The 72,089-nt window shown below is 34.1% G+C and overlaps 1 protein-coding gene across 1 annotated transcript; it reads right to left on the bottom strand.

Moving 5' to 3' along the window:
- Nucleotides 1–45,370: 45,370 nt before the first annotated feature.
- LOC115697464 (probable inositol transporter 2) lies at nucleotides 45,371–53,884 on the bottom strand. The gene is made up of 6 exons (XM_030624480.2): nucleotides 53,561–53,884; nucleotides 53,403–53,473; nucleotides 50,885–51,220; nucleotides 50,126–50,233; nucleotides 46,783–47,388; nucleotides 45,371–45,925 (listed from the first exon to the last, which is right to left on the bottom strand). The coding sequence occupies exons 1-6, from the start codon at nucleotides 53,691–53,693 to the stop codon at nucleotides 45,431–45,433; spliced, it is 1,749 nt and encodes a 582-aa protein (XP_030480340.1). The 5' UTR covers nucleotides 53,694–53,884; the 3' UTR covers nucleotides 45,371–45,430.
- Between the last annotated feature and the right edge of the window lie 18,205 nt (nucleotides 53,885–72,089).

Raw genomic sequence — 72,089 nt, 5'->3', positions numbered from 1 at the left:
ATGTTCGTAGCTAGATGTATTAGTCACAAAAATTACAATTTGTTGTGACTAAATGTGTTTTTAGTCACAATACTTGTTGTGACTAAAACTAAATAACTTGTATTTAAATACTATATTTTAGTCACAAGTAAGTTTTTGTTAATATTTAATCACAAAAAATTTATGTTGTGACTAAAATATTATCACTAAAAGTAGCAAATTTTTGTAGTAAGTGTGAGACACCAGTGATATCTTATATAGTGTGTGGTCATGATTTTCTATGTGTGAACTCAATAATAGTAGCGGTGAACAAGGACATCATTTAATGTGGGATATTGATTTGGAGAACCATTCTCTTATACTTGCCAACCAACTTTTATAATAAACGTGTTTCTTGATATTTTAGGGCTCGTTTGAAACGCCGTATTAGGTCGTATTGTATTGTATTGTATTAAATTGTATTTTATGCAATATTTTTATGTAAAACTATATGTGGTATTAATTTTTATGGACACTTAAATATATAATATTTTAGTATAAATTAAAGTTTAACATAGTATTATATAAAAATATGATATATAATCCAATTCAATATAATACAATACAATACAGTACGACTTAATACGGCGTTCCAAACGAGCCCTTAAATGTTAAACATGTTTTCTAAGGGTATCATTTACTAATTTATGAGTTGCAATATTAAAATTGTGACTGACACAATAAATAATTGTGATTGCGAAATAAATAGAAAATAAAACTTTTTCTTCTGTATAAAAGAATTAAATAACTTCAATTCATTATGGTACATTATACTATATGGCTCTCAAAGACAAAGATTAAAAAGAACGATTCTAAGAAGATCTCCATGATAGACAGTCCCACATCCAACGCTCATTTTAATCCCACCGAAAAGGTTAACGCTTCTACATCCATGGAGTTGTCAATAAACCATATAAGATACCTCTAAATATTAATATAATAGCATCTCTAATGAATGAAGTGCTAAAAACATGATGTGTATACATATTTTAGTATTTTTTTTATAAAAATAAACTCCAATAGTGGTTGATAATTCAAAGAGTTATTTGATGTTCTTTGAGTGTAATTTATTTGTCTTTTGTGTTTAATTTTTAATCATTTTATCTCTTCATTTATGATTTTCGGTGTTTTGTTCTTAATTGAGTACAAGAAAAAAAAAAGGGCTATAGGCATGACTAAATTAGTGCCAACAAATTCAATTTTTAGCGCCAATAGATATGTAAGCACGTCAAGTCGTACTCTTTTTATCCTGCCTAAAAAGCTCAACGGGCACAATAAATAACATTGTGCCAAGTGACTGATCAAATGACACGACACATATGGTGCCCAATTGGAATAAAAAATTCTTTCATTCATACGTTTAGGCACGACAAAATCGTACACAATGGATTTAATATAACTATCCAAAACCAATAAAAATTAATTTATAAAAGTGTCCTACCATATAAATTAGAAATTACAATAAAAACATTTAAATAACTAAATGCAACAACTAAAAATAAGTTTTCAAATAGACAATATTTATATCATCACATTCATACAATTACAAATAACAAATAGTACTATTATTATAATCTCAATTGTGTGGACTCCTCCTGTAAAGACCGCTTAGTTTAATTTGGAAATTAGCAGTTAATCACGTTTAATTATGAAAATTATTTATAGCTATTTAAATAATTATTATACTGTTATTATTGAATTCTGAGATGCATTTTATGTCAGTTAGTAGTTTTCATAATTTTGCATTTCCGGTGCCCGGTAACATGGAACTCGGTGTTTGGTTCAGTAAAATCACAACTTAGTATGTTAGTAGTTTGGGACGGTTTATTAGACATTGGGAATGTCGGGAATGGCCGGGAATTTAGAATTTCCCAAATATACCCTTTAGTGTTATTTATGTTATTTTAGTGTGGACACCACTCGGCCAGATACCATTCGGCCAGAGGACATCAAGGTGGTTCGGGAATTTTTGGATGTTTTTTCCCGAAGAACTTCCAGGGTTACCACCTCAGCGGGAGATTGACTTCGTGATAGATTTGGCACCAGGGGTGGAACCGGTTTCCAAAGCTCCATATAGAATGGCTCCAGCTGAACTTAAGGAATTAAAGATTCAGCTTCAAGGGTTGCTTGACATAGGGTTTATCTGGCCTAGTGTGTCACCCTGGGGAGCCCCGGTTTTGTTCGTCAAGAAGAAAGATGGAACTATGAGGATGTGCATCGATTACAGAGAATTGAACAAGTTGACAGTGAAGAATAAATATCCATTACCTAGGATCGATGATTTGTTCGATCAGCTTCATGGGAAGACGGTCTTTTCTAAGATTGATCTCCGCTCGGGTTATCATCAGTTGAGAATCCGAGAGGAGGACATTCCGAAGACAGCTTTCCGCACTAGGTATGGACATTATGAATTTCTGGTTATGTCGTTCGGACTAACCAATGCTCCTGCAGCATTCATGGACTTGATGAATAGAGTATTCAAGGATTTCCTCGATATCTGTGTGATTGTGTTTATCGACGACATCCTCGTGTACTCTCAATCAGAAGAGGAGCATGAATTACATCTTCAGATGGTACTGCAACGGCTTCGGGAACACAAGCTTTATGCCAAGTTCAAGAAATGCGAATTTTGGCTATCTCAGGTGTCCTTCTTAGGACACATTGTGAGCAAAGATGGGATCAAGGTGGATCCCGGGAAGATCGAATCCGTCAGGGATTGGCCGAGACCGAAGACTGTGACAGAGATCAGAAGCTTCTTGGGTTTAGCTGGGTACTACCGTAGGTTCGTGGAAGGGTTTTCAAAAATTTCAATGCCCCTAACCGAACTTACAAAGAAGAATCAGCGGTTTGTCTGGTCATTCAAATGCGAAGCTAGTTTTCAGGAGCTGAAGCAAAGATTGATTACCGCTCCAGTGCTAGCTTTGCCTTCAGACAACGAGAAATTTGTGGTTTATTGTGATGCATCCAAACAGGGTCTGGGGTGTGTGTTGATGCAAGCCGATCGGGTCATCGCTTATGCTTCCCGACAGTTAAAGGATTACGAACAGTGATACCCGACTCATGATCTAGAGTTGGCCGCGGTGGTTTTTGCTTTGAAGATTTGGCGGCATTACCTTTACGGAGAAAGGTGTGAAATCTATACCGACCATAAAAGTCTCAAGTATTTCTTTACTCAGAAAGATTTGAAAATGAGACAGAGACGTTGGTTGGAATTAGTGAAAGATTACGACTGTGAGAACCTCTATCACCCTGGGAAGGCCAATGTAGTGGTCGTTGCCCTGGGCAGAAAGGGTCCCGGGCAAGTAGCTAGTATGGTTCAGATCTCGCCTCAGTTAGCAGAGGATATGGTTAGATCCAGCATTGAGTTTGTGGTAGGTCAGCTTCACAACTTAACGCTGCAATCTGATCTGTTGGAAAGAATTAAAGCCGCTCAGATGACGGATCCAGAGCTAATGAAGATCAGAGATGAGGTTTTGGCTGGTCAAGCCAAGGACTTTTCAGTGTCAGACAACGAGATGCTCCTGTATAAAGCTAGGGTTTGTGTTCCGAATAGTGTGGAACTCAAGAAGGAGATCTTTGAGGAGGCTCATTCTACCCCGTATTCTCTGCATCCCGGCACCACTAAGATGTACCAAGATCTTAAACCGTACTTCTGGTGGAGCGGTATGAAGAAGAATTTGGTAGAATTCGTATTGAGATGCCTCACTTGTAAGCAGATTAAGGCTGAACATCAGAGACCAGCAGGGTTGTTGCAGCCTCTAACCCTACCGGAATGGAAGTCGGAAGATATCACGATGGATTTTGTGGTCGGGTTACCTAGGACCACGGGTTTGTTTGATTCCATCTGGGTAGTGGTGGATCGATTCACGAAATCTGCTCATTTTCTGCCGGTTAGAACAACATTTACAGTGGATCAGTTGGCAGAATTGTATGTCAGAGAGATAGTAAGACTTCACGGGGTACCGAAGTCTATAGTTTCGGATAGGGATCCGAAGTTCACCTCCAAATTTTGGCAAAGTTTGCAACGAGCAATGGGTACAAAGCTAAAATTCAGTACAACATTCCATCCTCAGACAGATGGTCAGTCCGAAAGGACAATTCAGATATTGGAGGACATGTTGCGAGCCTGTGTTATGGATTTTGAAGGCTCATGGAATAAATATCTACCGTTGATAGAATTTTCTTACAACAACAGTTATCAGAGTACGATAGGGATGGCTCCCTATGAACTGTTATACGGTAGGAAATGTAGATCTCCCATCCACTGGGATGAAACAGGGGAGAGGAAATACTTAGGTCCAGAGTCAGTGCAGCGGACCAATGAGGCAATAGAGAAAATAAAAGCTAGAATGCTTGCCTCACAGAGTAGACAGAAAAGTTATGCAGATCCGAAACGCAGAGATGTTGAGTTCCAAGTAGGGGACCATGTGTTTTTACGGGTATCTCCAATGAAGGGGATCAAACGTTTCGAAAAAAGAGGCAAGTTATGCCCTAGATTTACAGGACCTTTCGAGATTCTCGAGAAGATAGGTCAAGTGGCATACCGGTTAGCGTTGCCTCCAGCTTTATCAGTAGTTCACAACGTATTCCATGTCTCGATGTTGAGAAAATACGTTTCAGATCCTTCTCATATACTCAGTTATGAGAGCCTAGAACTGCAGCCAGATATGACTTACGAAGAACAGCCAGTGCAAATCCTGGATAGGAAGGATAAAGTCCTTCGGAATAAGACCATAGCATTGGTCAAAGTTCTCTGGAGAAACAACAAGGTGGAGGAAGCTACCTGGGAGCTAGAGTCAGATATGAGAGCTCAATATCCAGAGTTATTCAGGTTAGATTTCGGGGACGAAATCCTTTTAAGGGGGGAATAGTTGTAAAGACCGCTTAGTTTAATTTGGAAATTAGCAGTTAATCACGTTTAATTATGAAAATTATTTATAGCTATTTAAATAATTATTATACTGTTATTATTGAATTCTGAGATGCATTTTATGTCAGTTAGTAGTTTTCATAATTTTGCATTTTCGGTGCCCGGTAACATGGAACTCGGTGTTTGGCTCAGTAAAATCACACCTTAGTATGTTAGTAGTTTGGGACGGTTTATTAGACATTGGGAATGTCGGGAATGGCCGAGAATTTAGAATTTTCCAAATATACCCTTTAGTGTTATTTATGTTATTTTAGTGTGGAGGGGCAAATTGGTCTTTTTGCCCCAATGATATTTTGTCCTTTAGTGGACCTTATTTAATTGATTTATGTGTTTTATTTCATTAAATGTTGGTTGAAATATAAGGGAATAATTTTAATTCTTTTCTTTATTCAAAAATCAAAGTTAGAAAAAATAGAAAATTTCTCAAAACTCTCTCTTTCTTTCCTCTCACTTTCGGCCCTCTTGGAGCAGCAAGAACCAGCCAGTTTTCTTGGTGATTCAAGCTCCTTTTTAGCAAATTTTAGTGATCTCAAGTTGTTGGTATGTTTCCCTTAGCTTTCCTTTAAGTTTTATGTAAATTTGAGAAAGTTTGTTAGGTTGCATGCTTAGTTTTGTGTGGATTCTTGCTGTTGTTTATTGTTGTTGATTTCTGTGGTTGATCATGATTCTAGAATGTTGATTCAAGCTTGATTGGGTTTATGATTAGTTGGTTTTATCAATAGATGGAATTTTAACTCAAAAATATGATTTTTCTAAGAAATGTCTTGAATCTATAATATACTTGTTGTTGATGTTTGCTACTATTTTCAGAGGTTATTTTATGCTTGATTAAGTAGATTTGAGCTAGTTTGGATGCATGTTATCTAGGTTTAACCAAGTTTGAGTTTTGGAACTCAAAGCTTGGGCTTTAATGGCACTTTTTGTTTATGTGCATTCTGGGTGAGTTTGATGCTTTACAAATGTTCTAGTGGTTATATAGAACAGGTCTGGAAGGTTTTATGTGATTTGGAGTTGATTTGAATGAGTTATGAAATTTTGAATTTCTGCCTGCGAGGAACCGGAATTCCGGTTGTGCATCCGGAATTCTGGATGGGTTTCGAAAATTCCCAGAACCGGAATTCCGGTTGGGCAACCAGTCTACCGGTTGGGGAAAATTCAGAAACCCTAGTTTTCCTCGTTTTTATGTTATTTGGGGTATTGCCATGCTTTTTATCGATAGGGTAATTTTTAGTTCCTAGTTTAAGTCCCCGGGAAGTGATTTAGTGTATCACTTATAGTGTTGTGATTTTTATGGTTAGGAGCCTGTAATCCGCCGCGCAGATAGTTCCAGTCAGGTTGACCGGCACACCTGAATTCGGAATCCAGGTAAGATTAGTATAACATTATGCATATGTAGATTACATGTTTAGCGTGCATGTAGGAAGCCTGTTAGATTACATTAGATATGTATGTTGGCTTCGAACCATCCAACTGTGTCACGTCGATACAGGCTGGAGTATGACCAGCCTGCAGTATGACCTGCTCGACCGATTAGGCCGACACCGTATCACGTCGGTACAGCCGGAGTATGACCAAGAATGAGTATGACCGGCTCGACCGATCAGCCGATACTTAGGTTGGTGGTTCCGTACTATTTGACGTATCACGTCGGTACAGCCGGAGTATGACCAAATGAGTATGACCGGCTCGACCGATCAAAGCTAATCAGTAACACGTCGGTACGAGTGGAGTATGACCGACGGCGGAGTATGACCGGTTCGACTGATCAGGCTGTTACTTGTCAATAGTACCGTCCCTATGAACGTTCAGAACTCAGTACCGTGTTGGACACGGCAGTTAGGGGGCTCAGTATCGTGTTAGACACGGTAGTTAGGGTTATGGTCAGGGGTATGGGGGTCTGATGATGACCGGGATTTATGTATGAGTATTATTATGCTTTTCTTACTGAGTCTGTCGACTCACAGTGCTATGTTTATGTGTAGGTAAGGGCAAGGCTAGAGCTGATGGACGGTGAACGAGCCTATGAAGATTGTACATGTCGGGGCGGTTAGGCCTGGAGCGTACGATCATCGGGACAACGAGGCTATTTTTGTAACTAGTCGCTAGGCGACAATTATTTTGTATGAACACTAAACTTTTGTAAATGATTTTGTAATCGGGATCCCGAGTATTTTGTATAAATACTTTACAAGTTTAATATAAAAGCAAAAATTTTAATTAATCACGTTTTCCATAAACCTCGTTGATTAGCAACGAGCTGCACAACATGTTTAAAAATCACGTAATACGCCTATGCTAGTTAGGGTGTTACACCTGCTCCTCCTCATCATCATCATCACCATCACCATTCTCTCCAGACTATTATTGTGGAATTTGCGGCATTTGCGGATAGTATGGCTGCTGCGATACTTCTGACATTGGTAGTGCGGTTGCGTTGTACTTGTGGCATCTGTTGCATTAGTGTCATCGGAGACAACTGGTGCATCATCACAATAATTTTTCGTTATCCAACTTTTATCGATCGCCATCTAAGAAAATTTTTAAATGAAGAAGATTATTAAATTTGTTTAACTCATATTCAAATTTTCAATTTTAAAAAACTTATGATGAATTATCTTTTATTATTATTATTATTATTATTATTATTATTATTTGATGAATCAGGAATTTCATTGCACAATAACCTTTTATATTACAACCTATAGCTCATAGAAGAACAACCAGTTATACATTTATCTATAAAACAAAAATAAAAACTAACAGCCTCGTATAAATCTTGAAACCATTCCAACTCTTTTTGATCTATACATTTTGGCATTACACTAGAAATTCTGTTTTTGACTAGCTTTTTTATTTCCTGCACCAATGTTTGCTGTTGTGTGGACTCCTGGGACCATAGTTTTTGATTCCTAACTTGCCATATTTTATACACCAAAGCAGCAATACATGTTGTGTAGCAGCAGACGTTGAAATTATCTTTTATTATTATGAATTATTATTTACTTACTTAATTATTTTAATTATTGAGTTTATTCATTATTTTTAATTATTATGAATTCATTTTTTACTTAATTTTTTTTTTTTGAAATTATTCAAAATTATAAAACTTTTTAAGTTGATTAATAATATATCATATATTTTTCTATTTTAAATAAATTATAATGAGTATTATGATGAATTATTCATATACTTAATAATTATAAATTAATTTTACATTTAATTATTTATAATAATGATACTTTTAACAAAATTAAATTAGTTTGTATTTCACATCTGACGTTTTTTTCATTATAAATATAAATGATAAATTAGGTTTTTAGTTAATTAATAACTATTCACCATACTAATTAAAATATAAATTATTTATTAATTATTATATAATCTTAAAAATACTAACTTAATAAAATTTTGAATTATCTACTTAAATTTTAATATTTTAATTTTTTATTAAGTAAAAAATGAAGTTTAAAATTAATTTATAATTTATATTTATTTTTCTACTACAATTTAGACAACATAACAACTATAATTGGACATTCTTAAAAATTTTAAACAGAAAAATAACAATTAAAACAACCTAAAATAATAACAATCAAAACAAAATAACACTTCACAATGCAGATAATTTCAATCCATCCGATCGCAGTACATGTCACAGAACAGAACCTATTTCACTATGAATGAATATGTAAGATATTCAAACTCTTGTAATATATATATCCATATTAATAATTAAAAAATAACCAATACTTATCTTAAAATGCAAGTTATTCCCAAAGATAGCGAACACTGAAAATAAAGACTAACTTCTACAAAGAAAATTATCTCAAAAATAATTAGTAATATATTTACACATAAACATTAAGCTCATGTATATATACAAATTCATGTGCATGGCAACATACATATATACACAAAATATAATCAAATTAACACAATTTTTCTTGTACCTTTTAAATAAACATCAAACACATATGCATTCATACATTCACATATATATATATACACATTTGTATAGTGTTAGTAATATATTTACACATAAACATTAGCACATGTATATATACAAATTCATATGTGGCAACATACATATACACAAAATATAATCAAACTAATACAATTTTTTTTTGTACCTTTAAATAAACATCAAACACATATATATCATACATTCACATTCACATATATTTGTATAGTGTTTGTATATATATTTATACATTCACATTCATAAACTCATCAAATAAACAAGATATACAATCTTAAGAATCTAATTTGAGAGATTGTATAAAAAACTACCCAAGATCTCATTCTGAATAACTAGTGCGACGAATAAAGTAATAAATCATTCTTTTCGCGAGAAGCATTTGAGGAATGGAAACACATACTTAACAGTGTGATTTGCGAGCAGCTCCAAAAGAAAATTAGAACAACGACTCGATAAAATAATCGTTTTCAGATAAAGTTAAAAAAGCGGTTACCAGCAATCAATTCATTTATTCCATATGTTATAAATACGAAACGTGAGGATTGTCTACGTTTCATGAGCAGTTGTCTAGATAAGACTAAAGAGAATAACTGTCATTCTGAAAAATCTTATAAATAGGAACAGAACCTACCAGATGGGAGGAATTTTTTGGGAGAGGAATCACCCTAGAGAATAAGTGTTGATTATCTAGTATTTCTCATATTTGATATTGATTATCTTGTATTCTTTAAAGATTTATAACTTAGAAATAATATGAACTCGTGGACCATGTAGATTTAACTATAAAACCACGTAAAAATTGTTCTTTCACAATTATCTTGTGTTAACGCTACTAAATACCCAAAGCTCAATAATAGCGGCAAAAGTACCGAAAACCATATTTCTGTTATGTCCCTAGGTACTCTTTTTAACAGAACTGTTAAATATTTTTAAAATGACACGTGTTAATCTATAATTGATTTTACTTATAAAACTTATATAAAAAACTTTTAGAAAATTAATTTTAAAAAATACATAAAATAAAAACTTTATTTTTTTTTTTAATTTCTTTCTCTCGTACTCTCGCTCTCCCCTTTCTTTCTCTCTAGCTCTATGTTATCATCAAATTATAAATTATATAATTAATTTCATATATATATAATTTAAAACTTCTTAATTATCTGTGCGAAACGCGAGTTGTTTACTAGTATTATAATAAACCTATACAAGGTATATATATATATATTTTTTGAAACAATATATATATATATATTACTTAAGATGAGTATGAAATTTGTCATTATTTTGTGTGGAACAAAACATTTTTTTTTATATATAAAAAACAATAGTAATAAATTTTTGCCATTAGATAGGAGGAGTGAAGATTAATTTTAGCAAAAAAAACTTCAACATTACACAGTACATACATGCATACATATACAAATAAAGCTTAATTATAATATATATATATATATATATATATATATATATAATGTCTAAACAGATTGTCCCTTCTTGTTGTTGTCTGTTGTAATTCCAGCGGAAATAACTTTGATGATTCAATCATAAAACCTGCAATAAAATCACAACTTGGACAATAATAATGAACATAAACCAATTAACAAAACAATGAATCAAACCAGAAATCAATCAAAGAACAACACAAGATTTTATCCTGGTTCCAGTCCTAGAGATCAACATGATTCCTGGCCATACTCCAGCTGAGAAATATCACCAAAACTTCATTAATATGTGAATAAGAGAGTAGCAATACAATTACAATAACCAGAGCAATCACAGCTCAGATGACACTCGACACACACCAGAGAAAACAGTCACAGTTTTCTCTCTATCAACCTGAGTACACCCCTTGTTCTTGACCCTCTTCAAGAACAGAACTCTCAGCTTAGAACCCTAAGCAACTCTCTCTAATCCTCTCTCTTATTCTCTCTTCTACCTTCTGTTCTCTCTTTTAAAATGAAAAAGACTAGACTTATATATAGGCCTCAACTCAAACAAGAATAACATCAACTAACTAACTAACATGACTGAAAGTTAGTTAAGTTAGTTGGTTTAAATGAGTTGGATAATAAATTGGTTTAGAGGATCAATTTCCACATTGTCTAATGATGATGATGAGTTATTTTCCCAAAACTTATAATGCAAATTAAACTCCTCATCTCCAACATCTTCTCAATTTCTTCAATAGGAAGTCCTTTAGTTTCAGGCACACAAACAAGAACAAAGATTAGGGCCATATATAACTGAGATGACCTAAATATGAAAAAGGTCCATGAGGTACCAATGCAGTGTGTTGATCTCGTCTATTGTACCAACACCAAAACACCATAGTATAAACTCAAAATTGATCAAATTTACAACAATATGTTACTTATTACGTGCATAGAAAAAATATCTTTTTAAGTCTAGTATAGTTATGTCTCGACGATTATTGGTGGTCCCGTCGAAAATGAACCTTAAAAAAAAACACCTACCTTGGTTGTTTTTATTGAGTGATCAGTCGAGATTGCGCTCTCTCAGCAGATACACACGGACCACGAAAATTAAGGTGCTAGATAAAGGTTTTTTTTTTCTTTCTTTCTTGAGTTTGCTGAACAATTTTCATAATAATTAATACATTCAACAACCATATGGTCCAGGTATTGTTCAAAAAGAAAATAATAATAACCATATAGGGAACCCAACACAGTAGAGAATTTAATGATAACAAAGATAATTTCATAAATTTTTATTTTAGAAGCGACTTATTGAAACAAGTTTTTCTAGGACAAATATTTTTAGCAAATTTGTTCTTTGTGAACGAAAAAAAAAGGGTTATTATTATTTTAGACTATGTATTTTGTAAAAGTTATTGATTTGACCCTCTATTATTGATTAGACCTTCTATTTTGTTAAATGATAAAACAGACTATATATTTTCTAAAATTGTATAAATAGGACCCTGAGCTTAATTTTTGACAATTTATTTTAGGATAATTTCACAAATACACAAAAACAATAAAAAATAACAAAAATATGGTTTTACAGAATTTTAAACAATTCTACGAATTTTTTGATTTTATTTACAGAAAATACGGTCTTTTTATGTTGTATTCATGTTAATTTGTTGTTGATTTTTTGTTATTTGTATGTTATTTTTTGTTGTTATTTTGATGTTATTTAGATGTTATTTTCATGTTACTTTTATGTAGTTTTATTGTTTTCGTGTTGTTTTTACGGGATAACCGTAAAAATGTAAAAAAAAAATAAAAAATCATTAAACGTAAAAATGTAATTTTTTTTTTACAAAAAATGGTGTCTTATGTAATTATTCCATTTTTTAATATAACCAACTTGAAGACAATTATTAACACAAACAGTTGCAGTAAATGTAACAAGTTCTTTATAACATCTCTAAATCGAGTTATTATTAAGTTTTATTTTGACAGAAAATTAGTTTAGGATACTATTTAGTACTATTTTGAAAAATAGAGGTCTAATTTATCATTTACCAAAGTAAAGGATTAATTCTGTAACTTTTACAAAATACAGAATCCAAAATGATATTCACCAAAAAGAAAAAAAGAGAGAAAGAGAAATTCAAGTTTTAAGCATCATGATATGTTTATTATTATAAAACTTTATTAATAGTTATAGGAATGTTATGTAAGCTCTTATTTTAACATTAGATCAAAATACAATCATATTCTCATTTAATAATTATAGAAAAGCTATGAGTAATCGATTTAAACCTTCAAAATCAAATTTTATTAGGACCAATAATTATGTGTGGAAAAATATACTTTGAGGCAAAGAACTCTTTGATCTTGTGGCTATTTGTCAGGTTGGTAATGGTAAAACAATTTTGATATTCAAAGATAAGTGGGTTCCATGATCACAGACCTTCTTCGCTCTCCGTTGGGGTTGCTTAGTGAAGCAGCTACTGTTTCAGAGCTTTGTCATGCTACACGCGGCTAGAATCTAACCCTCATCCATGAGCTCTTTTCTGTGGAGATGGCTACAACTATTTTCTCTATTCCTTGGCCGTTGCAAGATGTTCTAGACAAACTTGTTTGGAGTTTTGAAAAGCATGGGTTCTACACAGTTAAAAATGGTTATTGGCTAGCTCTTCGTAATGTAAAAGACAACTTAGCATCAACCTCAAATGGTATATCCTTTTGGTGGCAAACCTTATGGAATTTAAAATTACCTCTCAAGCTTAAAAGTTTTGCTTGGAGGTTGTCGTTTAACTGGATTCCTACTAAGATTAATCTCCAAAGACATGGTCTTCTCAATGAAAATTTGTGTCCTATTTGTACTAGTGATTTAGAAACTACTCATCATGCTCTTTGGAGTTGTAGCAAGCTTGCCTCCATTCGAAAGCTTTGTTCTTTTAAGCTTGGTAATCCAAATATGATTGTAAGGGACATTTTCGAGTTCGTTAGCAATTATATTTTGCAGCTCTCTCAAAGTGATATAGAGTTGATCCTAGTAACTTGGTGGCTTATTTAGTATCGTCAGAACAAACAAGTTCACGAGCAGTCTATTATTCCACCAGAAATCATTGGACCTTGGGATGTCGACTATTTGTTTTCTTTCCAGAAAGCAACCCGGAGGGAGTCTGACAACCTTCAGACGCTGTTGACTTCACTTTTAGCCAACGACAATGAGTCTTTTAATAAGCGATAAACGATATGTCGTAATAAGAATACGTAATAAAGCAAATAATAATAATAAGAAGACACAGAAATTTTATAGAGGTTCAGCTCCAAGCAGTTCGGTAATAGCCTAATCCTCGTTAGTTGTATTGACTTAAGAATAAGGAAGAAGATTCCTTTTCTTATAGCTCTTACAATAGTATCTCTGAATATATAATTCTTAGATAGCCTTAGCTTATAGCGTTTCGACGTATTTTTTCTCTCTTTCTTGCCCAGTGAACATTCCTCTCTATTTATAGGGCAGGAAACTTGAGGAGGAAGAGTTTCCTCTCTCGTTACAAAGTGCATAAGCACAAAGATCGTGGGATCATTGCTGAATGCTAGGATCGTGGGATTGAGGCCGTATACACCGATAGTGGAATCGTGTGTATGCCATATCCACGCAAGTTGATCCCTGAGTTATAGGGATTGAGCTGGTGACTCACGGAGTGCTTGGCTGAATTGGCTAAGTGTTGCTCATTCTGCACGGCTCGTTGAGTATTCCATTATGGACATGCCAGCGAGGCATCCTGCTCGGCATGTTGATCCGACCAGGTGCTCTAAGTTGATGCCACGTGTCACCATTCTTGTGATGCCACGTCAAAGTACCAATTTTGGGATAACATTTGCCCCTCAAGTCTGTGCGGGACCTCCGAGGTTGCGTATAGACTTCTTCCGAGCTGGCTCTGCCTTGGAAGAGGACACGTGTCGAGCATGACCGTTCGAGACTCAATGTGAAGCTGACTGGGCGTCCCTTCGGTTTTTCGGCTAATTAATGCTCTGACAATTAATATTTTGAAAATCTGAATTTCTCTCTCCACGGCTGACGGTTGCACTCGATTATTTTGATTTCCCATATTTGCTTTCAAGGCGGGAAGTCGAGGCGTCTAAGGTTCCTTTACGTACAGCTACCCTTTTGCTTATAAATACTTGGAGTACTGGCACATTACCTCATTTCATCACCCTTCGTTGTTAAGAAAACTTCAGAGCAAAAAGAGAGAATTTTCTAGCTTCAAAGTTGCTGAAGAGCTTTCAGACGATTTCAGGCTTGCTTGAATCCGGACACTTGAATCTTTGAGTAAGTTTCTGACTCCCTTTATGTTTTCCCTTTGCATGTTTGTGCTTTTGAATGTATCCTTGCTGTAGAAAGAACACTGTAGGAAACCCTAGGGTTTGAAACTTCTGCGACTCTTCTTTTCCATGTCCTTGCATTAGCTTTCAGTTGTGAGGCTTACTTTAGAACTGCATTGCGCCTGCTTTTCATTCTGTTTTCTTTAAGCTTCATGAAATTTTTTTTGCCCTAACTCAAGAAAAACTTTTTGACTTCTTGAGTTTAGACTTTTCTTCGAACATGACTGTTCTTTAATCTGTTGGGTATTCTTGGTCGGCATATTTACTTGTTTTTTCGCTTGATACTCCGTCCAACACTCATCTTGCGTGTTGTCTTTTGTAGATGAATCCTGGTGAGTCTTGGGAGCCCGACACTACTAGAAAAATGGGTTTCAGTGACCCACATTGAGTGACTCTAAAACTATTTAGTGACACTTCACTGCGCGTCACTAATGAGGGTGACTGAAAAGCTAGTTTTTAGTGACACTTCACGGGTGTCACTAAATCATTTTACAATCACTCATTGCGCGTCACTATAGGCATTTAGACTCAGGCCATGTCAGACTATAAAAGTAATAGCTACATTTACTGCGCGTCACTATATCTATGTTTTTAAATTTATTTTATATTTTTTATATTTCAACTATTTATTATTATAATTATTTTAGATACATTTTTTTTTTGTCTACAATATTGAATAATATTTTCATTAATAAATAAACAATATACATGTTATAAAAATATTATTAAAAAATAATTAATCAAAATAAATAGAAGCATAATTTTTATTTTTTCTTATAACCTATACTGTGCATTATTCACACTAATTTTTGAAGAATTTTTTGATGAAACTTCATTCACAACAACAAAACTATACAGTAAGAGTTAAATAGATATCATATACCAAAAAAATAATCCTACAATACTGTAACAAATTATGAACATATGAACACACAAATTTGCAGAACAAACAAAATATTTTCACAATCATTTTCCGTCGACCACCACGAACAGCGCCGAACCCCAATCCTTTGTCGACAATAAACCACCATGAACCCCACAACCCAGTCGACTTCGAACAGCCACAAACCTTTAAGCTCTGAAGCCCCGTCGTCGATGAATAGCCTTGATACTCGAAGCTCCGTCATCCACGAACTTGCTTGATTCTCGAACCCAAACACCATAAAAACCATGGTCCACAACGAGTATCAAACTCCATCAACCACGAACTCGGACGACGAACATCGAGATCCTGCACAGATGAGAGACGGAGAGAGAGAGAGAGAAAGAGAGACTGAGAAATGAATGAGAAAACAAATCGACCGTCAGCTGCCGGTGTCGCATGGTGCTTCTGCCGTCAGGTCGCGAAGTCGTTCGCTGGGGCTGGGAGGTGCTTCGACCGTCGTTCGCTGGCTGGGAGGTGCTTTCGCCGTCAGTTCGCTCCTGGGAGGTGCTTCCGCCGTCAGAGAAAGAAAGAAAGAGTTAAGGGCTATTTACAAAAATATGGGAAAACAAATGTAAGTTTTGATATATATGGCATAAAAACTTAAATGTACAAAATATGGCTTTTCTAACAAAAACTTAAGAATATGGGAAAAAATCATTGTATATAAGAAGAAATTCCATAAAAAAACTTTAAAATTGTGTTTTTTTTTTCTTTTTTAGAAAATAAAATATTGGAATAAAAAAATGATGTCAACTGATTCTTTTTTTGTTAATAAATTGAAGGAATATTAAAATAATTTTATTAAGATGATAAATTAATAAACCAATTAACTGTATATAATCAAAAACTGGTTTCTTAACGAAAAAAACTGGTTACAAATACAAATACTAATATAAATTTACATGCATTTTAGAATCTCTAAGACTTGACCACCAATCCAGTATCAAAACTCAAACCAACACAAGACCAAAATTAAAACTAATTACAAATTTTTGAGAAGCTCGAAGACTCGATTATCAACCCACTACACAAAACCGTCACTATCCACTAAAAAACAAAATATTAGCCGCAATAAAAGCAAAGAATAGAATGGGAATATTCAACATAATTGCTATCATCGTCGAAAAAGTCGTCGCTACCGAAAAATTACTGTAATTAGACATCAAAGTTGCCACCGATGCTGGATGTTGGAGTTGTCACCGAAGTTGGACCTTAGAATTTGACAAAGAGAAATCAGTAATATTTATCAGCTAGTTCAAAATATAACACCAAGAAACCAGTTATGTAAATTAACCAAATTAAAAACTAAATTTTAAAATAAGTTACATATAATAACAAAAACAATAATTTAATACAAAAACCTGTTTCATATTACAATCAACTAAAAAGTGAACAAACATATGACACCTAAAGTAATAAAAAGATATATTAATTTCAAAAACCAGTTACTCAAAAAATAAAAATAAAAATACATACCATAAAATTATTTTTAATAATGACTTATAAACTAACAAAAATATGTTACTTTAAACAACTTAGCAAAAATTTGATATAAAAAACCAGTTTCGTAAAATAATTATTAAAAATTAACTTACATAAACCAAATGCCAAAATATCTAAAACAAAAATTAAATACAAAAACCCGTTACTAAATACAATTACCTAAAAAATATAAATAAAAACATAAGAAACTTAAAATAATAAAATGATATATTGAAACAGAATAATTAATAAATTAAAAAAAAAAAGTAGACCACCATAGGAGAATTCTTAACACATAAATAAATTTAAATCATTGAAACGAGGTACATTAACTAACCAAATAAAATTTTTGACACATAAAAATCAGTAACATTAAACAACCAATTAAATTTTTGACATAGAGAAATTATTTACATTAAACAATTAAAAATCTGACACAAAGAAACCAGTTTCATTAAACAACCAATTAAACATGTTAAATAGAGAAGGCAATTACGTAAAAAAAATTGAATAAACATAAAATTTGAAACACAAAACCGAGCTAGTAAAAAAAAATATAGCACATTATTTTATTTTTTTTAACAAATAGCTTAGAAAATTAAATTATCAGAAACCAGTTTTACTTATCACCTATTTGAAAATTTTACACAGCGAAACTAGATTTCTAAAATAACAAAAGAAAAAGTAAAACTTAAAGCTTAATTACGTACAATAACAAACCAGTTTTAACCTATGAAGTATGAACCATCGTAACAAAAATTATAACAAAACATCAAATGATAAATAAAGAAGATAACTTAAACCAGTTCATCAATCAACCATATGGAAAAAAAAAAAATCAGACACAAACAAAAAAATTTAAAAACTTGCAAATATAATTAAAATAACATACAATGTACAACAAAAATCTAAAAACAAAATATAAGTACAAAATAATAAAAGGAAACTTAAAATTAAAAAATATACAATAATTTCATAAAATTGAGCAACTACTCATTACAGAACCCTAATGTGAAACCGGTTTCAAACCTGCGAAACCAGTTTAAAACAGAAACTAAGTTTAACTAAACTAAATAAGACAACAAAGAGTTTACATCAAAGCTACATCCATCATACAAAATTGGTTTTAACCAATATTTCACAAAATATAATAATGCTACTAAGTAATCAAACCAAACTTTTAACATTATAACCAACAACAAACAAATAATACTAAACCAGTTTCATCACATTAACATCAACTAAAAAATAACACATTAATTGATAAAAAAAAAAAAGTACTGAAACTAGTTCTATCAAACACCATTAACATAGTTGGCCAAAAGGAATGAATTAAAACCAGTTTCTATAAAAACATAACACAAACTCTAATTCTCGTCATGCTCATTTTTTAATGGGCACTTTGACCTTTTTGGCAAGATTAATGTTATTCCCAATGTATGCATGTTTAGTAGGAGAACCGGTTTCCATCTGCTTCCATTATAAAATATTACAACTAGTTTTACGTTTTCTTCCGTTTGCTTTCTAGTTTTAATGCACATGAATGTTTTTTAAAATAAATAACAACTTTGCTTCCATTATAAAAGTCCGAAAATTTCAACCTTTATTAATTTTTTTTTTTTTTTTAAAAAAAAATCAAATCTTCAAACTGAATACAAAATTGCAGCTTCTGCTGGCGACAAGCGTCGAAAAAAAATCAAAGAACGATGGAGAGTGAAAGGAGGAAGAAAGAAGAAGCTACGAAGATCACTCACCACTTCTCGACGGCTCTGTAATGTTTTGAGAGAGACTTACGACAAACAACTTTCAAACTTGGGAGATGGCGAAGGAGCTTTCAAATAATGTTACAGTGAATTTCAGAAAAACAAATTACATGTGAAAAGGAGGAATCAATGGGTGTATAGTTGATATCAATGGGGATTGGAGAAGAAGAAGAAGAAGACGTGGAGTGGGTTTGTGGAATGAGTTTGTAAAGTGAGATTGTAATTTTGAGAGAAAATCAATCAGATATGGGCTTTCTAAATAATTTTACACAAATATGGCAAATTTAATCCCATAATAAAATTTAAAAATACAAAACTACCATAAAACGTGTACAAACTTAAAAATGCCATATTTAAGTAAAATATTTTTAAAAACCCATATTTGATGTAATTTTCACAAGAGTTAATGGTTAGAGAAAGAAAATGTGACAAGGTTAGAGAAAGAAAGAGTTAGGGTTAGGTAGTTTTAAGTAACCAAGAGAGAGAAATAAATTATTATTATTATTATTATTATTATTATTATTATTATTATTGAAATGAATAAACAATAAAGAATACAACTGTATTTATTACTCATTTGGATTCCCAATGATCAATGTATTTTATTATTTTATTATTTTACTATTTTATTATTTACTTAGTAAACTGATAGGGTTTGTAAAAGTGATAGGGTTGTTTTATTTTTTATTATTTATTTATTAATTATAGATAAATTTTCTTTTTTAAAAAAATATAATTATGATATAGTGACGCGCTAAGTGTGAGGGGATATATTTACCCAGTCATATTTGGCGCGTCACTATAGGTCAATATTTTTTAAATTAATAAAAATTAGAAAAATTTATATTCACTCTTTAGTGACACTCTATATTTTCAGTGACACACATTGCAAGAGACTAACACCTAATGTTTGGAGTCTAATTATGCATGTCACTAAAAGTTACTCCTAACTCTATAGTGACCCACACTTTTGTGCATGTCACTAAATAGTGTCACTAAAAAGCCAAATTGTAGTACTGCGAGCATCAAATCGACTAGGAACTGCTTCAACTTCTGCACGAAGTCCACCCTCATCTTCGTGCTAATCCTTCTTCTGATTCCGTACCCAGCCATAGAATGATGGCTCGTACGAAGAAAATTACGCGTCTGGCTGACGCTTCTGATCCCCAGGTGGTTCGGCTTGCCACCCTGCCCGACGCCGAACAGGATTTGGCGGTCCCATTGGAGGAGGACCGTGAGGGGGACGCTGAAGTCCAAAAGGTTGAGGAGCTAGACGAGGCACGTCCGGGCAGCCCTCCCGCTGCTGAGGGAGAGGAGGAGATTGAACCCCCTAACTATGGGGAGTACAATGATGCTGGGCAACCAGTTGATGCTGACGGGGACGTCCTGGTTGCAGGCGTTGACTACGTCACCGAGGAGCTTGCTGAGGCGGTTCCTCATAGGAGGCAGGGTGCCTTGGGCGCCAGATGGGTGAGTCCTACGTCCAAGATTTTGGAGGCGCGCCTCCGCACTCTCGACCAGGACGGATACCTGGGTGAGCTGGACTGCTTCATTCCCGCCCACAACAATCGCGCTTCAAACCCTAGTAAGGGGATGTGCGCCTGGTCGGGGGCTCACGGCCAACAAGGGGCATTGATGCCCTTGCACAAATACTTCCGGGATGTGGCGGACTTCTTCGGCCTCTGCCCGGCCCAGATCACTCCTAAGGGCATTAGGTATCTGTCTGCCCTCTTCGTCCTCTATGCTTCCCAGGAATGGGGTGTTCCTTCTCCTCACGAGGTTGCTTGGTTCTTTGACCTGAAGTCTACCCTCAAGCAAGGCAGGTCGTGGTATTTTTACTTCTCTCAGCCAGGCTTCAAGTGGTTGAGCGGGACGGACAAATAGGCCATCAGTAAAATAGGGCATTTTGTTGATGAGTACTTCATGGTGAAGGATCCGAACATCACCCGGACTCGGTTTCAGTAGATTGCAACATATCACCGTCCTCCCCTCACTCTTACCCTTAGGGATAGGCTCAGAAGCTTGCCCGGTTGCTGGCGGAAGACAGGAATATTATCCGGTTGACCTTCGATGCAAATCTGATGCAGTACGGGCTCTACCCTGAGGACTTTTCTTCTAAGTCCGTGACGGGGAATAAGAGGAAGGCTGCTGCTGCTCGGCCTGAACGAGCTCATTTGGAGGATGAGCTGATTCAACTTAAGCGGGAGGCTAAGTTGAAGGGCGGTGTTCGGGCAAAGCACTACGCTCAGGAGCCTATGAATCCTGAAGATGAAGTCGAGGCTGAGGCTGAGTAGGTGGCTCCTTTGAGGAGGAAGAAGAAACTCCCGGCCACGCCCAGGCCCGTGGAACACGGCATTCACATAAGGGAGCCCATTTTACCTGTTTGGCCATCCCATCCTTATGCTGGAAAAGGGAAGGTCGTTATGGCTGAGATAAAGTCGATGTCAGGTGATGATGGACTTCTGACTTTCTGGACGGACAGTCACTCTGCGCTTTGCTTCTTTTTTCAGCTTCTTGGCTTCCATACTTTGTATTTTTTTGTTGGTTTTTGCTAACCATGATGTTTTTGCTTTGTGCAGACATGTCTCGGCAGATGATGGACGCCTTAAGGAAGAGGATGAGCGGAGGCTCTAGTGCTTCCCCTCCGACCAAGAATTCCAAGGTCGGAGAGGGGTCTTCAGAGAAGAGGCCTTCTGGAGAGATCATTGATCTTTCTGAGGAGCTGACTACTGCAAATCCTTCCATTCCCATATCTGCCAAGTCTAAGGGGTCTGGGCCACCAACATCTGGGTCCGAGTTGGTCAGGAGGATTCCTAAACGGATGCAGGCACCAACTCCATCCATGCCCGTGCTGACTGAGGTCAAGAAGGGCAGGGAGGTGATGGCTCATCACATGAACCGGCTGGTTCCTGAGGTCGGTGAGAAGTTGGCTGGTGCGGACCACTCATCTCTGGATGTGTTGGTGGGCGGCGTCTTACAGGAGCTTACCAGGGTTAGTCTTTTCTTTTCGACACTTCCCTTTTAGCTTTTCATACTTAGCTTCATATGCTGACCTTTTCCTTTGTGCAGGCAGGTTTGAAGCTGGGTTATGCTTACTCCTGGGCTAAATCTGCTGCTTCCAAGAGTATGGCTCTGTCCGACGCCTTGAGGGCGGAGGCAGATTTGGCCAAGAAGAAAGCTGAGGAGGCCAGGGCGGAGACTGCAGCTGTTCGCCATGAGTTGGGTGAGGCCAACAAGAAGCTTTTTGCTACCAAGAAGAAGGTCACCGTGCTGACAAAGGACCTCGAGGCTGCTGATCGCTTTGAGGAAATCATCGAGTCTTTATCTGCTGATGTTGATCGTCTTCAAGATGAGAGGACTTCTCTGCGGCAGGTCCTTCTTCGGCTGAAGGATGATAAGGACGCTCAGGCGGTCGAGGCGAACCGTTTGAGGGAGAAGGTAGATGCTTTGGAGACTGCCGGCCTCGAGCTCTTCTTTGATTTTTGGAAGGCTAATCCCCAGGCCAACTTCGACTACTTAGGCGACGCCAAGGAAATGTACCTCGAGTACTGCGCGGCCCAAGTTGCCTATGGTGGGAAAGAGGTGGCTGCTTCAACTTCCGACCAAGCTTCTGACCAGGCTGCTGATGCTTCTCCTGCTCAAACAACAGATCCTCCTGCTCCAGTCGGCTTAGAAAAACCAAATCCAGAGCCTGGGACTCCAGCCGTTTGAACATTGATCTTTTTATTTCTCCTATTTATATATATATATATTATATATGGATGTAATGCCTTTAAGAAATCATGACCGGCAAGGCGGTCTTTAAACTTGGAATTAATTTTCATTTTTTGGACAACGGGCTGACCGGGCAGCTTTTAATCCCGGTACATTATGCTCTTGTTATCCTTCATGAATTTCATTCTCTGTTTATAATTGCAGTGCAATTGTTTTTGTTTTATGTTTACCAGATGCTTTGTACAGGTATAGGTGCCCCCAAGTGAACGAGCAGACGTATGACTCTTGGTCACTTGTCTTTACAAATATATTTCTTTTTTGTTCGGTGTTTTGGGTTCGACCGAACCTTTTGTACGCACTCTAGGTAAATTATAATCATGCTGATTTTTTCGACTCAATACAATTGGAAATACTATCTTTATTCTTTTATTGATCGAAAATGTATTTGTTACCGTAGTAACTTACATCAGAGCTAGTGATCCAATGGATCTTTTTAGCTTAACATGACATAAAACAAATAAGAAACTGTACTTTAAAGTGGTCTACCCGACCTGAGTACTTTTGTTTCGGAAACCTTTGCGCGGAGTCCGCCCAAGAGGCCATTCACTTATAGTGAATGTTCAATAGTACTTTAATGTGGTTTACTCGACATGAGTACTTTGATATGCTCTATTTGACCTGAGTACTTTGAAGTGGTCTACCCGACCTGAGTACTCATTGGTAGTATTTCCTTAAATGTTCTCCATTCCAGTATCATGGTACTAAAATGAGTTGCATTTTTTCGTCATACTTACCAAGTTTGTATGCTCCGGAGTTGAGAACTTCGACCACCTGATAAGGTCCCAGTTGGGTCCCAGTACGCCTGACGTGCTGTCTTTGGTGTTTAGGAATACCCTTCTTAGGACCATATCTGCCACGAAGAATTTCCGAGCTTTCACTTGTTTGTTGAAATACCGAGCCACTTTTTGTTGATGAGCTACCAACTTTAAGTTTGCAGTTGCTCATTTTTCTTCGATTTCATCAAGTGATTCTGTAAGGAGTATGTGATTGGTACCTTGATCGTACGTCAACCTTCTGTGGGATGGTGGTTCGAGTTCGACGGGCAACATAGCTTCATAACCGTACGCCATTGAGAATGGTGTCTGACCGGTTGATGTTTTTTCCGTTGTACGGTATGAGCATAGAACTTCGGGGAGTTCTTTCGGCCAATTTCCTTAGCCATCTTTGAGCTTCTTCTTTAGTGTGTCCTTCAGGGTCTTGTTGACTGCTTCAACTTGACCATTTGCTTGTGGATGTGCCACTGCGGAGAAGCTTTTTGATGATGCCATGGTTCGCGCAGAAATCAGTGAAAGATTGACTGTCGAACTGCTTGCCATTGTCCGAGACTATTTTGTACGGTAGTTCGAACCGGCATATGATGTTCTTCACTATAAAGTCTTGAACCTTCTTTGATGTGATAGTTGTCAGTGGTTCGGTTTCAGTCCACTTTGTAAAGTAGTCAACTGCTACCACTGCGTACTGCACTCCGCCTTTACCTTTAGGTAATTGCCCGATTAGGTCAATTCCCCAAATGGCAAAGGGCCACCGACTTTACATCTATGTCAGCTCGTTGGGCGGAGCTCTTGGTATCTTTGAAAATCTCTGGCATTCGTCGCACTTCTTTACGTAGGCTTTCGAATCTTCAATCATTGTCGGCCAGAAGTAGCCTTGCCTTAGAATTTTCTTCGATAAGCTCTGTCTGGCTGCATGATTTCCGCAGAATCCATCGTGAACTTCATATAGAAGCCTTGCAGCTTCATTTGGTGTGACGCACCTGAGTAATGGCATTGAGAATCCTCTTTTGTACATGATCCCATCTATGATGATGTACCGTGCTGCCTTTCTTCTCATTTTCCGAGCTTCATTTCGGTTATCTGGGAGTTCCCCAGAGTTGAGATAGGCTGCTATTGGCGTCATCCAGTTCGGAGATGTATCGATCATTTTGATTTCTTCTGTGCCTGTGATGCTAGGCTCTTCAAGAAACTGGATCGGGATCAGGTTTGCCTTGTCACTTATATTGCTGCTCGCCAAACGGGCTAGCGCATCTGCAGTTGTATTTTCCTCTCTTGGAATCTGCTTGAGGCTGTAGCTTTTGAACTGTGCAAGCAGATCATGTATTTTGCTTAGATATGCTATCATTTTTTCTCCCCGAGCCTCGTGTTCACCAGATACATGATTAACCACCAGTTATAAGTCACTGCAGATCTCGATGTGCTCGACTTTTATTTCCTTCGCTAGTTTGAGTCCAGCAATTAGGGCTTCGTATTCGGCCTCATTATTGGAGGCTTTGAATCCGAATTTGACCGCTGCATGCAAGTGTTGCCCCCAGGTGTGACAAGGGCAATTCCTACGCCGGATAGCTGATCTGTGGCCGATCCATCCACGTGAAGCTTTCAGGTTGGCTTGGTTTTAGTGCTGGTCGGCTGTGGTGTTGGCTCGGGATCGCCTTCTGGGATGCTTTCAGTTTTTCCTGTGCATTCCACCACAAAGTCGGCCAAAGCTTGGCCTTTGATAGCTGTTCGGGGTTGGAAATCGATTTCGTACTGCCCCAATTCCACCGCCCATTTGAGTAATCGCCCAGAGGCATCTGGCTTTTGCAGTATTTGCCGTAGTGGTTGGTCGGTGTACACCCGAACAAGATGAGCATGAAAATAAGGCTTTAGCTTTCTTGCTGCTAAGATGAGGCAGTAGGCGAGCTTTTCTATCAACAGATATCGGCATTCGGCCTCGACGAGTCTTTTACTGATGTAGTAGACTGGATGTTGCACGCCATCTTCTTCCCTAATTAGTACGGCGCTTATGGCATGCTCCGTTACTGCCAGGTATATCCCTAGTTCCTCACCGTCCAGAGGTTTAGAGAGGACGGGAGGTTTTGCGAGCTGTGCCTTTAGGTCTTGAAAAGCTCTTTCACATTCTTTTGTCCACTCAAACTTTTTGTTTCCTCACAGGATGTTGACGAATGGGACACATTTATCCGTTGATTTTGACACGAATCTGCTGAGTGCGGCGATTCGACCAGTTAGGCTTTGTACCTCTTTGGTTTTTGTTGGCGAGTTCATATCCAGGAGGGCTTGGATTTTTTCTGGATTGGCTTCAATTCCTCGAGCGTTGACAATGAAGCCTAGCAATTTCCTCGAGCTGACTCTGAAGGAGCATTTTAGGGAATTCAATTTCATGTTGTATTTTCTGAGGACTTTGAAACATTCGTCCAAGTCGTCTATGTGCCCCCCAGCCTTTCTGGATTTGACGAGTATATCATCCACGTACACTTCCATGTTTCTGCCGATCTGGTCTTTAAAAATTTTGTTGACCACTCTTTGATATGTTGCTCCGGCGTTTTTAAGACCGAATGGCATGACTTTGTAGCAGTAGAGACCCATATCTGTCCGGAAACTTGTATGTTCTTGGTCTGGTGGATGCATCGACGAGCTGATCGATTCTTGGAAGTGGGAAACAGTCTTTAGAGCACGCCTTATTGAGGTCTGTGAAGTCAATACAGACTCGCCATTTCTTGTTTGGCTTAGGCATGAGTACGAGATTCGCGACCCAAGCCGGGTAGAAAGCTTCAAGAATGAAGTTGTTGTTGCGCAGCTTTTCAACTTCGTCTTTCAGGGCTACTGCTCGTTCTTTATCCAGCAGTCTTCATTTTTGCTGAACTGGCCGTATATTAGGATCGATATTTAGGACGTGCGAAATGATAGAAGGATCGATTCCGACCATATCCGCATGTGACCAGGCGAAAATGTCTAGGTTTGCTCTCAGAAATTTTATCAATTCCGATTTGACTTCGAGCAACAAACCTTTTCTGATTTTCAGCTTTCTGGCTGGGATATCTGGATCGACCTCGATCTCTTCTAATTCTTCCACAGGTCTAACATTGCTGCTTGGGTCCCCAAGTCGAGGATCCACATCTTCATCCTCGCCTTGGGCGGTTTCCTACTTGGGAATATTTATTCCCTTGTCCGGGTTCTGGCTGGAGGATATTTCCTTCTTAGCCTTGGCCACTGCAAGGTTGTAACATTCCCGAGCAGATTGCTGGTTCCCTCTAAGACACCCTACCCCGTTTTTGGTTGGAAACTTCATGCACGAGTGGAATATTTATGTGACAGCTTTTAAGTCATACAAGGCTGGTCGGCCTAGCATTACATTAAAGGCTGAAGGAACATCCAATACCAGGAACTGTGCCATGACAGTTATGCTCGTTGGAGCTTGTCCAACTGTGAGGGGTAGGCGGATTTGTCCTAGAGGCGTAACTCCTTGACCGGAGAAACCATAGACGGGCTGAAGGCATGGAGTTAAATCCTTGAGCTGGAGCCCCATCTTCTCGTAGGCAGTCTTGAACAAAATATTTGAAGAAGCCCCATTATCAATCATGGTTCTGGGCACCATTTTGTTTGCTATCTGGACTTCCACGACCAGCGGGTCGTTGTGCGGAATTTTTATCTGGACAGCATCTTCGTCGTTGAATGTTATGGTTGGTTCTCCTGCTCGTGGAACTTTGGGCTTCCTTTCTTTTACGGCTAGGATGACTTCTTCTTGCTCGTACTGAGCTGTGTGGGCATATCGTTCCCGAGCTTTGCCCGTGTCTCCAGCGATGTGCGGGCCGCCAATGATGACTTGCAAGTGTCCATCTATTGGCGGAGGCATCAGATCCTGGTTGTTCTGACCTTGGTTGGCCTTGACATACTTCTGTAGGTGCGGGTTGTTCTTCTTGATCAGAAGTTCTATCTCCCGCTTCAGGTTGTAGCATTCGTTGGTGTCGTGGCCGTAGTCTCCATGGAACCCACAAAATTTTGTCATGTCCCTCTTGCTGGTATCTTTCTTCATGGGCCCGGGCTTCTTGTATGGAATTAACGACTGAGTTGCTATATACACACTTTCTATATCCTCAGTTAGGATAGTGAATGCAGTGTGTTTGGCGCGATCTTGGGGAGTCTGTCCGGGTTTTTCGGTGAACTTTCCCTTCTTCTCGTTCCCTTGCTTGTGGTTGTTGTCTGAACCCTTGCCACTTGAGCTGCCAGAATATTGGGGAAGCTGGGTGGACGTTCCAGTAGAAGGAGCCTTCATTTTGTTCGACTTTTGCTCACCTTCTGCTCGCTGAATGGCTTCTTCGAGCTTGATGAAACCTTCAGCTCAATCGAGGAAATCGCTCATTGAGTCGAACGGTCGGTTCTTCCTTATGTCCTTCCATAGTTCGCGAAGGACTTCAATGCCCCCCAATATCGCGGATAACTTTCCATCTTCGGTTACCCGTGACACCTTGGTCGCTTCCGTCATGAATCTGCTGATGTATGCCCGGAGTGGTTCGCCTGGTCACTGATTTACATCGACCAAATCCCCCAGATGCAATGGGAGTTGGCGCGAGGAAGAGAATTGTGCATGAATTCCGAAGAGAAAGTTTTCCATGAACTAAACTTTCGTGGAGCCAACTTGAAATACCATTGCTGTGTGGCCTCCGACAGAGTTGCGGGGAAGATTCTGCAACATACGTCTCCTCGCACTCCTTGTAAATCCATCTGCATCTCGAAATACTTGAGATGAGAGAGAGGATCTTCTCTTCCAGAGTACATCTTCCACGTTGGCATCTTGAACTTGTGAGGCAGTGGCAGGAGGTTGATTTCTAACGAGAAAGGAGTTCCGCGTGCGCGGTCCAACTCAAGATCATTGTTACGCTGCCCGGCCATGCCATGAAACATATTCTTCAGTTCGTCAAGCTGGGCCTGTACGGCTGGGCTGAGTTCGTTGGCATTCTGGTCGGGTTGGGCTACGTCAGCGTCTTTCTGAGCGGGGATTTGAGTATGGGCTCTAGACTGCACATTCGTTGTAGTATTCTGCTCGTCTGCTCCCCTTCTTTTGTTTAGGTCGTCCCTTAGGTCGCGGGGTGTTCCCAACCTTTCGAACACAGAAGACCCTGGCTGCCTTAGCGATTGGTTCGCTTGGTTGGCAAGTGGAATGGCTCCATTGTTCTGAGTGGATCCATCGAGCATAACTCCTCCTGATGAATTCCCGAACAAGGTCTGTCCGCCTACCTCTTGGCCCACGAGTGGAACTCGTGACCGGGGATTGGACAGTTGACCGTTGTTTGTCTAGGAGGCATTCACCGTTGGGTCATCCTCGGCTTCTCCAAGAGGAATGACGCTCGGTGCCTGCTGGCCTACAGTTTGATAGGCTCTCCGTATCAGCACAGTAGCTTGCCGACTACGATCTTCGATTTCTGCATGGTGAGCCCTTAATACCTCCATCTCTTTATCTCTCCACTTGGCGAACATACGCCTCTGTTCGTCAAACGCGAGGTTTACTGCGACACGTAACTCCTCCTGATCGTGATGCAGGGTACTGTTGTGGCCCTGCATGAGTCCAAGCGCAGCACGGAGATTTTGCAATTCGGTTGCATCTGCGATGGTTGTCTGGGCGCTGATGCCTGGTGGAACAGTCATGCTATGAACATTCTGGCTGTGTGCAGAACCGTTATTTCTGGTCTCTTGCACACCAGGCGCAGTTTCAGTAACAGGAGTTGTTCCATCATTCACCACGCTTCCCGTCTGTCCAGGATTGATAGCGGGTGGAACCGTCGAACTGCTGGGTCCTGCAACATCGGATCCAGCGGCTGTGAGTTTGCTAGGTCTGACAGGCCTCTGCGAGTTTGCACCATCGTGTTGAAAGAGCGATCTGTGATTCTTCTCTCAATGAAAGCACCAAAATGTTGATCACTTCGCTTTTAGCCAACGACAATGAGTCTTTTAATAAGCGATAAACGATATGTCGTAATAAGAATACGTAATAAAGCAAATAATAATAATAATAAGACACAAAAATTTTATAGAGGTTCAGCCTCGAGCAGTTCGGTAATAGCCTAATCCTCGTTAGTTGTATTGACTTAAGAATAAGGAAGAAGATTCCTTTTCTTATAGCTCTTACAATAGTATCTCTGAATATATAATTCTTAGATAGCCTTAGCTTATAGCGTTTTGGCGTATTTTTTCTCTCTTTCTTGCCCAGTGAACATTCCTCACTATTTATAGGGTAGGAAACTTGAGGAAGAAGAGTTTTCTCTCTCGTTACAAAGCGCATAAACACAAAGATCGTGGGATCATTGCTGAATGCTAGGATCGTGGGATTGAGGCCGTATACACCGATAGTGGAATCGTGTGTACGCCATATCCACGCAAGTTGATCCCTGAGTTATAGGGATTGAGCTGGTGACTCACGGAGTGCTTGGCTGAATTGGCTAAGTGTTGCTCATTCTGCACGACTCGTTGAGTATTCCATTATGGACATGCCACCGAGGCATCCTGCTCGGCATGTTGATCCGACCAGGTGCTCTAAGTTGATGCCACGTGTCACCATTATTGTGATGCCACGTCAAAGTGCCAATTTTGGGATAACAAACGCGTACTCCTTCAACGCCTCCCCGATGGCTTCGTCCCCCTGGTGGTTTTTGCAAAATAAATATAGATGCTGCCATTGATGCCCCTAATGCGTCTTGTAGCCTTGGTATGGTGATAAGAGACTCTGAATGCAAAGTTTATGCTTTGACAGCTTGGAGAGTAGACGAAAATTTCATACCAGAATGGGCTGAAGCACTAGCGATTTAGAATGCTCTGACCCGATGTATCTCTTTTGGAATTCTCAATGTTGAATCTGATTATCAAAGATTGGTTTGTAAGCTCCAAAATTCGTTAGTTTTAGATTCTTTTTTGGGATTAATTCTTGATGATGTTAGAAATTTATGTTCCAAGTTTAATTTTGTGAGTTTTAGTTTTTGTACCAAAACTGTTAATGTAGTGGCTGACTCTCTTGCTAATATTTTTGTATTGAAAGCTACTTCTAGTATTGTCTGGTGGCCTGGCTATCCATCTTGCATTCAGAAATCTATTTTGGTTGATGCTAATTATCAATAAATTTGTTAGCTTTCGGCCCCCTTAAGTGATTTGTTCTTGGATGGTATTTCATGAGACTATTTTTTTCAAAATAATAATAATAATAATAATATGCATAGAAAGTGTTCGTAGTTTTAGAGCATCTAAGATAGAGTACCACATTTGTGATATAAAAGCAACATTATATTTTAGAATTTTGTAAATGATATTTCTCCAATTGTGTACTAAATTAGAAAATCTCAAAAATTAGGTCAAATATTAGCAAATCTTAAAAGTTTCACTAAATTTAACAAAAATATTTTGTTAAATTTAGCACATCAATAAATACACAATTTAACTTTTACAAAATTAGTATATATATATAGTATAATTCATGAGTGACCTTAATATACTTTTTTAACCGTAACATTGTACATTTTAATTTTTATGAATTTTCTTTTAATTTATTAGTTATTATTAATGATAATTGGTTTTATATTAATTTACATTTTAATTTTCTATTATATATTGGAGCAAACCATGGAATAATTGTGCTCAATGTAACATTTGCTTATTTTTTTGCTAAATCTTTAGATGTGAAAAATAAATCAAAAAAAAAACAAAAAAAAATCTTGAGGCGCATATATAAATTAGCTTTTTTTTTTTTTTTTTAAGTAAATATATTTCATTGGTATAAACTTAACATTGGAATTTCATTTATTACAACAAAACAAATACAAGATGCTTCAATGGAGATGGAGGTGGCGGCGTTAATGGCAATAGTCCTCTAACTTTTATTAGTGGAATGATAATTTCCCATCTAATTAATGAAAAAAAGGCCCCTACCAAATTCATTTACATTAGTTATTTGACACCTCAATACGCTCAATCAATGAACCATAATTTACATAAAGCATTGCTATTAGGCACTAGTGGTGTCTAACACTCTCTCGACATGTTGCGTTGTCATTGCCTAGCGATACTTCCGAAAAGTTATTATATTAAACTATATGAGACCCGATAATTAATTGGACCGATAGTGATATTGACACATAGGAGGATACTATGCACCACTAGTGTCCTTTGGCATTTTTCATTTACATATTTGAACAAAGTCTTGGACCTTTGTCCAAAAATATATTTTTCTTTACCACAAGTACTTAAGAAAAGAAAAAAATAGAAATCAATTTTCTAAATTTATCAAAGCTAAAGAGAGTTTCTAACAATATGTTCTCTTTATAGAGACTAGTGTGTCACAATATGAACCACATAAGTCTATTTTTTTTTGACGCGGTGATTAAAATCACACATGATAAACAAAACAACCATCCACAATCGACATTGGCACCTCCTCGAGCTAGGATAGCTCATCGTCTAACCGAAGGGCATGCTTTGCCAAATTATGCGCTGCAGAATTCTTATCCCCAGCCACATGGGACAAAACTGCCCCGGAAATTTTGACAATAAAGCTAATAACATAATCAAACAGCACCCCATCACATTGAAAAAATACCTTACCAATATAAAATTGTCGTCAGAGCTAGCAAAACTGAAAAACATCACAACACCAAACCAAAAAAACACAGTTATATTAGAATGACATTCTTCAAAATAAAATTAAAAATAAACTTAGAATTTAACACACAACCCATATCACTAGCTCAACAATACTAAAAAACTAAAAAAACCAACCAAAATTTCTAAGAAAAACTAGCCAAAGGTATTACCCTTTGGCTAGTAACAACAAAATAGAACCCTAATAAAAAATTGCAGAAAATCAATATCAAACATATTATATTTAAAATTAAACTTATCGATAAATTCTCTGTAAGTGTAGGCTCTCCACGATACAACCTACAAAAACAACCAAACATAAAACTATATTATCACACAATATAATGAAAAAAGATAAAGCGAAAGAAAGATGGTAAACTAATCCATCTTAAATTTAAGGACTTAAAAGACTTGAAATACTTATCTGTTAAAACAGAAAAATTGTTGAAATAGAAATTATGAGCACAAAATAGATTACTTCTCTTGCCAAGTGACCATATCACAAAACTACCCTAAACTTAAAGGGACAAGCCACAAAAAAATGACACAAATGCCATAAAAGACACATAAACCGTAAAAGGCATCAAAATTATTAAAAAGTGCAACAACATGTGTGGACTCATATATACTCAAAACATTTCATAAAACTATTTGAAGAGCTAGTAAAAAGTAATAAATCAAAAATAATAACAAATAAATGGGTGTGAACCACAATTTCAAGATTCTAATTCCCAACACTTCATGATTGTTATCAGCCCTTAAATGGGTGTGAATAAGGTTATGAGAATGAAGCAAAGACAAACCCAACTGTTCCCATGTTGAAAGAGGAGTTTTCCTAAAACTGTAGCACAACTGTTCCCATGACGCCTGGTGCTAGGCGAAATGTCGCCAGACATGTTTTCATCACACTAATAGCATGTTTACTTAAAGAGAATGGAAATCTGTTGACCTCAGATTTGGCCAACCGACAGCAGAGTCGTACTTATTACTGATGCTACCACGTGTACACAATAAGAACAGAAAAGTAAAAGAGACACAATATTTTTATAGAGGTTCGACCCCCTTAGTTAGCAAGTAATGACCTAATCGACAGTAGAGTCGTATTTATTACTAAAGAAGGGTATGCATTTGTCCTAGAATTTGGACACAAATTTTCTTAGTTCAGCAATACGTCTCATTAAGCTTTGTACTTCTTTAATTGTTGTGGGCGACTTCATGTCTAAAAGGGCTTGAATCTTGGTCGAGTTTGCTTCTATTCCCCTAGTATTGACTATGAAGCCAAAGAATTTGCCCGAGCCTACTCTGAAGAACATTTGAGGGGTTGAGTTTTATGTTGTACTTTTGGAGGATCTTGAAGCATTCATCTAGATCCTCCACATGCCCCAAGCCGTTTTGGACTTGACTAGCATGTTGTCCACATACACCTCCATATAGCGGCCAATGAGATCTTTGAAAATTTTGTTCACAAGCCTCTGATAGGTGGCCCGGGCCCCTGTATTTTTCAGACCAAAGGGCATGACTTTGTAGTAGTATAGGCCTAGGTTCATCATGAAGCTTGTGTGCTCTCAATCTGGTGGATGCATCTTGATTTGGTTGTAACTTAAGTAAGCATCCATGAAGCTTAGAATCTCATGGCCAGCTGTGGCGTCTACCAGATGGCGATCCTTGGAAGCGGAAAGCAATCCTTTGGACATGCTTTGTTTAGGTTGGTGAAATTTATGCACACCCTCTACTTGTTATTTGGTTTGGGCACCAACACTGGTTGGATACCCAAAGTGGATAGAATGCTTTGGTGATAAAGTCGTGGGCACTCAACCTTTCGACTTCATCTCTTAGTGCTTGGACACACTCTTTGTCCAACAACCTCTTTTTTTGTTGCACAGGTTAGAAGTTTAGATCAATGTTGAGGGCATGGGTCATTACAGAGGGGTCTATTCCGACCATATCTCCATGTGACAATGCGAAGAGGTCCAGGTTCGCCCTTAGAAATTTTACTAATGCTGATTTTATTTCCAGCGCTAAACCTTTCCCAATCTTGAGTCTTCTAGCTGGAAAAGTGGGATCAACATCCACTTCTTCCAGTTCTTCTATAGGTCCAAAGTTGTCTGCAGGATCCCCAAAACAAGGATCTATGTCTACCTCCCCGCTTTGGGCTGGCCTTCATTGCCCTTTATTGGGCTCTTCATCAGAGTTCTTGGCAGGCATCTTCTCTTTCTTGGCTTTGGACAAGGCCAAGTTGTGACAGTGACGGGCAGACTGTTGGTCTCCTCAAACATCCTACCCCATGCCTTGTTGGGAACTTCAGGCAAAGGTGGTAGATGGATGCTACTTCCTTTAGGTCATACAAGGTTGGATGACCTATCATAGCATTGAAGGCTAAGGGCACGTCGATTACTACAAATTGTGCCATCAACTATCTGGTTGTTGGATTCTCTCCAACTGTTGGGGTAATGCCTTGGCCAAAGAAGACATACATTACTTGTGTACAAGGTGCCAAGTCAGTTAGTTGGACCTGATCTAAAAAGAATGTTGGAGGAAGCTCCGTTGTCCACCATACACCTTGCAACCGTCATGTCCCCGATTTGTGCAGTAATGACCAGGGGTCATTATGCGGGAAGCTGACTTGGGCAGCATCTCCCTTTGTAAAAGAGATTGTAGTCTCCCCAAGCTTGAATTTCTTGGAGCCCCTTCCTTCAACAGCCAAGATATCGCTTTTAGGCTCGTGGCGAAGTGTCTGAGCATAGTGTTTCCTAGCTTTGCTAGTTTCTTCAACAATGTGGGGTCTGCCAATGATGACCCCTACGTGACCCACCACTGGAGGTGGCATAACGTCTCTGTTCTGGGAAGCTTATGCACATAACGAGGCAAGTGAGGATTGCTCCTCCTTATAAGCAATTCAATATCCCTCCTCAAGTTTTGACACTCGTTGGTGTCATGGCCGAAGTCATTGTGATATCGACAAAACTTTGACATACCTCTTACTCATTTCCCTTTTGATGGGAGGGGGCTTCTTGTATGGGACAGTGCCTTGAGTGGCCATGTAAATGGTCTCAGGTTTCTCCGTAAGGAGGGTGAAGCAAGTGTTGTACTTCCCCTTTTTATCAATGTTCTCTCCAAAGCTATTGTTATTGCGCTTGCCCCTAGTGTTCTTGCCACTAGAGGTATGGGCGGCACTACTATAGTGCTTGTCTGCGCACCTGGCAGGTCTTGGGGTTGTAAAGCACCGTGAGACTGCCTATTGTTGACTTGCCCTATTCGGGCTTGTTAGAGGGCTTCCTCTAGCTTGATAAAGTCGTTAGCTCTATCAAGGAACTCCTTCATGTTGTTGGTTGAGATCCTTCGAATATCCTTCTAGAAGTCACTCAATGGGAGGATGAACCCACAATGGTCGTATACCGATCTTCTTCTGTTAGGCCTTTGACCTTGGTGGCCTCGACCATGATCCTTTGGATATAATTCTTCAAAGGTTTGCCTTGTCGTTGTTTAACCTCGACAAGGTCTTCTTGCTGTGATGGTATCAGTCTAGAGGATGAGAACTGAGTGTAGAATTCTTGGGAAAATTAATTCCAAGAATTGAATCATCCTAGAGCCAGCTTGAAGTACCATTGTTTAGCTGTTTTTGACAGGGTTACCGGGAAGATCCAACACCGCACATCACTAATAATCTTTTGGAGATCAAGTTGCATCTCAAAGTACTTGATGTGTGACAGTGGGTCTTCTCGTTCAGTATACATCTTCCATACCAGCATCTTTAACTTGGGCAACAGTAAGGCATTGATGTATGCCAAGAATGGTAAGCCCCTTGACCTATCAAGTTCAAGGTCTGAAGGTTTCAGACCAACCAAGCCCTTGATCATGTCTCTTATTTGAGCTAACTATGCTTGCACAGAAAAATCTGACGCTATAGGGGCATGGTTGATTGGCCCTTCTTGGTTAGGCTACAGCCTTGGATTGGCCAGAACTTGGTTGGCCATACCCTAGGAGAGGGTATATTCGAGGCTGGCCAGCCCTAAACCTGGTAGCTAGCTTTGGTCGATCAACCTTGGGCAAGGGAACTGACCATGGCCGATTAGCCTTATTCTGGGAAACTGTTCTTAGCCGGCCATCCCTATGCTAGGTAGGGCTTGGGCGCCCATTCTTCCCTGATTGGCTGGTGCAACCTGTGTGTTAAGAGGGGATAGATCACACTGATTGCTGGATTTAGGTGGAACTAAGTATCTGATGTGATTGTACTCACTTCTCAAGTTGTTATTGTCTTGGGTATTTCCATCTGTTCTCAAACCTATCCGGTTAAAGATTGGCCTTTGGTAACTCGCTCTCGAATATTCTAAGAAGGAAGTTCACCTTATTGGTCGGCCAGAGGTGCACCATTAAGGGGCTGGCGAGCCAAAGATTAGCCAAGTGGGGGTGTTGTTGTGCTAGATATCCCTGGTCAGCCCCTAAGCCGCTGGTTGCAAGAGCCTGGCTGTTCTCGCCACTAGATCTTTGTGACAAGACTTGTCCTCCTTTGGAAGGGAAGGTTTGTTTTGGTTCTAAAAGAACATGGTTGGACCGTTGTTTGTAGACCTTGCCTAATTTGTTGACTAGTCTCCCTTTGAGAGGATCACTGATGAGATCCTGACCCCTCCTGACAGTTCTTTCATTAAACTGCCTTTTAAGGTCATTAGCTTCTCTATTACGGCGGTCTAGCTCTGCCCTGGTGAGATCGGAGGATGTACTCCTGGTCATCCATCCATCTTAGAAATTTGCATTTCTGTTGTGCGAATGCATTGCAGCCAACGACGCGTGGTTCTTCAGTTTGGCTAACTTGCCAGACGACCTCTCTAAGTCTGGCCAACTCGAGATCTTCTCCCAAGTCTACATGAGGCTCACCAAATCCTGGCCCCGTCTCTCCAGCATAATACCGAGGACCAGATCCAGTGGTGGTGCCAGGGGGTTGCTCCATGTTGGCCATTCCTTCAGTAATGAGGCACGAGTGGAGGGCCCTACCGGGGCAGCAAAGGTTGGCCATTAAGACCAATTGGGTTGGTAGTGTCAACCTGACCAGTTGTGGTGGCCAAGTTTGTGGTGTCTGCCGGTTTGGCAGGGTTGGCCATATTCGTCTGATTCGTGAAGATTTCAGTTGTGACTAGAACACGAACATCAGGATTAGCAGTCATAGGGTCTTAAGGAAGACCCAATCAATGAGGCAGAAGTTGTAGCCAAAGTTCTCATTGTGTTAACCATAGTGTTAGATCAGATAAATTGACAACTCCCACTCAATGAAAGCATCAAATTGTTGATCTTAGATTTGGACAACCGACAGTAGAGTCGTATTTATTACTGATGCTACAATGTGTACACAATAAGAACAGGAAAGTAAAGGAGACACGGTATTTTTATGGAGGTTTGACCCTCTTAGTTAGCGAGTAATGACCTACTCCTCTTTTAGTTGTATTAATGCCAGAGATAATACCACTCTAATCACAAGGGTTGTGGATTCTGAAGTGGCTCTCTTAAGATTAAAAAATATGAGAATCAAGTAGGCAAACCTCAAGTGAGGGAGATAGCCTGAGCGTGTAACAGAGAGGGAGAGAGAGAGTTAGGGTTTCGGACTTAGAGCTTGAGAGCTTTAGGGAGCTAGAGACTTAGAAAAATCAGAGTTAGGCTAATGCTCTTTATATAGGATTACATGAAGATAATAACCTTATATCCCTAAAAAAAATAGGAACTATAAAGTACTTGTTACATAATAAAATAATAAATAATAAATAGATTAGTTATCCCCCAAAAATAGGTAAATAGCTGATATTGCTCCCCTATTTTCGTGGGTTGTTGAAGCCCAAATCGCAGCTTAGATTTTTGTCCCAGATGAAGGTTGCACACCAAGTGCTTTCCAGTCTGCAAGGTTGCTGGCCAAGTTCCTGCCGGGGTACAAGCTGGTCGGCCCTTCATTTGTTTGAGGTTGTCCGGCCTATGCTGGCCATAGGGCCAGCTAGGGGTGGTCGGCTAGACCCCTCAAGGTGCCCAGTTTGTTGTCCCTTCGTCCTGCTTAAATATTCGTACTTCCCACCAACTGATATGTTGTGTACGATGACTTGGTCTTCTTGTTGACAAGCTGTACTCCACATGGCATTGATCCTATCCACGTGGACATGCCATGTCATGTGGGTGAAAATTGGGATAACAGAATCAATGGTATAGTATTGATTCCCACAAAATTGTTTACTAAATTCTGGATAGAAAGAAATTAGTGGGCCCACACAAATTAGGGAGAAAATAAATGGAAAAGTTCTCCACCCATATTTGTAGGGAATACCTTTCTCTTTCCTAACTTAGTTTATTTTAATTTTAATTTTATTAATTAAAAACAAAAAAGACAACTATGCTCTTTTAAAATCTATAAATAAAAAATAATTACATGTTCTAATAATGATAATTTTGTCAAATTAAAGTATTCAGATTCCCTTTTTTAGTTATGTAAACGAAATAATATGATTATGGTTTTTTTTTCCAAACAATTTAGTAAACAGCATAATAAAATATTGTTTCCTAATATTTTCTATTTTAAACTGATTCATTTCTCCCATTAATTATTCTGCTTTCAGTTACAGTTTAATAAACGCGCCATAAGTTTTAGAGTTTTGTAATCCCTTTTTGACCTTTCTTAATTTCAAGTGTTTTCTACCTCATTTTAATCACATAATGAGCGTAGTAACCTCATCTAACAACTAAGTTTACTCAAAAATTGGCCCTTATGATGTAGACATTATTTTTGACACGTGGCAAGAAGGAAAATATTTTCGGAGTAACGTATCCCTAGTCATAGCAGTCAACCTCAGGAAGGGTCCCTAGCCCAGAGTCTTGGTTGATGTAGGGGGCTCCCAAATGAGTATTTGGATCCCGCCACACTACTACAATATAAGTCTTTAGAGGCAGTTTTTTCAGCAGATTAATAAAAAGGGAAGCTAAAGCATCCAAATATTCATGCTCATTGAAAATTAACATTTAGAGGCACTTATGTTATAAAAATTGTAATTAGAGAGTGTACCTAATTTCTTTAGCTACAATAATTTTTTTTTTTTTTTTTTTAGTGGTGGATGGGTTATATAAACTCCTATACCATTGGTGATACGTGCACACGATAGTTGACGTGTGTCATTTATGATGTCGATTATTTTCTTTCATCCATTCTTTATTCATATTTAATTAAAACTACTTAAAATAATTAAATCATATTTTAAGTTAGTATTAATTATTGAGTTTTCAAATTGATTTTTTTATTTTAGTTCTACTATTTAAAAGCATATAATTTTTAAAAATTTCGAAAGCGTTTCCTCTGTTTATACAATATTTTTTAATTTAATAATCGCCTATTAATTAACAGCAAAAAAAAAATATATAAAATTTAAAAAATTATCACCCATCTGATCGCAATTAATCGCATAACTTATTTCATTACGAATGAATATTTAAGATATTCAAACTTATCTAACATGCATATTATTCTACCAATTCGACCGCAGTGCATATTTAATCTCAGAAGATACTTTGCTATGGATGAATATCTAAGATATTCAAACTCTAAAATTTAGATAATATTATTAAACAACATAAAAGTCATTGTACATACCTATTGCAATAAACAATCAAAGCAAATTTTAATTTCTTTTGCAAAAAAAAAGTTTGTTGATTATCAAGTAAACTTATACAATACTAAGAATATTATAACAAATTTTTAAGAAAAATAATAAAGTTAATATATACATTATGATTATTTTTTATTATTTTGAAAGTAAATTCCTTAATTCACTTTATTCAAGACAAAGATTATTACAATTAAAAGTTTAATCAACACTATACATTGTAAGTTTTAGAAACAAGACTTTTTCTACATTTTAACCATTATTTTACATATCTCAACTTAATTATGTTTATATTTAATGTTACACAACTATGGATTTAAAAAGAAAACTATAAATTAAGTTAACTTATATATTACACCAAATTAAAAATTTAATCCAAAACTTTCTTATGACCTTAAATATATGTATGTTTTTCTCATAAGATTACCACACTTTTTTTTTTCCATAAATCTCAACCACACTTTTAATTGAAGCAAAAAAACAAAAATAGTCATTATTTTAATAACCATAACAAAACTTTTCAATTCAAAATTATATAAAACATTAAAGTAGCGTTTAGTAACACTTTTGTTTTTAAAATTTTTTAATCACAAAAATAAAAATAAAAGTTGTGTTTTTAAAGCAAAAATGTGTTAACCACTTTTATTTTTTAATTTAAAAAACATAAAACAAAAGTGTATTCCATAATTTTTATTTTTATTTTTATTTTATAATTTTATTTTAGTCGGGTCTACGTTCGGACTTGGGGCTCGGATTGTGGTCCGGGTCCGGGACTGGGGCCAGGGTCAGAGTCCGAATCCCAGTTTCTAGATTGGAGTCGGAGTCCCAAATATTGATTAAGAAATAAAAAATAGGGCATTTTACAAAAATACTGGATTTGGGGTAATACTTTTCAATTTTACTGCCACACGGCAGAATTAACATTTATACTGTCCTCCCTTTTTTTTTTCTTTTATACTGTCAATACCAAAACAAAAGTATGAGGCCTCCATCTTTGACAATCACAGACATAACCACCACAACAACACCAGGACACCGGAAAATAACCATTAATTCCGACAAGATTAAACAAAAGCAGTAAAATCGACGTCAATAAATAATCATGGCAAAACAACGGTAAAACAATACTAAAACAATCAAACAAAACAAAAGAAAAAAATGATTAAAAAAAACAAACAATCTGCTGCACAACCTCAACACCAGATGCAAAATCAACTATATTTGCAAGTCTATTCCTAGAAAATTATAATAAAAAAAACTACTAAAACAACACTGAAACAACACAAAAACAAATGAAGCAAATATAACTACTTAGAAAAATATAAAAGAAACACACACCTCAAAACTCTCTTGTGAGTGAGCTCGTCAAATATATTTATAGGAGAACCAAAAGAAAAAAACCAACAAAATAGCCAAAAAGAACGAAGAAGAAATGTATTTATAGCCTCCATCTTCCACACTCACAGACATAACCATCACAACAACACGAGAACACCCAGAAAATACCTATTAATTCCAGCGAGATGGAGCAAGAGCAGTGAAATCGGCATCAAATAAATAAATCATGAAAAACAACAGTAAAACAATACTGAAACAATACTAAAACAAAAAAAAAATAAAAGAAAAAAATGATCAAAAATTAACTATGTTGTGCACATCCTCAATACTAAATGCACTATATTTGCAAGAAAAGTTCTAGAAAATTAGAACAAAAAAAAACCACACTAACTCTTATATTTTCAAAAAAAAACATAACTAAGAACTTCAAAAAATTAAAAAAAAAAAAAAAAAAAAAAAAGAAGAAAAGAAAAGAAGATGAAGAAGAAGAACTGAACATGAAAAAAAAATAAAAATCATGAAAAACAACAGAAGAACAATACTAAAACAACGGTAAAGATGAAGAAAAAAAAAACTTGAAGAAGAAGATGAATATTAGAACATGGGGGTGAGATTTATGTGAAAAGCTAGAAGATAAAGATGGTGAAGAAGATGAATCGTGAGAAATGAGAGTGGGATTTTTAAATCTATTTAAATAAAAGAAAAAGAGTGAGACATGAGGTGTGATTTTTAAATTTATTTAAATAAAAGAAAAAGTAAAACATGTCACTTTTATGACACATCCCATCAACCTTTTCATCAAAATAATAATTATTAAATTATCTCAAAAAATAATAATTATTAAATATTAAAAATAATAAATAATAACTTTTACATCTATTAAAATAAAAAATTAAATAAATAACTTTAGCCCAAGTCCCAATCAATCAAAAAAAAAAAAACAAAACAATAACATAAAATTGTTGGCAGTACACTGCCGAAAAAAAAAAAAAGTTAATTTCAAAAAAAAAAAAAAACAGTATAAAAGTTATTTTGGGCGTGTAACAGTATAAAAGAAAGAAAATGGCAAAACACAGTAATCTGTGTAAATTTCCCTAAAAAATATTTACAAAAATTTTGAAAGTGATTTTTTTTATTTTCAAAATTTTAAAATTTTGATTCTCAATTAAAAAATTAAAAAATAAAAATAATTTTATAGAACATGTTTATGGAAAATATTTCTACTTTTATAATTAAAAAAGAAAAAAGAAAACTGATTAAAAAAATTACCAAACGCACCCTAAATTAAGATTAAAGTACAAGTTTAAAAAACACAATATAAATTTTAAAATTTTCTAAGCAATATACATAGTTAAAAAAAAATTACCCATAGTTTTTCTTAATTTTTCATATCACAAAATAAAATTTTCCAATTCAAATCCATAAAAAATAATAATACAAGTTGAGTCGATTTCATATAGAGCTGAACTCGTTGATGTGTCCGAAGATGAATCGGAGAATCATGATCACATTTTCTTCAAATATATTATGTCTCAGATAGGCATGGACTTGATCTTTGCTTAGATGGGATTCAAAGGTTGGCCCTTAGATCTGTTGGCTGGACTGGGTGGATTGCTTCGAAAGGTCAAAACTAGATTCAGAGGTTCAATATCCCAATTCTGGCAGCATTGATTTATAACCTTTGGCTCGAAAATATGTGTATTTTAATGGATATTCTAGATTAGTTTTTGGTGTTGTAAATGATGTAAAGAATATTATAAAGAATAGATTACAAATAGTTAACAACAATAACAAAGCAAGAGAGATTATTTGTTGAGGTTGCAATGTATTTAGAAATAAGCAAGCATAACTGACGGAATTTTCTTAGCTTTCCAAAACCCCGAGCATTCCAGCCTATAACATTCATGGCGAATGGCGGGCTTGTGGAGCAATTAGGACCGGCCCAAACTTTAGGCAGCTTGGGCCATTGCACAAGGCCCAATTTTTATTTTATTTTTTTTTTTTGAAAAGAAAGGCTTTTTTTTATTATTATTATAAGTATACATACATAAAAAAAAATTATAATTAAAATTTTAGAAACATATCATTAAAAAAAAACAAAAAAAAAAAAAGAAACTAGAAATGGAATTGTGATTTTAATGTACAATTTTTTTTTTTTTTATAAAAAGCCCAATTTTAATTTTTTGCACAAGGCCTCCAAAATACTTTGGCCGGCCCCACACCCACCAGACTAGCATCGCCGTCTACAACAAAATGTGGAGAGGAGTCCTCAGTCACAAAGGCAGCATCAGAGTTTGAAGCTTCAAGCACAGGTTCAACGGTTTTAGTCATATCCATACCAACATGTTCAACATATTCAAGTCCAGAGTTATCACCATGTGATTGTGTGCAACACCATTTCAGAATCGAACGGAGATAGTTATCATATATTGAATGTGTTTCCTCTTTTAAGTTTATGGTTCATAGGGTTCAGTAGTTGTGGATGGAGTAGTGGTCTTGGAGAGTACTGTATCAGTTTCAATAGGGATCACGGTAGTGGTACTGAGAGGAACAGATGTGGGTGGCATCGTAGTGTTTGGGAAGGTTTCTTAGGGAGAAATATAAGGATTTTGCTGCCAATTCAGCTTTGGGAAAAGGCAATAGGGGAGATGGTCATTTGTTCAGTTGGGTGGATATGGGAGGAAAGGGTAGAGGGTGGAAGATTTTGAGACAGAGCATGGTTAAGGGTGTTACGAACAAGGCGAGTAAGGAGGGCCCAAGCTACATTCTGACAAGTTTACTCTCTCGGGACACGACCTTGTCCAAGACTTGGTAGTGGATCCCCCTTTATCAAAGAACCATAAAGTCTGGAAATGTCCCCACCTGCATCTTCAGCCTCTAAGTATTGTAAACAACTCACGTTGGTGTGACCCAAACGATCACACTTATAGAAAAAATCAAGTAGTTTTTCATACTGAAGTCCACCAAAAGATGTTCTGGGATACTGGTGAATTTGAGAAGAGTGCCCCTCAGAAGTGGTTAGGTGACATCAATATCGATACGAACACGTATAAATAGCCCCCAACCTTCTTCAAGAGAGTCATCATCAACTTCCATGAATTCTCCCATTGTAGTGCCAATGAAATTAGCCAGAGCCCTGGTTTTACTGAGGAAGGGAAGCCTGTGAATCTGTATCTAAAAAGAAATGCGGGTAAAATTAGCAGAAATAGGGTTTTTTAAAATAGGTGAAGAGGAAAAAATAAGGGTGGGCCGATTGTAAGTGCCAAGGCTGGCAGTAGAGGGTACGCCGCATGTCTCCAGCACAATCAAATTGGACTAGGAAATAATCCCGCCGAGAAGAGATGGTCACAGGGAAACAAAACTTGCAAACATCAGACATAAGAGAGATGAAACCTTCAGGATTTACTTTCTTATGGGTGAGGACAAAGGCAAATACACTCCATTCATAGATTGCCGGTGTGGATGCAGCACTCGACTCTCTGATTTCTTGAACAATTTTTTTCTTATCACTCAGAACGAATTGGTTAGCCATATCACTAAGCACTCTATCCATGAAATTAAAATTGGGGCACAAATGATTAGAGGAGAACAGTAAGTGGCATAAATAGGGAGTTTGGGAAGAGAGAGGTTAATAAAGAACTGGTTTCTTTGTAAGCACACCCACAGCTGGGGAGAAGAAAGATTATAACAGCCACAGAAAAAAAGTGGGCGTATTGGAGAACATTGTCCCACATGGATTAAATGTAAAGTATTGAGCCATATATAAGAACATGGGATACTCCACTTATTGCCAATTAGTTTTGAGATGGAATCCCATGATTCTCAACATGGTATCAAAGCCATATCTCTAGCAGGCTTTCGATCCACACTTGTCCAGATGGTTAGCCAGCCGCACGGGATCCAGATGGTGCAAAGACACCTGAGATCCGAACAAAAAATAAGCGAGCAAATGGCATGGCCTGTGATAAGGTGATTCAAGATTGGTGAGCAAAAATAGCCACCATCTTGAGGGGGGATATTGGAGAATATTGTCCCACATGGATTAAATGTAAAAGTATTGAGCCATATATAAGAACATGGGCTACTCCACTCATTGCCAATTAGTTTTGAGATGGAACCCCATAATTCTTAACAGGGCGGATGCTCAATGAAAAAATAACAGGAAGTGATATATTTTTTTTTTTTTTTCTAATTTCACAACTTTCATACCAATAACCTCATTACAATCTTCAATACATAATTATACAATAAACTTGGGGAACTCATCCGACATCAAAATCCCAAAGGTTCCCAAAATTAAGTCTCTCCTAATAATTAAATTCCCAACACACAAAAACAACTTCAACCTTACACAATTTACATAATAAAAACTTAATTATACATACATATAATATTGTCTAAACAGATTGTCCCTTCTTGTTGTTATCTAATGATGATGAAGAGCTATTTTCCCAAAACTTGTAATGCAAACTCCTCATCTCCAACATCTTCTCAATTTCTTCAATAGGAAGTCCTTTAGTTTCAGGCACACAAACAAGAACAAAGATTAGGGCCACAACTGAAATGACTCCAAATATGAAAAAGGTCCAAGAGGTCCCAATGGCTTGAGTCATGGACAAGAATGATTGGGCCACAATTAGATTTGAAATCCAGTTAGCTGTGGCTGCAATTCCACCACATACACCACGAAATCTTAGTGGGTATATCTCTGAATTGACAATCCATGGAACTGTCCCCATTCCTGGTGAGAAAAATATTATGTACAAGGCAAGTGCTACAAGTGCTAGCCATCCTAATTTGCTTGGGCAACCCCTTGTGTACCATAGTCTCTCTTCTTGTTTGCACATCTCCTTAACGTTGTCGTTTGATACCAAACATGCTCCCGGAAGTAACTGAAAGTTATGAAAAATATTTTAATTAATAAATTTATAGTTATTCATTCTTTTAACATGTCAGAAACATCTCTAAAAAAAAATAAACATAATTCAAAATTTCAAAGGAAAAAGCTAAACACGCCACACCATGAGAAACGCAGGTCTTGTGTTAAGACAGACTAGACTCATATCTAAAGTCCACCTAGCTTAGGGGCTCGCAAATTTTTCTTCCTTTTAACATGCTAGGCTCGGTCTTGGATTACGCCTAGGGTCCACCCAACTTAGTGGTCCGCAATTTTTTTTCTCTTTATAAATACACATCTTTTTTGGTAATTTATCACATACCTCTTAAATAATGACCAAATAATTTAAATTTTTTCTAAGTTTCATAAAATCTTAGAGTCAGTATATCTATTAGTGTAAGTTAATATTTAATCACGTATATTTTATTATAATAATGAAATGTATAGAAAAATGATAACTATTTATAAATTATTACCTTTTTTGGGCATTATAAATTTCCTAATAGTAATCCTCTAATACAAATGAGAAGAAAAGCTAGGCTAGTTTATTTTTAGAGCATTAATATGTAATATTCATAATGTTCAAATTAACTATGTTTATTATTTGCAATTTAGTATATAGTCATATATATATATAATCTATTTTAAATGAAATATGTGTGGTCTAATACTAAATTACACTAAAGTCATGTAAAATGGTATGGGATGATTGACTTCCTTTTAACAAGTTGCTAGTGTTTAAATGAAAATTTTTAATGATGTTATGATCACTAAAATAGAATTCCATTATTCCATTGTATGAAGTAGTAAATAATATACTATAAACCAAATTCTAAAAACGACAGAAGATACCTTGTCGTTTGGAGAAGCACAAAATCCACAATCCGGCTTAGAAGCCTTCAAACACTTCATACAATCCCAAGTTCCAGCACCAAAACCAGCAGAGCCATAATCCGGGCAAGTAAAGTTCCCGAAATGGGAGGTGGCGGCGACACTCACCGCGGGAGAATGAGAAGTAGTTTCATGAAAAACAGCAGACAAAAGGCCAAGTGAGACAATAACACCACACAAACTAATAACCAAAAGCTTCTTCCTCCCAGTCCTATCAATAAAATAAATGCTGACAACCGATCCCAAGGCATTGAGTCCCGCCGTGACAAGGGAAAGGAGTAGCGCGGTTTGGTTGGAGGCGATTCCCGCGAGCTGAACAATGGTGGGGCTGTAGTACATGACAGTGTTTATGCCTACAAATTGTTGAGCAATTTGTAGGCCTACGCCGGCTAATAAGCCGCGTCTCACTGTTTTTGTTTTCAATAATTGTGAAATGTTGATTTTCTCATCTAATCCTTTTTGTTGTTGTTCTGCCTCTATTGACTCTTTTAGAACTTGCATTTCGGTTTCTACTTCCTCAGCTGTGTAGATTTTTAGTAAAATTGCTTTTGCTTCTTCTTCTCTGCCCTGTATATTTACACACATATATAAAATTATTAGTAACTATAATACTTCCACAGTAGAAAAACAATTTAATTTTAGGGTACGTAGTCAGTTATCTTAAACTGGTTTTCTCGTATATATATATTTTTTTTTTTGCTAAATTTTTTCTAAAACTTAATTTTTTGAAATTTTTTATATTTTTACGTTTAAATTTATTTTTGTTTTCTTAACATTTTTACAATGTTTTATAAAAACAACACTAAAATAATAAGAATATTACATAAAAATAACGGCAAAATAATATTCAAACAGCCTTAAAGCACCAACAAAAAAATAACATATAAATAACAAAAAATTAATAAGTACAACATAAAAATAAATTAAAAGACTAAATTTTTTATAAATAAAATCATAAAAATTGTAAAAATATTAAAATTCCGTACAACTATATTTTTATAAAATATGTAATTTCTGTACAAATTGTACTAAGACTTATAAAATAGGGTCAAGATGCAAAATGACCCTAAATCTAACAATTAAGTTAATAAATGTCTCTTTTTTAAAAAAATTAACAAAATGTCCTTTTAGCTAAAAATTTGATAATAAAATTACAATTGTAACCTTGAATAATTAAGTGTTTGGTATAGTTATTTTACACAATAGTATATCGTTTTTATGTGCAATAATATCTTAAAAAAAACTGAAAGGTAGTATATATATATTTTTTAAAATAACTGAAAGGTAGTATATTAGTTTAAGATTATAGTATATTATTTTAATGTGCTATGATATATAATAAACGAAAGACGGAAATTAAAAAATATGGAATATTAGTTTAAGTTTGAAGTATAGTTATATTTCACTAGAAAATATTGTCTTTATGTTCATTAGTATATCATGAAGGAAAGAAAAGAAGAAAAAAAATATGTGGAATATTAAATTAAGTTTTTAGTATATATATATATTCCACTATATTGGTGGTATATTAATTTTTCACTATAGTATTTATGCTTATGATTGCAGAATATAGTTTTTATATGCTATTATATATCGTGAAAAAAAAAATCATTTAATAGTATATTAGTTTAAGTTTGTGGTATATTTATATTGGTCTAAGGTATATCGTTTGTATGTGATATGTATATCGTGAAGGATATAAAGAAAAAAAAAACTATTAAATATTAATTTAAGTATGAGGTATAGTTATATTTGACTGAGGTATATTGATTTTATGCTCATTGGTATTTTATGAAGAAAAGAACAAGAAAAAAAAAACTTGTGGAAAATTAAATTAATTTTTTTGTATAATTTTTTTTTTTTCACTATGCTGGTGGTACATTAATTTTTGACTATGCTATATCTGCTTATGATTGTGGTATATAGTTTTTGTATGATACTGTATATTGTGGAAAACAATTCATTTAATAATATATTAGTTTAAGTATGTGATATATGTATATTGGTTTAAGGTATATTGTTTGTATATCATACAATATATTAATAAAAAACTAATTATATGGTTAAATAACATATTAGACAACAACAACAACAGCAGCAAAATCTAAGAGAATAAAATAAATAATACATTTTATATAATGAAAAAATAGTTGACAAAAATTCAGTAGAGAGGTTTTGATTTATTGTTTTTCATAATTTCTATTAAAGGAATAAAACATATAATACATTTTATATAATGAAAGGTATTTTAGGTATTAAAAAGTAAAAAAGGACATTTGCTTAATTATTTTAAAAAAAGAGACATTAACTATCTATAGAGTTAGAAATAGGATCATTTACTTACATTTCTCTATAAAATATGTAATTTCTTAACTCAGGCCCGTAAAAAACATGTCATTTAAAAACTACACAAATTTTTTGGTAATTTTGAAAAATATAATATCATAGTGTAAGGCCGAATAATAATTTTTTTCAATGAAAACTTATAAAAATACTGAAATTTGAGTTAACTTTTACAAAAATAATGTTACACGGAATTTTTTTTCAAAAATACTGTATTTTTATAAAACACCAGTAAAACATAAAACGAAACAACTCAAAATAACAGTAGAACAACTAAAAAAACATATGTAGAACAACATCGAAAACTTAATACAGTATACTACAGTATGAAACTTATAAAAAAAATACAGTAAAAAAGTAAAAAATACCGTCTGACAGTATTTTTATAAAAAAATGGCAAAAATTACTATACCATGTAAATTTTCCTTTCTCAAAACCCAATCACTATGAGGCCCGACCAGACAATATTTAGTAATAATATCGATTTAAATAGTACAATTTTCATCTTCAACAATATATTTTTTATTCTCTATTATTATATTTAGAATAATTTGTGGCATAAATACTTAATTTTAACTCTGAGTTGCAAATAAATACTTAAGTTTAATTTTTAGCGATAATCTTAAGCTATATTTTTTGAACTCTGTAGGTACCTAACCGTTAAATATTAAGTTATTATCCACGTGTCATTTTCTTATTGGTATATTTAAATTAATTTTTTTTTTAAAAAAATAAAAATTTAATGACTTGGACCAATCAAAAATTACCACGTGACAATTTACTTATCACTTAATAGTCAGGTACCTAAAAAAGTTCCAGAATTATAACTTAGGTATTATTACCGCTAAAAATTAAACTTAAGTATTTATTTACAATTGAAAGTTAAACTTAAGTATTTATACCGTAAATTACTCTTATATTTATAAAATTTTTTGCAGATATATTACTGAAATATTATTACCTCACGGTAAAGCCAACGAGGTGATTCAGGAAGAAAAACCATCAAGAAAAATTGCACCAAAGCTGGGAGCCCAGCAACTCCAAGCATCCACCTCCATGTCCCAGGAACCTATTTAACAATTAAATTAAACAGAAATCAATATCAATTACTATGAAATTAAGTTACATATCATATTTTTTTTTCATATAATAATATGTTTAATTTTATTTATTTATTTATTTATAAGCTTATTATAAAATCATTAATATATATCGATTTACATAAAATATAATACAATATAATTTAATATGATTAATCAAACGAACTTTCAAAAGGAACTTTTTTCATTTTTACACTTTAAAGTATTTTTTTTTTTTTTCTTTGAAAATTTACATAGCAACTTAAATGGTAACTAAAATATACATAACAACCAGGCCCGGCCCTGGGCATAGGCGGGCTAGGTCTGTGCCTGGCTAGGCCTGTGCCTAGGGCCCACCCAGACCAGGGGCCCAAATTTTTTTTTTCTCTTTTAAAATTATATATTTTTTTTACCGCTTTTGAAAAATACCACATTTTTTCTAACATAAGGGCCCAAAAAAAAAAAAAAATTCCCTATGGCCCACTTTATTTCAGGACCGGCCCTGATAACAACCTACATAAAAATTACTGGAGCAATTACCGGAACAATTAAAACTGTAAATTTAAAGAAAAAAAAAGTTAAAAAATGATATAAATTTAATTCTCCTTAAAAAAAATAATTATATTAATAATTAATCTTACATTTGTGAATCCCAAATTGATGAGGTAAGACAAGAACTGGCCACCAGTTATGAGAAATGCATTGGTACTAACAAGGGCACCTCTAATCTTAGCAGGAGAGGCCTCTGAAATGTACAAGGGAGCTGTCATGGATGCCATACCTACCCCAAGACCTACGAAAACCCGACCCACAATAAGAAGGGTCGGGTTTGGAGCAGAGGCCATCACCACTGCTCCAACGAAAAAGAGGAAATCCGCTACGAGAAGAGCAGTTCTCCTCCCGTAACGGTCATTAAGCCATCCTCCAATGGCAGCTCCTATTATGGCACCAGCCACAGCCATGCTTACTATGCTCTCCTACAAAATATATCAAAATCCATGTTAATTAAATTATTTTTTTAGATAAAAAAATTATTATCTTATAAAAATATAATTTTACATAAATTGTGTGCATATATAATCAAATTTATTAGTTAATGAATATTGTAACTTATGTAATATAATTTTTTTTTTCTGCTAAGAAATAAAATAATATATAATTATTAAAATTAGTTTTTTTACTTTATTATTTTTTTATCACAAACATTCACTCACATTGTTATTCTTTTTTTAAAAAAAAAAAATATTTATATCAAAGTCCAGTTATTTCTAATTAACGTAAGCAATTTACAATTATTATTATTATAATTATTATTATTTTACATATTTACGAATCTAATCACAATATTTTATTATGGCCCCCATAACTGATAATTGTTCAATATTTTAATATAATTTTTGAAAAATAGTTTTGACAAATTTGATTTTTGGCCCAATTCTTATCCTATCTTATTCCATTTCCCTATGACCGATGCTAGGCTATGTCCAACAAAATAATGACATTTTGTAATATTTTAATTGCTTGAGACTCATGCATGTGAAGTAGGACTATAATAATCTCAAATGAATACAAAAATAATAATAAAAAAAAGTAAGTATTATTTTTATGTTGGGGTAATATAATTTTTGCTTTAAAGATTCAATATACTAAATTATGCCCTTTAAAATTTTCAGGTTATTAAAAAATATTTTCGAACAATTAAAATTATTAGATTTAATGACTTCTATATATATATATATATATATCTTATTTTACTAATGAAAGGTACTGACGTAGATGAAAGCTCAGGGGACACGATTTGGTACATGTCAAATTCGAGGGAATAATTTAGTACATGTCAAAGTTTAGAGGATACGATTTAGTACAAGGATAATTGTCACGTTAGTAAAATTAAATAAAATTAGACAAAAACCCTTTCAATAATTCAAGAAGAATTTTTAACAGTCTAAAAAAATTCAGAAAATATGATTTGGTACGTATCAAAATTTGAAAGGACAAAATCATAATTAGTCTATTATTTTTTTATCTTGATTATTTGGATGTCAAAGAGATCAATCAGGCTTCAAAAAAAAAAACATAAAATATGTCACATATAAAAATTAAAATGAAAGAGTGTTCCCAAATAAAATATTTGAATATTGAATACTTGACAAAATTTGAGTCAACATCTCCAATATATAATTCATGAATTCATACAAATTATTATAATTTACTTATTTGTAAGAGTCAAGAAAAATTATAATAATTTTGTACATATAGACTTGCTGAAATTAAGCATTAAAGGGGTCCATAGAGAAAACCTTTATGTTAAAGTGATGTATGCAAATAGTATAAAGTCTTGGACTTATTGGAAATGTATATTTACTTTAATTAATAAAAAAAATAATAAAAAAAAAAAGCTAGTCAAATTTATGACTACAAGAAGAAAAGGACCCCTAACTCCAAAGTCTAATTTGTTAAAATAAAAAAGTGTACAACAACATATACTCTTTGAGCTTTATGAGTAAACATATGAATGAATAATGAAATAGTTAATTTTACCTCTAAAAAATATACATGCTTTAAGCTCTAATTATAACCATCAAAATAATAAGAGAGGTGAGGCCCTTTCAAAATAATTAATAATAATAATAATAATAATAAGTTAATAACAAAGAGGTGAAGGTGGCCAAAAAAAAAAAAAATACATTGGTACTTAAAAAGGGCATTATAGTCAATTAGCACCCAAGAAAAATGAAATAAGCTTTTCCTTTTGTATTGTTTGCAAGGGAAAATGAAATATAGTTTGAGAAGCTCTAACTATATAATCACGTTATACCACAGCCAAAAGAAAATGACCAAAAGGTCATTAGATTGGTTACGTACAAAAATAAAAGCTTGTAGAGATGAAGGGCATTATGGTCAATTTACATCCATGAAAATGAAAAAACATGGTGTAGAAATTAATTAATTACCAACTATATGGACCGAGATGATGAAGACTGAAGAAGAATATACTAGAGAGAGCACAAGAAAACAATCTATACGTACTTATCAAACATAGGGATGAGGGTGAGCAGGGGTATTTTGGTAATTAAGCAAGTATATACATATATATAAAGATATATAATTGTATGTATAATTAACGAATATGATTAACATCATAATAATATTTTATACCTGCAAAACGGTCTCTCTGTCCACTGACTTAAAATCATCTCTAATGTAGAGAAGAGCTCCTGATATCACTCCTGCTCATTCCAAAATAATTCATTATACATATATAGAGAGAGTGTATACATATAATATATGTATATATATATATATGTTATAATTACCTGTGTCATAGCCAAAAAGAAGACCACCAATTCCAGCGGAGAAAGCAAGGCGAAGAACATAAGGGTTCTTCCAAGCCAAAGAGAAACAATCTCTGAAAGCAGATGTGTCTGTTGGATGAATAACTCCTTCCATATTATAATTTTCTCACCATCCAAACACACTATTTTTACTATAATATTATTTATATAAGAGAGTAGAAGAGAAGAGAGGAGAGTGATGATGAGAAGAAAAATAATGAGAGAGATATAATATATATATATATATATGTAGTTGGATATAGGGACTAAAGAGGTGTGTGTGTGTGGGGAGTGTTTGCGTGTTTTAATTTAATTTTATTTTTATTTGTGTGATGAGATTGAAATGTTTTAAATGAGTTTTTCTTTATTTATTTTTTTATAAAAATATAAATAAAAGGGGTCTCTGGTCTACCACACAATTTTGTCGTCTATCCTTATTATGATTAAGTACTAGTACATCACAATGAATCAAATCTTGATCTCCCCCACTCTTGTTATTGTGGGCAATTGTCAGGTGAGAATTGTTATTTCACAATTTTAAGTGTGTTCAAACACTTGGGAGACATTTGATATTAAATTGTACTAATATTGTTACTATAAAGTTATGAGATTATTTCACAAAAACATAAAAATAACAAAAAAAAATTATAAAAATATAGTTTCACAGAATTTTAAATATTTTTACGATTTTTTGGATTTTATTTACAGAAAATACGGTTTTTTTATGTTGTAATCTTGTTAATTTTGTTGTTGATTTTTTCTTGTCTGTATGTTATTTTTTATTGTTATTTTCATGTTACTTTTATGTAGTTTTCTTGTTGATTTTATGTTATTTTTCGTGTTATTTTTTAGAAAACTGTAAAAATGTAAAAAAAAAATATTCTTTAAACGTAAAAATATAAATATTTTAAAAAAATAGTACCTTATGTAATTATTTCAAATTATTTTGTAGTGTTAGAGACACTTTAAAATACATTTTTTAGCATTTCTCTTCTCAAACAATGGCTCTTAATCTTTTTATATTTTTGCTACCATATCCAATTATTAATTTTTGGAATAGAATTTAGTTATTTATGTTGCATGTTTGTTTAATATGGAACAAAATATTTAAATGTCACATTTTAAATTCCTTATAATTCTTAAAAAATTAATAAAATATTTGTTATATAATTACAATGTGCATAAAATACTTAAAAAAAAAAGAAGTTGGACTAGTAATCATTTTTAGCATGGGACATACTTGAGGCTTGAGCATTTGCCACTATTATTTACCATACATTGGAGGCACGTGAGAGGCACGCGCGCACATTGATTAGAGGGAAAATCTTTTTTGATTTTGTATGTAGAAAGTAGAAACTAAAGAATTCATTAATGTTGCTATCTTGCTCCAATAATATCCAATAGTTATTTGACATTTGACAAGGAAGCATTCATAGTAGATGTCTTTCCCTTATGGACCTCTAGTTTTTGTATGTTCAATTTAGTGCTCTTTCTCTTTCATCTCCTTTGGATTTCTTCACATGAGATAATAATATTTGTTTGTTATTGTTTGGAAGGACATTACAATACTTTACTATAGTTAAGGAGTATGCATATACATTTGCTGCAAATTAATAAGGGATGAATTTGCATTCTTTTAGTTTAAAAATACCTACATAGTTCCCGCCATACTGAGGTGTTTAGGGTTAAGAAAGCGTTGAGTTAGATCAAGAAAAAAAATTGACGTTATGTTATGGTATTGTAAATTGATATATAGTCTGGTAATTATTCAGGCCATTAGTTGCTAGTTACTATATGCCATCTTCCTTTAGCCTTTAGGTAACTAATTACACAATTAAACATCTTTTAGCTTTCTTGGATAATGTCACTTTATGTTTTGTTATACTTTATTAGATTTATTAGATTGGACATTGTGTTGCTCGCAATTTTTTTTATTTTTCAGCTCCTAGTGAACATTCTACTAATTCTAGCTAGGCAAAAGTCACATGAACTTTCTTTTTTCTACTCGAAAAATTATTTTTGTTAATGAAATATTTAATTTATAGAATTACTAAAAGATATTAATGATGTTACTAATACAATTTAATATCTAGTCTTATATATTTTTGTAGGTTGTTTGTAATCCAAGCAAGTAAACAAGTTGATCTTTGACTAGTTCCAAGTTTGTTGGAAAGTTAGTTTTTTCTGTTATGTTCACAGTCCTCAATGTTGGGTAGTTAGTTTTAGTTAGTTGTTCTGTTTTCCATCTTGTAAGCCTATATATAAAGGCATGTGATCTCATTAAGTGAGAGATAGAGAAAAATCAGAGAGAGAGAGTGATCTGATTGGAGAGTGAAAAACAGAGTGCAAAGCTGATGTAAAGCACTGTCCAAGTCGAGCTTCTTGGAGTGCTTGAGTGAGAGAATTGGGTTGTCTCTTGTACAGACTTTGAGGCTGTGTATCTAACTTGATGTTCATTGTAACTTTGAACCAAATGAATGGAATGAATACCAAAGGGGGTAGCAGGAAGTAGGCATTGTTTTTGGGCCGAACCTGGATAAAAATCTGTCTTTGATTTCTTGCTTTAAAGTTTCAATCTTTTATGTTGTTTATTGAAATGAATTGGTGTTGTTATTGTTGAATTAATGTGTTGTTGAATTACAACAGTGGTATCAGAGCTACGGTTTTGTAGAAAGGAGAAGAAGATTCTAAGATTCAACATCTGAAGAACACCAAGAATTCAAGAACTCAAAGAAGCCTGCTGCAATGTCTTCATCATCAGCAAGATTCGATCTGGAGAGATTCGATGGAACTGGAGACTTCAGTTTATGGAAAGAAAAAATGATGGCTATACTAATCTATCAGAGATTAGATTCAGCCATTGAAGATCGAACTGAAAAGGAAGAAAAACCAGAAAAAGGTTCAGATGGAGTCAAGAAAGAAGACTCAGAAACAGTAATGAAACAAGCTAGATCAGCACTTATCATGAACCTAGCAGATAATGTACTAAGGCAAGTTATTGGAGAAAAGACTGCACTAGGAATTTGGACTAAACTAAATCATCTCTACATGGCCAAATCAACTGCAACAAAGATTTTTCTGAAAGGGGAGTTCTATGGTTTTAAAATGAATCCTGCTAATTCTTTAGAACAAAATCTTGATGAGTTAAATAGAATTGTGTTGTCTCTTACTAATATGGGTGAAACAATTAAGGAAGAAGATCAAGCTGTGATCATATTGAATGGTCTTCCAGACCAATTCAAGGAAATGAGGACTGTGATAATGTACAGTCGAGACACACTGACTTTGGAAGATGTCATGAGCACCCTTAGGTCCAGAGATGCTGAATTGAATTGGCAGAAAGCAGCCAAGCAAGAATCAAGAAATGATGATGCACTTTTGGTTCGAGGCAGAATGCATAGAAGGAGCAACTCAAAATTCAGAGGTAACTCTAGATCAAACTCAAGATCAAAGTCCAGGCCTAAGGAGACAAGAAAATGTCACCACTGTGGCAAAATTGGTCATCTGATCAAGAATTGCTGGGAAATCAAGAACAAGAAAAAGAGACAGAAGGATGAAGAAGACAAGTCAAATGATTCTAATGCTGTAGTAGATGAGACTTATAGCTCAGATGGTGATCTGTTTGCTGTGATAAATGATTGCTACTCGAGTCAGAAGAATGGTGATGCCTGCAACATTCTGCAGCAAAAGAACTGTGATGAATGGATTTTAGACAGTGGATGTACATACCACATGAGTCCCAATAAGGATTGGTTCATTGATTATGAGGAAATCAATGGAGGAAGTGTAGTTATGGGAAATGATCACAAATGTCAAGTAACTGGAATTGGATCTATTGCCATTAGAAGCTTTGATGGTACTGTGAAAACTCTCACCAAAGTCAGGCACATACCAGATTTAAAAAGAAACCTAATCTCTCTTGGAACACTTGATGATGAGGGATGTGAATACAAAACAAGCAATGGAGTTATGAGAATAACCAGAGGTTCTATGCTGATATTGAAAGGCACCAAAAGGCATGGATTGTATTTCTTGAATGGCCAAACAATCATGCCTGCCTATGCTGCAACAGTGAACAAAAATGTGTCTGAAACTCAACTTTGGCATGCTCGAATGGGACACATTGGTGAACAAGGACTGGTAGAGTTGTCAAAGCAAGGTCTGATAAATAATTACTCACATGCAAGCTTACCATTTTGTGAAATCTGTGTGCAGGGAAAACAACACAGAATAAAATTTTCAAACAGCAACTACAGAGCCAAAGGAGTACTCGAATATATACACTCAGATCTTTGGGGAGCTAGTAGGATCAAAACAACTGGAGGTAATCAATATTTCATGTCCATTGTTGATGACTATAGTAGAAAGGTCTGGATTTTTCTCTTGAAACATAAAAATGATTGCTTGGAAGCTTTTAAAAACTGGAAAACACTTGTAGAAACTCAAACAAATTCAAAGATTAAGGTGCTGAGAACTGATAATGGTCTTGAATTTGTTAATGATGAATTTAATGAGCTTTGTTTGAAGTGTGGAATAGAAAGGCATAGAACTGTGATAAAGACTCCTCAGCAAAATGGTATTGCTGAAAGAATGAACAGAACCTTGCTAAATAAGGTTAGATGTTTGCTACTAGAGGCTGGAATGAACAAGAAATATTGGGGAGAGGCATTACACACAGCCTGCTATCTCATTAACAGAAGTCCAAACAGAAAACTTGATGCAAAGACTCCTGAAGAACTATGGAAAGGTAAACCTCCTTCCCTAACTCATTTAAAAATCTTTGGTTGTGCAGCCTATGCACACAAAGTTGAAGACAAACTAGGGAAAAGATCTGTTAAATGTGTTTTCTTAGGATATCCAAATGGTATCAAGGGATATAGGCTATTGTCAATTGAGGATAACAAAGTAATCATAAGTAGGGATGTTATTTTCAATGAACTTGATTTTCCTTTTAAAATAAATGAGAAAGGTAGTCTTTCTGATGCTGCAGGAAATGAAATCAAGTCAAAAACCAGTATGCAAATTGAGGTGGAACCTGAGCAAATTCAAACAGAAACTGAAAAGAATTCTGAAACTGAAAGTGACTTTCAAGATGAAAATCTAGAAGATTATCAACTTGCTAGGGACAGATGCAGAAGAGAAATCAAGCCTCCAGCTAGATTTGCAGAAGCTGACATTATTGCTTATGCTCTGGCTGTTGTAACTGAGCAAGCAGAAACAGCTCCAAGAACTTACAAGGAAGCTGTATCAGGGAAAGATGCTAAGAAATGGAACAAAGCTATGTCTGAAGAGATGGTTTCACTAAGGAAAAATAAAACTTGGATAGTGATTGTAAAACCAGAAGGGCAGAAAGTAATAGGCTGCAAATGGGTTTATAGACACAAACCTGGCATTTCAGAAAATGAAGAAACTATATACAAGGCTAGACTTGTAGCAAAAGGGTTCACACAAGTTGAAGGAGTGGATTACTCAGAGATTTTCTCACCTGTGGTTAAAATGAAGACCATCAGAATGATGCTTGCCCTTGCAGTTCAGAATGATTGGGAAATCGAGCAAATGGATGTAAAAACAGCATTTTTAAATGGACAACTTGATGAAACAATATACATGACACAGCCTGAAGGATTCGAGGTGGAATCTGATAAAGGAGAACTGGTTTGCTTGTTGAAAAAATCCTTGTATGGATTAAAGCAATCTCCTAGACAATGGTATAAAAGATTCAACTCTGTAGTGACCAAAGTTGGATATACCAGATCAAAATATGACACTTGTCTTTACTTTAAAGGTTCTGAAACTGAGGAAGCAACTTTCTTACTCATCTATGTTGATGATATGCTTATAATGGGAAAGGATTCAAGCCAAATAACTAAGCTAAAGGAAGTACTTCATGGGGAGTTTGATATGAAAGATTTGGGACCAGCAAGAAGAATACTTGGCATTGACATCACAAGAGACAAGAAGAACAAGAAACTGACACTGTCTCAAAGTCCCTACATCGAAAAATTAATGCAGAAATTTAAAATGTCAGACTCTAAAGAGGTTAATGTGCCTCTTGCTGGCCATTTCATTCTATCTACTGATCAGTCTCCCAAGACTGACAAAGAACAAAAAGAAATGAAAGAGGTGCCATATGCTGAAGCTATTGGCAGTGTCATGTACACCATGATAAGCACAAGGCCAGATATAGCCTATGCAGTGAGTGTTTTAAGTAGATTCATGTCCAATCCTGGAGAAGAGCATTGGAAAGGACTAAAGTGGCTATTGAGATATCTAAAAGGCACTGCAAACTATGGTTTAAAGTTCAATAAAACTAGTTCTAAGATGAAACTAGAAGGTTTTGTTGATGCTGACTATGCCAGCAACAGAGACACTAGAAAGTCCATAACCAGCTACTGTTTTCAATTAAATGAATGCTGCATCAGTTGGAAAGTTCAACTCCAACCAGTAGTAGCCCTATCAACAACTGAAGCTGAGTTCATGGCAACAACTGAAGCTTTCAAAGAGGCAGTATGGCTAAAAGGAATTTTGAGTGAAATTCAAATGAAGCCTAGAAGAGTGACTGTATTTTCAGACAGTCAGTCTGCAATTCATCTTTGCAAAAATCCAGTCTACCATGAGAGGTCAAAACACATCGATATTAGATTGTTTTGGATCAGAGACAAGGTAGAAGAAGGAGAAGTTGAACTTGAAAAGATTCCCAGTGAAGAAAACCCTGCAGATGCAGGCACCAAAGTTCTATCTGTTAGCAAATTCAAACATTGCTTGGATTTGCTTAACATAACTTCTACCTAAAGTGACTGGTATACCCCCTATGGTCTTTCTCATCTTGTTCACTGTGTTTGGATTAAGGTGGAATTTGTAGGTTGTTTGTAATCCAAGCAAGTAAACAAGTTGATCTTTGACTAGTTCCAAGTTTGTTGGAAAGTTAGTTTTTTCTGTTATGTTCACAGTCCTCACTGTTGGGTAGTTAGTTTTAGTTAGTTGTTCTATTTTCCATCTTGTAAGCCTATATATAAAGGCATGTGATCTCATTAAGTGAGAGATAGAGAAAAATCAGAGAGAGAGAGTGATCTGATTGGAGAGTGAAAAACAGAGTGCAAAGCTGATGTAAAGCACTGTCCAAGTCGAGCTTCTTGGAGTGCTTGAGTGAGAGAATTGGGTTGTCTCTTGTACAGACTTTGAGGCTGTGTATCTAACTTGATGTTCATTGTAACTTTGAACCAAATGAATGGAATGAATACCAAAGGGGGTAGCAGGAAGTAGGCATTGTTTTTGGGCCGAACCTGGATAAAAATCTGTCTTTGATTTCTTGCTTTAAAGTTTCAATCTTTTATGTTGTTTATTGAAATGAATTGGTGTTGTTATTGTTGAATTAATGTGTTGTTGAATTACAACAATTTTAATTTAATAACTACTATAAAAAAAATTATTAATAAATCATAAGATGTCACATTGTTTTGGTGTTACTCAACATTGATACCTATAATAGTAATATTTCTTTTTTATTTAGTAGTGCTAACTTTAACACTTGTGTGAATACGTAATTGGGCGAAATCTTATAATATAAGTACATATTATTTAATTTAGAAAAAATTAATTTTAGAAAAAAAAATATAGCTATTATTTATTTACATTTAATTAACAAAATGAATTAGAACTCAAATTAATGAACTAGTTCATTAATAATCTATTGTGGAAAAAGTTAGTGATTCCTTCTCAAAACTCAAGCTCAACAATATATTTGTTGTTGAAGAGGAATATGATCCCCAATATAAGAACTAATGTTTTCATTAATTAACTTATAAATAATGTGTTTTTACATATAAAAAACTAAAGAAATTAATCAATAATACATTATGTATTTACATTGATTAATGTTAGAAGCTGGTCATCTTAAGGTGTCTCCCATTGTATAATGCAGTACCTATGAAATAAAATTTAAAACTAGGTTTGATTTATTATATATAATTTTCTTTTTTTTAAAAAAAAATAGTGTTAGATTAGATAACCTAAATTATACTTAGTTAGGAGTTAGATGTGTCCATGAATAATATTTTTGTCATTATACTGTTGTAACATGCAAGGCATTACTCAACATATGTGAACAGAGAACCATTTTGACTATTTATCATTACAAATATATTGGTTTTAAAATACATGCATACAATTTATTAAATTTAAAAAATTAAAATTTCTCATTTCTAAATTTATAGTTATATGAGATTGTCTTTTATTTTTTGCCAAGCCCGCCGGCCTTACCTAGCTATAGGTGCCATTTGATCGAGATTGTATTTTGTTATTGCAATTAAATTTTTGCTACTACGATTTGTCTTATCTCTGTAACATAAATTTGATTGTTTTAGTCGATCTTGTCACTAGGGGTGTGCATAAATCGATCCAATCCAATGAGAATCGACTGATCCAATTACAACCGACTAAATATTTGATATCCAATTGTGACTGGATCGGATTTAATGTTATTTTTAAATATCCAATTGAATCGGATCAGACGGTAGATGGGTGTGTCTAAAAATCCAATACATCCAACATTCAATCGAATTAATTAGTATTTTTATTTATTTTGGATGAATAATTAGATTTTATATTGTTATATGTAAAATCTATATGTGTATATAAAAAAATAGCATTAAATTTTTACTCTTTTTTTCTTGGATTGGATGGATCCAGTTCAATCCAATACATACTGGACCTATAATATTGGATGAATTCGATCTGATAAAAAAAAATACTAGATCTAAAATATTGGATAAACTCAAATTAAACCAATAAATATATATAAAATATATTCGATGGATAGAACAACCGATCCAATCTAACATCTAATGGATGTTGGATCGATTGGATGAATGAAATTAATTATATCGGATCAGATGGTAAAATTTAACATCCAATATATAATTGGATCGGATCTGGATAGGCCTAAAACCATTGAATGTGGCCCAATGAACATCCCTACTTGTCACTGTGACATGTTTTTGATTGTTTTAGTCTTGTCTAATTTTAATTCTGGTCATTTTTCTAATTTTAATTTTGATCATGTTTCCAAGAGGGTGATATCCCCGATTGAATTGTAAATTATTATTTTAGTTGATAATTATTAATAAAATTATATAATTTATTTAAAAGGCTAATTAGTAATTTTTCCTCCTGAACTTTGACATGTACTAAATTTTGCCCCTAAACCTTTTTTTGCTATTAAAAATTTCCCCCGAACTATTGAGATTGTTAAATTTAAGGACTTTTATCTAATTTTAGTAAAAGATTCTAACATGGATGAAAGTTCAAGGGGCATGATTTACTACATATCAAAGTTTGAGGGGCATAATTTGGTAGATATCAAAGTTTGGGGAGCATGATTTAGTACATAAACAATGTGACAGTCAGTAGTCCCGAAATCCGTAAGGGGAAACACCGGGTAAGTTGTGCAGTCCCATACTGCCTGGGGAAGGTCAAGTGGGATGATTCTGAGACTGTGTAGGTATGGGACTACACAGTTGAAGAGGGCTTAAATGGATTGATTGGTACTACCTATGTCAACAAGGTGCATCTTGTTTTTCGGTAGCCCATCTCGAAAGAACTCCACAGTTAAGCGTGCTTAGCCTGGAGCAATTTCAAGGATGGGTGACCTCCTGGGAAGTTTTCCCAGGATGCGTGTGAGTGAGGACAAAGCACGCTGAAAACACTCGTGTTGGTCTGTAGGGTCAGTCATCGATCCAGGAAGTAGCCAGAGTGTGGCGTACTCGTGTATAAGAGCCATTAGTCCGTGGGTGTAAGGGCCTAATGGAGGCTTGAAGCGGGGATGTTACAAACAATTACTGAAACAGTAAAATTGAATGAAATTAGACAGAAGTCCTTAAATTTAACAATCTCAATAGTTCGAGGGGAATTTTTAACGGCCAAAAAAATTCAGGGGACACGATTTACTACATGTCAAAGTTCAGGGGAAAAAATTACTAATTAGCCTATTTAAAATAAAGTCTCAATTTGTCCGCAAACCACAATCCATACATTAATGCTACATTAATATATCGAAAATTATGTCAAATTAAATATTTATTTTATATAATTTTTCTTTTAATATCAAATATAAATATATATTATTTTTTATGTTTTACGTTTTTTTTTTTTATATTTTCTCTACATTTTTTTTTTCCACCAAAATCTAACTTCCAAAATAAAATTGAAAGAGAAGGGCCAAATTGAAGTATAGAAATGAAAGTTTAATTTTGTTGGAACAAGTAAAAATTCTATTTATTTTATTATATTTACTACGTGACAATTTAATTGGGAATGGAATCTTAGTCACTATCCAACACAATTTAATATCAAATATAAATTATCATATTTGATAAATACGGCAATAAAATGTTTTTGCTAATTTCTGCCATTTTATCCATTCCAAAGTTTGAGTGATCAACTCTCAATATGTGTTTATCTCAAAAAAAAAAAAAAAAAGTCAGAATATGTGGACATTAATATTTAGGGCAATTTTTACAAATATGTGCACATAAATTGTCTTTATTAATTTTTTTTTAAGAATTATTACATAAAAAATGTATATTTATAATTTATTTATAAAAATACTTCTATAAGGTCTGGACAAGTTTACACATTTTATGTGATTTTAATTACCAAAATATCTCTTACACTATCACTTACACAATCAGACAATAGTTGCAGGGTGGTTGCTGCGCGCGTGGTTGCGCAATGGTTCAGACGATGGTTAGGGTGGTTGGCTAAAGGTTGCATCAGACGAAAGTTTCTGAGTGGTTGCTGGGTGGTTGGCTGAAGGTTGCATCAGACGAAGGTTTCAATCGGACGAAATAACTGTTAGCAAAATGTTTATATGCAACTGTTATGAAACATTAAAAATTACAACAGTATATTCACGTACGTAACTCTATCTACATGTCTCTTTATGATTTAATATGAACAGATTCACCATTAGAAATTTGAAAAACAACGAAAATACACCAAGATAAACATTTTACTATAGTATTGATGTATTTTTTTATTATTATTATACTTGAGTTGGATTGTTTGAGAACTCCAGTTCAACTTGTTGAAATCTGTCTTTCATGGATCTGAAAAATTAAAGTCAGGACATTAATTCTATGCAAATTAAACTAGATTTCCAGTTGAATTTTAGTTTCGTAGTAATTTTTCTACACTTTTTTTTTTCATGAAGTCGAAACAGCCGCTGTTTTGATTGATTCTGGTCGTCTTCTCAGGTGAAGTCGCCGAAATTAATGGTGATTCTCTTTCTGGTTGAATTTTCGTTTCGGTCGTGTTAGGTTGTTGAGTGGTTGCGCGATAATTGTCCAAGAAGCATGAATCATGGGTTGAAGGTGTGTGTAAGTGATATTTGTATATTTTTTTTTTATTTGGGTTGTATATTTGTTTATTTGGCTAGCTGAAAGTATTGATATAATATTATTATTTTTTGGGGTTAAAATTGAAAAAAAAAAAAAAAAAAACTCTTTTTTTACGTTAGTAATTTTTAGTATTTATGTAGTATAATTTAAAAATAATACTACATACTGATATATTACTCAAAGATGGAACGAAATCGGTCTTGTAGTAGGACTACGATCAATAATCCAAAAGCTTTCGAAACTATTTCGAAAGATAATAGTAATAATAATTTAATATTATATTTTTAATTTGAAGAGGTTAAACTTTTATAATTAGATACTTACATTTTGCAAAATAACTAAAGCGACTTGAAATTTGTTGTGAAAATAGCTATTCGGAAAAGGGTGTTTTCATTATCACAATTATTTGGGAATTTGAAAAAGATGACAAACCTTTAGAATATGTTCCAAAGAAGATTCTTTATAGTGACATATAAATCAAACAATTTTGAATTTGGATTTTTTGGAGTTACTTAGAATTAGGAAAAAGTAAAGCTTTTTTTTTTTTCTTTAAAAAAATTCTCTTTCTCTTTTAGAGGTGTGTTTGGCCTACTTTTATATATGAATATATTAAAATATATATTATATACACCTATATATGGAGGCTACATATTTTTTATTATGTAACTGAGATTAATTACATATTATTGTATAAATAGTATATGTAATTTGAGTGTCAATCATATTATTAATCACTCACTCATAATAACTCATTACTACTAATATACTTTTATCTTTTAAAAAATATTATGCATGATGAAGTAGATTCTCGATCTAAGTTGCACGATAAAATTGGTCGAGAGCAGCAATTTTATAAGTTTCTCGACCAATTTTATTGTGCCACATGGATCAAGGTGTATAGCATTACGTTGTCTTTTTTCCTTTCATTCACTATAAACTTTTTCACAAAAAAAAAAAAAAAAAAAAAAAAAAGAAAAAGAAACATCCACTATAAACTTTCACACATTCTCAGGGTTAGTCTTGGGCAAAAGCGAGCTAGGCCTGCGTCTAGGGGGCAGCCCAAAAAATTCTCTTAAGAGGTGCACAATTTTTTTTTAATAATTTTTAAAAATACTACATATCCTTAGAATAGAGTGATAATTTATTTTCTTTTAAAGGCCCCAAACACTCTCAAGGTCGACCTTGCACCTTATCATAGATCAACATGAGTTTTGGCTCTGCTAGCAACATAGAGCTGCATGGATGTATTCCAAGGCTTCTTCAACTTTGTAATTGTTGTTAAATATTTGATTCTATTTTATTTTTTCTACACATACTTATCTCAATGATAGTATAGGTTAGCATGGTTATAATATTATAACCATGCTAACCTATACTATCTTTGAGAATTAGACTTTTAATTATACTTTTTATAATTATAGAGATTTATTTGAATTCTAGATGTATTAATTATGATATATGTGAAATTGTATAATTTTTATATTTTTATGTCGATAACAGTGGAATGCGACGTTTGGCCTATAGAGTCACCGAGAAAAGATATAGTATCTTAGTTTTAGTGGATCAATATAGATAGACATTGAAAATATCAGGATTACCTGGGGTTATAATTTTGGACATTTTTACCCCTAGATTTGTAGCTTACTTCTTAGTGAAGTAAGGATAAATAAGTCATTCATCCTTCATCTTTAGTGGGATTTTAATTATTCTTAGGCTTAATTAATTAGTAAATAGCTGAATAAAATAAAGTGTTACTCTTTAGTTTACATTTAGTCATTTGAAAAATCAAAAATAGAAATCCTATCTTTTTCCTCTCTCTCTCTTGTTCGGCCAACTTCTAGAGCCAAAGGGGGATTAGATCTTCTTAGCAAATTCAAGGAGTTTGGCTAGAAAATTCATAGGATTTGGAAGATTGAAGCTCAAGGTAAGCTTCCTCTACTTCATCTCTTTGAATTTCTGAATTAGGTTGTTGTATGCTTTGAAGATGCTTAGAATTATTTTCTAGTGTTATATTTGAGTTAGTTAAGTTGATTTAAGTTGGTTTTAGCTGTTGTGGTTGAGAAAAACTAATGTTTGAGTTTTTAAACTCAAACTTAGGTCTTTAATAATAGATCTAGATTCATGGGTTTATAATTGTTTTTATTGCTTGACTTATGTTTGTGGTGACTTAATTAGGTATTTTAGAAAGTTTGGTTCAATTTGGGGTAAAATTGAATTTATGGTGAAGTTTTTAGGATTCATTGCAGTGAACCGGTTAACCGATTTCGGCATTCTTATAGAGCAAGTTAAAAGTTTCCCCAAGCAAAACCCTAGGAATTGGTTTTCCATTTTAGGAATCCAAGTTACTGGTTCTAGTAGTTTTGGAATCCTAGTTTTTCATGTTTTAACGATATTTAGGGTATTTTCCACGCTATATTCATCGATAGGAAAACTTCTAGTTTGATTTTAAGTCCCTGAAAAAGTGATTTAGTGTATCACTTATCAGTTTTACAAATATTGTGAATTAGGGGTCTGTAAATCATCGAGCAGAAGTTTCTACTCAGATTGACTGGCACACCTGAATTCAAAATCAAGGTAAGATTAGTATAATAATATGCATATATGATTACATGTTTAGCGTGCATGTTTATAAATGTATGTTAGATAACATATCAGTAATGGCAGTATTAGTGTACACAGAGTTGCACTGAAGACTGACGGATATATGTTTGGCAAAGTACTGATTGACGCTATCACATTGGTACGACTAGAGTATCGAGTATATGCTGGTATTATGGCCAATTATATTGTCATATGAACGTTCTAGACTCAGTACGCGTGGGACGCAAGATAGGAATTATGATTGAGTGTATGGGCGCCTAGTTATAATCTGGTTTATGTTATGATATGATTATGTTTTTCTTACTGAGTCTGTCGACTCACAAATATTATTTGCATGTGTAAATAAAAGTAAGGCTAAAGTTGAACAGCACTGAGCTCGAGTTATTTACAGTAAAAGTTAAAACTCACTCAATATAACATTGTGTTCTAATTGGAATTTCACTTTACTTGTTATTTTGTCAAGGGCAAGGCAACAAGGACTGTCTTGCTAGGGGGAGGGTTAAAAATAGACTTTATATGCTGTCTCAAAAAATTTTCTCACCTCCAAGTGTGCAACTTCAATGTCAGCTAGCTACCACTAAACCAAAGTCAAATCTCTCTTCATCTTGAAATTTAATTACTTTGTAATTTTGATGTTGTAACATCCAATTCCATTGCTTGTAATACTAATTTCATGAACAAAGATAGTTTTTCTTCCTTATATGCACATGTGTCCCTTACAATTTTTCTTGTTCAATCTAAAAATGTCAATATTTGACACACACAGTAGGGCCATCATCTAGCTCCAAAATCTCTAACAAAATTTTTATCTAAGTTGGATATATCATGAAATTTAAAAAATCTTAAATTTTGTGAAGCATGTAAACAAGTCAAGATCGTTACCATGTTTTATATCTCATATTAGAGTCTCTCAACCCATTGAATTAATCTATAGGGATTTTTGAGACCCCGATATAGGTACTATATACATTTTATAGATGACTACAGTAAATTGTATAGTATGACTGGGTTTTGAGATTCAATAGGATTTTAGGAAGACATCCATATGCAGACATAGATTGAGTAGTTGGGAGAAAGACGACATATTTATATTACACTATAATTAAGTTATATTTTTTTATATTAATTAAATATTATATGTTTACATATATTTATTAATTAAAATAAAGAAAAATACAAAAAAAAAAAATTAATTAAAAGAACGAAAAAGACAAAGAAAAAACATAAATTATCACTACAAAAAATTGTTACTTTTAGTGACAGCCTTTTAGTCACAATATAAATTTTTTGTGACTAAATGTTACTTTTAGTCACATCAAAAAATTATTTATGACTAAAACATAGTATTAGTTATAAGTTGTCACTAGCTAATTTAGTTTGTCACAACAAAATGTAATTTTTGTGACTAATACTTTTAGCCACGGACCTTTTAGTCACAACACAATAATAATAATTTATAATTAGCCAAAAAAAAAAAATTTAATCACAAATTTTATTGTGACTAAAAGTAAGATTTTTTGTAGTGTATGTTTATTTCTTCACTATTTTATTGAGCTATATGTAGTTTTTTTTTTTTTTTTTGAGTTTAAAAAGAGGTGTAATGGGTAAGGCTTATTAGCTACCTTTTTTTTCTTTTAGTTTTTAGCTAGCTCGTTTGTTGTGATTGTTAACTATAAGTTATATATATATATATATGGAACACTTCTTAATGGGTAATACCCATTGATGGGAACTAAAAAAAAATTAATAAGGTAATAATCCAATAACCTTTTATGGAAAGTTTCTAAAAATTATTTTTTTTAAAAAAAAAAAATTATATTTATTTTTTATAAAATTGAAAATAATAATTACAACTAATAATTTGAAGAAAAAAAAATTATAAATTATTTTTAAAAATTAATTAAAATTACTACTTTATTATTTTATGAAATTATGAGTTTATTAATAATTTATTATTGTAAAACTAAAAATCATTTACATGTATACTAATGTGTTTTTTTTATTAGAAGAATAGGAGCTTGATTGTGGAATCCAATTGTCTTAATATTATTTATATTCTTAAAAATAAAATGCTACAATACTTCTTAGTTCTTACTTAGGCTAAAATATTATTACCATCCAAATGATTTTTTTGATATTACCATGAATCATTCTCCTAGAATAACTAATGAGGTGTTGTTCATTATTTATATTTTTAGGATTGGAAGATGATAATCTTGTCTAGGGGTCAAATATAATTTTTTGTGCTGAAATTCTTGTGTTGGCAATTGCCATTATTCAATAATGTTTATGATACTTTTTTCTTCCTTCATTTTTTTTTTGTTAAAATTTTCTTCATTGGTTTTGTTCTTATAGATTTGGTAAGCTCAAGTATTTTAAAAAAAAATAAAAACATATAAATAATTGTTAATTATTATAAAATTAAAGATTTTAGGTTTAAAAAAAAATCTTATACATTTTATGTGCATTACAGTTTAAATCTTAAAATTATTATTTTTTTATTTTCAATAATACAATTTAGAATTCTAGTATGAAGAAATTTTTTAAAAAGATAAATATACATTTTTTTTTCTTTTTAATCTTTAAAATGATAAAAAAAAATAGTTTGTTAATTTTTTAGTTGTGTTTTATTTTTTAAATAACAATTCCATTTATAAATTTTTTATTTCTATTAATAGTTTTATCTATTTTAGGAATATAGAGAATAACAAAATAGGAAATATTAATTTTTTAATATTTAATTAATGATTATAAATATCAACCATTAGATATTTGATCCAATGGTCAAAAATAAAATACCCATACATGGGTAATACCCATTAAGAGCATACCCATATATATCTAGAAGAAAGTTACGTGCAAGGCACGTATATTTAGTTTTATGTTAGGTGTTCTATAATTTAATTGAGAAAGATTCAATAAATAATCATATAATTTAAAATGATTTAAAAACTAATTTTAATTAGTGTGTGGGGTTATTTGAAAATCAATAGTGAAAAATCAAATTTAAAATTTGCGTGAAGAGAATAGGAGAATGGAGATTAGCTTGAAATATATTTAAAAAATAATAATGCTACACACTTACTATGGACACTTAACTCGAGCCAGTAATAATAAAATTATAAAGAATAGGCATATAACTGGACATATGAAAGAAAGAATATAAAAAACAAGAAATATGATAGCTTCCAAATAATATTATAACAAAACAATGCTCTCCAAATTTATCTTAATATCATTCTTCTCTTGAAGCTTCTCATCAATCTCATAGCACTCCATGATAGATTCAACAAAATATATGTGTTTATGTATATTTGGATTCAACAAAATATATGTGTTTATGTATATTTGTTTTGAGCAAATCAGTAAATATATATTTTCAACAAATTAACCCGATAAACTCAAGATCCACATATATATAGCTAAGTATTCAAATACAATTGTAAAATCTAAACTTAAAACAAAATCAAATGGACAATTCATGCTCAACTAAAGTTATATATATACTGTTATGATTACATCAACTCAAATATTCTTACTTACTATAACCGAATTATAAAAATTAAAAAGTATAATTTGAGATACATAGACTAAAATCATCCAAATAAACAAATAAATTAGTTACACATAGAATTATAAATGATCCTTTTTTTAGAGTGTGTTTGAAGCTTATGTGAAATTTTTTGGATCTCTTCACTACTATTTTTTATCTCTATTTTTTTTTTTTGTATAAATATATATGTATATAGAAAATTTATATTAAAAAAATGAAAAATATATGTACATATATTTTATTGTTGTTAATTAAATTCAAAATAGTATAGTAATTGAGAAAATTTAGAAATTAGATTTTTATTATGAATTTTTATTTATTTAAAATAATTAACTTTAATAAAAAAAAATTAGAAAAAATGAGAACGTACAAGATTAGGTATATATATATATTATTGGTTTTAATTAAATTCAAAATAGGCTAATAAATTTATAGTTTAAATAATATCACATGAGAACAATATATAATATTGTATATATATAAATAATATCAGTTCAAATATCAAATATCAGTTTAAATGGGATTTGTTTTATTTTTATTTTATTATTTTACTATATATAAATAATATTTTATTATTTTATTAAATATAAATAAAAAGTCACACTCATGAATTTCTCATAAATCAAGAATTCAGTTATATAGGCCCACTTTATATAAATAGATATATATATATATATATAGTGATGATAAATTTTCTCTGAGATCGAAAACATGATAACATAAAGTGGTATATATGTGTCGTATCATCACATGAAGTATATATGTTGTCATTTAATTATATAAAGTAATCAATTTGATCAACCCACATGGTTCATGGTTCATGGCCCCCACGCAATATCAGCCTCAATAAATAGATATAAGACTACCTTCAATGTATGTATATAATGTGTTAAATTTGGCACAAAAAAAATTACTATAAATACTATATTTAACGTACTTTTTGTAAGAGAAATGTTAAAGG

This window comes from Cannabis sativa, chromosome 7 (assembly GCF_029168945.1).
Source record: "Cannabis sativa cultivar Pink pepper isolate KNU-18-1 chromosome 7, ASM2916894v1, whole genome shotgun sequence".
In the NCBI taxonomy this organism is placed as follows: Eukaryota; Viridiplantae; Streptophyta; class Magnoliopsida; order Rosales; family Cannabaceae; genus Cannabis; species Cannabis sativa.
The sequence above is the reverse complement of the archived record's forward strand: the minus strand, read 5'-3'. Positions and strand labels throughout refer to the sequence as shown.

What these genes read in the sequence shown, in the direction of transcription:
- LOC115697464 (XM_030624480.2), bottom strand. Translation starts at nt 53,693, where the DNA reads ATGGAAGGAGTTATTCATCCAACAGACACATCTGCTTTCAGAGATTGT. An exon ending in TCAATTTGGGATTCACAAAT is followed by an intron (nt 50,234 to 50,884) that starts GTAAGATTAATT and finishes ATTGTTAAATAG; the next exon opens with GTTCCTGGGACATGGAGGTG. An exon ending in CTCGTTGGCTTTACCGTGAG is followed by an intron (nt 47,389 to 50,125) that starts GTAATAATATTT and finishes GTAAATATACAG; the next exon opens with GGCAGAGAAGAAGAAGCAAA.